Source organism: Mobula hypostoma, chromosome 2 (genome assembly GCF_963921235.1).
Source record: "Mobula hypostoma chromosome 2, sMobHyp1.1, whole genome shotgun sequence".
Classification (NCBI taxonomy): domain Eukaryota; kingdom Metazoa; phylum Chordata; class Chondrichthyes; order Myliobatiformes; family Myliobatidae; genus Mobula; species Mobula hypostoma.
This window is the reverse complement of record NC_086098.1, coordinates 10,847,369-10,919,457: the sequence shown is the minus strand read 5'-3', so window position 1 is coordinate 10,919,457 and position 72,089 is coordinate 10,847,369. Positions and strand designations below refer to the sequence as shown.

Here is a 72,089-nt window from a genome sequence, read left to right as displayed (position 1 = left end):
TCAACACTTTCCCAACCACTGAGGTTAGGCTAACTGGCCCATAATTTCCTTTCTCTTGTCTTCTTCCATTTTTAAAGAGTGCAGTGACACTTGCAATCCTCCTGTCCTCTGGGACCATGCCAGATCCTTGAAAGACTGGGATGCAGTCCATCTGGTCCAGGTGAATCATCCACCTTAAGACTTCTGAGTTTGCCGAGCACTTTTCCCTTTGCAATAGCAATGGGGTTCACTCCTGCTCCCTGATACTCACGGACCTCTGACACACTGCTAGTGTCTTCCACAGTGAACACTGATGACAAATTCCCATTAAGTTCACTTACAAACAAGAGAAAATCTGCAAATGCTGGAAATCTGAAGGGTTTTGGTCTGAAACGTTGACTAAGTCTCTCTGCAGACTCTCCGTTTCCTCAGCACTACCGGCCCCTCCACCTATCTTCGTATCATCAGCAAACTTAGCCACAAAGCCATCTATTCCATAATCCAAATCGTTGATGTACAATGTAAGAAGAAGCGGCCCCAACACGGACCCCTGTGGAACACCACTGGTAACCGGCAGCCAACCAGAATAGGATCCCTTTATTCCCACTCTCTGTTTCCTGCCAATAAGCCAATGCTCTATCCACGTATGTAACTTTCCTGTAATTCCATGGGTCCTTATCTTGTTAAGTAGCCTCATGTGTGGCACCTTGTCAAAAGCCTTCTGAAAATCCAAATATACACCATCCACTGCATCTCCCTTGTCTATCCTACTGGTAATTTCCTCAAAAAATTGTAATAGGTTTGTCAGGCAGGATTTTCCTTTAAGGAATCCATGCTGAGTTCTGCCTATCTTGTCAAATGCCTCCAGGTACTCTGTAACCTCATCCTTGACAATCGACTCCAATAACTTCCCAACCACCGATGTCAAGCTAACAGGTCTATAATTTCCTTTTTGCTTCCTTGCCCCCTTCTTAAATAGCGGAGTGACATTTGCAATCTTCCAGTCTTCCAGAACCATGCCAGAATCTATCGACTTTTGAAAGACATCGCTAATGCCTCCGCAATCTCCACAGCTACTTCCTTCAGAACACGAGGGTGCATTCCATCTGGTCCGGGAGATTTATCTACCTTTAGACTATTCAGCTTCCTGAGTACTTTCTCTGTCGTAATTGTGACTGTGCACACTTCTCTTCCCTGCCACCCTTGAGTGTCCGGTATACTGCTGATGGCTTCCTCAGTGAAGACTGATGCAAAATACTCATTCAGGTCTTTTCAAATCTCTTACTAGCTTTTCTTTCAGTTAGTCCTGATGAAGGGTCTCGGCCCGAAACGTCGACTGTACCTCTTCCTAGAGATGATGCCTGGCCTGCTGCGTTCACCAGCAACTTTGAGGTGTGTTGCTTTAACAAGATTTCCTACGGTGGGGGTATCCAGAACTAGAAGGCACAGCCTCAAAGTTGAGGGGCGACCTTTTAAAGCATAGGTAAGGAAGTATTTTTTTAGCTGGAGAGTAGTGTATATGTGGAATGCTCTGCCATTGAGGCCAAGACTATGAGTATATTTAAGGTGGAAGTTGATTATTTCCTGATTGGTCAGAACATCAAACGACATGGCAAGAAGACAGGTGGATGGGGTTGAGTGGGACCTGGGAACAGGTATGATGGAATGGTGGAGCAGACTCAATGGGCTGAATGGCCTAATTCTGCTCCTATGTCTTCTAGTCTTCTGGTCTAATTAATGAAAAGACTGCACACAAAGAGTGACAAATAACCAATGTGTAAAAAAACACCAACTGTAAATACCAAAAAAGAGTTTCCCTTCTTGTAAATGAGTTTCCAGCCAAGGCTGACGAGCCTCATCTGTCTGAAACACACACACACACGCACACGCGGAATGCACTACCTGCTATGTTGGTCGAGGCACAACAATATGGACCCAAGGGCTTGTTCCTGCACTGTACTTCCAGCAAACAGCATTCCATTCTATTTCCAGCATCTCTTGTGTTTAAGCTTTGATCACTCATTACTCTGTACTTCCCCCTCTTTACAGTCACCAGAAAACACACATGCTTGTCAGTAGCATAAGGTCCCCGAGGTTTCTTTCTTGTCAATCACCTGCTGAGTTATTGTAAATGCGGATGGAGATTTGAAATATTATTACTTTGAAGGGTGTCTCCACCTGGCTTGAAGCCAATGTAAAACTAGATGAGAACAAGGTGTGTCTTGCAATGTGCAGTATTAGCGCAATCTATTGTACAAGTGGAGCAATTAATCAGTCGTCTGGTTTGACAGGTTTACTTAATAAATGTCTGGAAGTCAGTAATGCCCCTAGACAAAATACGGCTGAAAACAAAACATGTGGAACTGCGACTCTGCCATTGATTCCTTCCGTATTTGTACAAGCAATCTTCTCAGGTGTGCTGAGTAAAATACTGCACTGCATTTCCATGAAACTCGGGTTAATCTCCTTTTCGGCTGCCCTCGCTGTCAGTGCTCATCACAGCTCAGTTCGCTCCCATCATGGTGATATATGTGAACAAAGTATTTCATTGCCCTTTGACATTCATTACGTCCCATGTCATATGACACAGGCAACCATGGCCTTTCCAGGACCATGATTGTTCTTGGCAAATTTTTCTACAGAGATGGTTTGCCATTGCCTTCTTCTGAGCAGTGTCTTTTCAAGGTGGGTGACCCCAGCCATTATCAGTACTCTTCAGAGATTGTCTGCCTGGTGTCAGTGGTCGCATAACCAGGACTTGTGATCTGCATCAGCTGTTCATACGACCATCCACCACCTGCTCCCATGGCTTTACGTGACCCTGACTGGGGGGCTAAGCAGGTGCTACTCCTTGCCCAAGGGTGACCTGCAGGCTAGCGGAGAGAAGGCGCACCTTACACCTCCTATATCTTCACCCCGACACCCATACATGTATGTGAGAATGAAGCAAACTACGTGTGAAGTATACAGGAGATAAAGGTTAAAGGTGAACTTGATGTGTCACATGTGTATTGAAACGTCAAACCGTACAGTGAAATGCGTCATTTGCGGCAATGGCCAACACCGTCTGAGGATGTGCCGGGGCTGCCTGCTCCAGTTGCCACACTTCCGGCACCAACATTGCATGCTGACAATTTACTAACCCTAACCCAATCTTCGGAATGTGGGAGAAAACTGGAGATAACTTGCTCTTTCTTTCTGCCAAATTAAACGACTTGGTCTACAAAATCCAATGCGGGGACTGCGGCAAATATTACATCAGCCCAACCGGCAGGAAACTATCCACAAGGATGCCTGACCATCAGCTGGCTGTAAACCAGCCTGACCAGCTCCCCCTAGTCTCTAGCCGTGAAGATTGAGAGAGGCACAAATTTGACTGGGCATCAGTGAAAGACATGGTGCAAGCCAGTAAGTGGGATGCGAGGGAATTCCTAGAAGCGTGGTTTTCCGTGAACGATTCTGTAAAGAGACATGTAGGCCCTGATCCTGTTTCCAGCATGTGGGAAAAATTCCAGACCACAACACGTGAAGTTCGCCACGGAACCAACCAGCAAACATGAGGAAATCTGCAGATGCTGGAAATTCAAGCAACACACACAAAATGCTGGTGGAACGCAGCAGGCCAGGCAGCATCTATAGGAAGAAGCACAGTCGACGTTTCAGGCCGAGACCCCTCGTCAGGACAAAGGTCTCGGCCTGAAACGTCGACTGTGCTTCTTCCTATGGATGCTGCCTGGCCTGCTGCGTTCCACCAGCATTTTGTGTGTGTTGCGTAACCAACCAGCAAAGAGACTTTCTCCCCACATCACAATTCCAAAATGGCGACCAATCAGCTGATTGGTAAGTGTATACAGGCCAGGCCCTCGGAGGACACATGACAATCAACAGTGCACTGATGATGTCTCCTTGCACGGTGATGAAACACTTGCAAGCAAATTGTCAAATTCGGAGAACAACTTAACTGAACCACGGTTTGGCTTCTCTATTGCCTTTGTTCAACCATCATCCTGTAACTAAAAACTAACCTGTTTTTTTTCATTTTCCTGTTCAGATGAAAGTTCTCTGACCTGAAACCAGAACTATATTTTCCTTTCCACGATGTTGCTTGATGCCCGGAACATTTTCTGTTTCTTTTTCAAATTTCCAGCATATGCAATTTTTTTTTGATTTTTCACCTCCTGTGATACAGTCGGCCAGCTCCAACTTCTGACATCTGTGGCAGCAGGTGCAATTCGCAAACATACCCTCACCAGTCTCTGCAGGAACCAACAGAATCAGAGAGTCATCCTTGATCACGGGACATAGTCTTGTGTAGTCAGTATTGTTAAGAGTGTATGAATTAGGATCTACATTCACAGATTCCTCAAGGTTGCTGCAAGGTTGTTAGGTGGTATGATTTGTTGGCCTTCATTAGTCAGGAGACTGAGTTCAAGAGCTGTGTGGTGGAGGTGGATTCAATTGTAATATTTAAGAGAAGTTTGGATAGGTACTTGGATGAGAAGAGTATGGTGAGCTATGGTCCTGGGGTCCTGATGGATGAGACTAAGCAAAGGATCTCAAGTTGGGATGAACTAGATGGGCTGAAGGGCATGTCTCTGTTCTCTATGATGCTATGAATTCAAACCTATGAATAGAAACATGTTATTCCATTATCACTGCCTTTTTGTGCGCCTGGGGGGGGGGGGTGGTTATTGACCTTTTTTATGCCATGGACCAATACCATTAAGCAAGAGGTCCTTGGACCCCATGTTGGGAACCCCTGTTTTAGAGCCCTTCAATGGTACTAAATCATCCAAGGTTTAGACAATAGACAATAGACAATAGGTGCAGGAGTAGGCCATTCGGCCCTTCGAGCCAGCACTGCCATTCACTGTGATCATGGCTGATCATCCACAATCCGTATTCAGTTCCTGCCTTATCCCCATAACCTTTGATTCCGCTATCTTTAAGAGCTCTATCCACCTCTTTCTTGAAAGCATCCAGAGACTTGGCCTCCACAGCCTTCTGGGGCAGAGCATTCCATATATCCACCACCCTCTGGGTGAAAAAGTTCTTCCTCATAGTTTAGTTGCTATGGAGACCCTGCCACAACTCACGAGAGCTCCAGGCTCCAAAGGTCAAATCAGATGTGTGAGGGCTTTGATAACCATCAAACTTTGTGACTGCTTGAGTTAAGTATGTGGTTGGGGAATGTGTGGGATGCTTTTATAGATAGCAGCCTGTGTCCGGTCAATCCAGTCATTTATATGCTGGTAGCAAAATAAAATTTCTGTTTTACTCTGCATCATTATCATCATCATTATGTGCCGTGTCGTATGATGTGGGTGATCATTGTCTTGACCATGATTGTTCTTGGCAATTTTTTTTTACAGAAGTGCTTTGCCATTGCCTTTTTCTGGGCAGTGCCTTTACAAGACTGGTGCCCCCCCCCCCCAGCCATTATCAATACTCTTCAGAGATTGTCTGTCTGGCGTCAGTGATCACATAACCAGGTCTTGTGATCTGCACCGGCTGTTCATATGACCATCCACCACCTGCTTCCATGACTTCACCTGACCCTGACTGGGGGCTAAGCAGGTGCGACACCTTGGCCAAGGGTGACCTATTGGCTAGCGGAGGGAAGGAGCACCTTACACCTTCTTTGGTAGAGGCATATCTCCACCCTGCTACCCATTGTTCTGTATACATGGAATATTTGCACTGTGGCCACTTTATTAGGTACAGCTGTACACCTGCTCATTAATGCAAATATTTAATCAGCCAATCATGTGACAGCAACTTAATACATAAAGAAAGCATATATAGTCAAGAGATTCAGTTGTTGTTCAGACCAAACGTCAGAATGGGGAAGAAATGTGTTCTCAGTGACTTTGACCGTGGAATGATTGTTGGTGCCAGATGGGGTGGTTTGAGTATCACAGAAACTGCTGATCTCCTGGGATTTTTGTGCACAACAGCTTCTAGAGTTTATAGATAATGGTGTGAAAAACAAAAAAATCCAGTGAGTGGAAGTTCTGTGTGGAAAAATGCCTTGTTAAAGAGAGGTCAGAGGAGGTTGGCCAAACTGGTTCAAGCTGACAGGAAGGTGACAGTAATTCAAATAGCCACATATTAAGTGGTGTGCAGAAGGGAATCTCTGAATGCACAACACATTGAATCCTGAGGTGGAGGGGCTAAAGCAGCAGAAGACCACACTGGGTTCCACGTCTGTACTCAACAGCATGGCCAACAAGTGTGTATATTCCTTTAATGTAGTTATGGATGATTGTGGGCAAGATGAGGGAGCACATACTAGTCCTCACAGAGGGATCAGAAGTGGAGAGAGTATCAGATGAGCTTAACAGCTTTCATGCTTGCTTTGAAAGGGTGAATAAAACCACATCTATGTGAATCCCTGCAGCATCCAGGAACCCTGTGTACTCTGTCTCACAGGCCAATGTCAGAGCACCTTTCAAGAGGGTGAACCTGTGCAAAAATGTCAGCCCTGATGGTGTACCAGGCCGGGCTCTGAATACCGGTGCCAACCAACTGGTGGGAATGCTCAAGGACATCTTCAATCTCTCACTGCTGCAGTCAGAGGTTCCCAGCTGCTTCAAAAGGGTGAAGAAGAGGGTGATCAGTTCATATGGAAAACTGAGGAGATGATAGATAGGAGTGACAGGGAGGTGGTCATCCCTGAACTGCATGGGGCAGGGACCTGCATGACCATCAGGAGAGGGAAAGGAAATGGGCAGACAGTGGCCACTCCCCTCAACAATAAGTATACCGCTTTGGATACTGTTGTGTACTTGGCATCGACCTATCGGGAGGGGGGATTGACCTTCCAAGAGGGAGGTGCTGCACCGACCGGGTCTCTGGCACTGACACTGGCGCCGTGGCTCAGAAAGGAAGCGGGGAGTAAAGAACAGCAGTAGCAATAGTGGATTGTATTGTTAGAGGAGTAGACACAAGATTCTGTGGATACAATAGAGCCTCTCCAATGGGATGTTGCCTCCCAGGTGCCAGGGTTAGAGATGTCTCAGATCAGGTTCATGGCATTCTGGGGTGGGATAATGAGCAGGGAGAAGTCTTGGTGTATATTGGCACCAATGACATAGGTAGACAAGGTGAGGAGGTCCTGAAGAGAGATAGAAAGCTGAGAAACAGGACCTCCTGGGTAGTAATCTCTGGATTGCTGCATGTGCCACATGCTACTGAGGGTAAGAATAGGGTGATTTGGCAGGTGAATGCATGGCTGAAGAACTGGTGCAGGGGGCAGGCGGTCAGATTTGTGGGTCATTGGGATCTCTTCTGGGGAAGGTAAGACCTATACAAAAGGGATGGGTTACTCCTGAACCCAACGGGGCCCAATATCCTTGTGGGCAGGTTGGCTAGAGTTGTTTGGGTGGATTTAAACTAATTTGGCAGGGTGATGGGAGCTGGGGTGATAATGCTGAAGACGAGGCAGTTGGTTTACAAACAGAGACGGTGTGTAGTAAGACTGCTAGCAAGGAGAGGCTGATGACAGGGCAAAACTGCAGTCAACAGGATGAGTTGCAACAAAAGAGCTGGACAAAATTGAAAAGGGTGAAAACAGGGCTGAAGGTGTTATACTTGAATGCATGAAGTATGTGGTATAAGGTAGATGAACTTGTAGCACAGCTACAGATTGGCAGGAATGATGTCATAGGCATCACTGAATCACAACTGAAAGAAGATTAATGTCCAAGGATACACATTGTATTGAAAGGATAGGCAGGAAGGCAGAGAGGGTGGCATTGCTCCATTGGTAAAAAATGAAATCAAATCATTAGAAAGAGGTGACATAGAGTTAGAAGGTGTTGAATGATTGTTGATAGACTAAGGAACTGTAAGGGTAAAAAGGCCCTGATGGAGAACGATGCTGGACAGGTAGTAATGGGGGACAAGGAAATAGTGGCTGAAATGAATAAGTATTTTGTATCAATCTTCACTGCGGAAGACACTTCAGTAAGGTGGAACTTAGGGAGCATGAAATGTGTGAAGTTACCATTTCTAGGGAGATGTTTCTTGGGAAAATGAAATGTCTGAAGGTAGATAAGTCACCTAGGCCAAATGGTGTTTACCCCAGGATTCTGAAGAGGTGGCTGAAGAGATTGTGGAGGCATTAGTACTGATCTTTCAAGAATTACTCCTCTTCAAGGAGGGAATGAGGCAGAAGAAAGGAAATTATAGGCCAGTTAGTCTGACCTCAGTGGTGGGAAGATGTTGGAGTCGATTGTTAAGGATAAATTAGGCCGTACTCATCATGATTTCCTCAAGGGAAAATCTTGCCTGAGAAATCTGCTGGAATTCTTTGGAGAAATAACAAGCAGGATAGACAAAGGAGAATCGGTTGATGCTGTGCACTTGGATTTCCAAAAGGCCTTTGACAAGGCACCGTACATGAGGCTCCTTATCAAGCTATGAGTCCTTGTATTACAGGAAAGATTCTAACATGGATAAAACAGTGACTGATTGGCAGGAGGCAAAGAGAGGGAATAAACAGAGCCATTTCTGATTGGCTGCTGCTGACGAGTGGTGTTCACAGGGTTTTGTATTGGGACTGATACTTTTTATGTTATATGCCAATAATCTGGATGATGCAATTGACTCAGTGGGGCAAATACCCTAATTCTCCTTCTATTTCTTATGGTCTTATGGAACACAGAATTGAAGTTGTTCTAGTAGAATGCATGCCTGCATGTATTAGAACACAAGATAGGTGGTCTTGTACACAGTTAGAGATTGATGGGCATGACGATGTGGGCATCACTGAGTCTTGACTGAAAGAAAATCATAGTTGGGAGCTTAATGTCCAAGGATTCACATTGTATCAAAAGGACAGACAGGTAAGCCAAGGGGGTGGGGTGGCTCTGTTGGTAAAAATGAAATCAAATCCTTAGAAAGAGGTGGCACATGGTTGGAAAATGTAGAGTCCTTGTGGGCAGAGTCAACAAATTGCCAGGGTAAAGAGACCCTGATGGGAGTTATATGCAGGCCTTCAAACAGAAGCTAGGATGTGGAATACAAGTTAGAATGGGGAATAGAAAATGCTTGTAAAAAAGACTATGCCATGATAGCCATGGGGGTTTTTGATATGCAGATAGTTTGGGAAAATCCAAACGAGACAGGGAAGTTATGGTAGGGTACAGGAGCCGTGGTGTACAAAGGCTGTTGTGAATCTCATCAAGAAGAAAAGAAAAGCTTACGGAAGGTTCAAAAAACGAGCTAATTATAGAGATCTAGAAGATTATAAGGCTGGCAGGAAAGAGTTTAAAAACAAAATTAGGAGAGCCAGAAGGGGCCATAAGAAGGACTTGGTGAGCAGGATTAAGGAAAACCCCAAGGCATTCTACAAGTATGTGAAGAGCAAGAGGATAAGACATGAGAGAATGGGACCAATCAAGTGTGACAGTGGAAAAGTGTGTATGGAACCGGAGGAGATAGCAGAGGTACCTAATGAGTACTTTGCTTCAGTATTCACTATGGAAAAGGATCTTGGCGATTGTAGGGATGACTTGAGCATATAGATATTAAGGAAGAGGACGTGCTGGAGCTTTTGAAAAGCATCAAGTTGGATAAGTCACCGGGACTGGACGAGATGCTGCTGTGGGAAGCAAGGGAGGAGATTGCTGAGCCTCTGGCAATGATCTTTGCATCATCAATGAGGACGGGAGAGGTTCTGGAGGATTGGAGGGTTGCGGATGTTGTTTCATTATTCAAGAAAGAGAGTAGGGATAGCCCAGGAAATTATAGGCCAGTGAGTCTTACTTCAGTGGTTGGTAAGTTGATAGAAAAGATCCTGAGAGGCAGGATTTATGAACATTTGGAGAGACATAATATGATTAGGAATAGTCAACATGGCTTTGTGAAAGGCAGGTCATGCCTAACGAGCCTGATTACATTTTTTGAGGATGTGACTAAACACATTGATGAAGGTAGAGCAGTAGATGTAGTGTATATGGATTTCAGCAAAGCATTTCACAAGGTACTCCATGCAAGGCTTATTGAGAAAGTAAGGAGGTATGGGATCCAGGGGGGCATTGCTTTGTGGATCCAGAACTGGCTTGCCCACAGAAGGAAAAGAGTGGTTGTAGACGGGTCATATTCTGCATGGAGGTCATTCACCAGTGGTGTGCCTCAGGGATCCGTTCTGGGACCCCTGCTCTTCGTGATTTTTATAAATGACCTGGATGAAGAAGTGGAGGGAAGGGTTAGTGAAGTTGCTGATGACACAAAGGTTGGGGGTGTTGTGGATAGTGTCAGAGGGCTGTCAGAGGTTACAGCAGGACATTGATAGGATGCAAAACTGGGCTGAGAAGTGGCAGATGGAGTTCAACCCAGGTAAGTGTGTGGTTTGGTAGGTCAAATATGATGGCAGAATATAGTATTAATGATTAGACTCTTGGCAGTGTGGAGGATCAGAGGGATCTTGGGGTCCAAGTCCATAGGACACTCAAAGCTGCTGCGCAGGTTGACTCTGTGGTTAAGAAAGCAAACAATGCATTGGCCTTCGTCAATCGTGGGATTAAGTTTAAGAGCCAAGAAGTAATGTTGCAGCTATATAGGACACTGGTCAGACCCCACTCGGAGTACTGTGCTCAGTTCTGGAAGGATGTGGAAACCATAGAAAGGGTGAAGAGGAGATTTACAACGATGTTGCCTGGATTGGGGAGCATGCCTTATGAGAATAGGTTGAGTGAACTTGGCCTTTTTCCATTGGAGCGACAAAGGATGAGAGGTGACCTGATAGAGGTGTATAAGATGATGAGAGGCATTGATTGCGTGGATAGTCAGAGGCTTATTCCCAGGGCTGAACTGGCTAGCACGAGAGGGCAGAGGTTTAAGGTGTTTGGAAGCAGGTACAGAGGAGATGTCAGGGGTAAGTTTTTTACGCAGAGAGTGGTGAGTGTGTGGAATGGGCTACCGATGACAGTAATGGAGGCGGATACAATAGGGTCTTTTAAGAGACCCCTGGACAGGTGCATGGAGCTCAGAAAAATAGAGTGCTACAGGTAACCCCAGGTAATTTCTAAGGTAAGGACGTGTTCAGCACAGCTTTGTGGGCCGAAGGGCCTGTATTGTGCTGTAGGGTTTCTACGTTTCTATGTTTCTAAAATCAGGTTGGTGCTGGATCCTAAGAGACAGAATTTGTAGCATGCCTAGGAGATGGCTTTTTAGAGCAGCTCATGGTTGAGCCCATGAGGGGATCAGCTATTCTGCATTGAGGGCTGTGTAATCAACCAGATTTGATTGGGGAGCTTAATGTAAAGGAACCTTTAGGGGCCAGTGATCATAATATGATAGAATTCACCCTGCAATTTGAGAGGGATATCTAAAGTCTAATATGTCAGCATTACAATGGAGGAAAGGGAACTACAGAGGCATGAGAGAGGACCTGGCCAACATTGATTGCAAAGGGACACAAGAACAGACAATGGCGGAATAGCAACGGCTGGAGTTTCTGGGAGAAATTTAGAGGGCGCAGAATAGACACATCCCAATAAAGAATCATTCTAAAGGCAAGATGACCCATCTGTGGCTGACCAGTCAAAACCAACATAAAAACAAAAGAGGGAGCAATTAATACAGCAAAAATGAGTGGAAAGTTAGAGGATTGGGAAGCTTTTAAAAACCAACAGAAGGCAACTAAAAAGCCATAAGGTGAGAGAACATGAATTTCCAGTCCTGCTGAAGGGTCTTGGCCTGAAACATCGACTGTATTCTTTTCCATAGATGTTGCCTGGCCTGCTGAGTTCTTCCAGCATTTTGTGTGTGTTGCATTTGCAGATTTTCTCTTATATATGAAGGTAAGCTAGCCAATAATATGAAAGAGGATATCAAAAGTTTTTCTGGATATATAAAGAGTGAAAGAGAGTTGTGTGTAGGTATTGGACTGCTGGAAAATGATGCTGGAGAAGTAGTACCGGGGGACAAGGACATGGTGGATGAACTAAATAGGTATGTTGCGTCCATGGAAGACCCCAGCAGTGTGCTGGAGGTTTAAGATTGTCAGGGGGTAGAAATGAATGTAATTGCTGTTACTAGGTAGAAGGTGCTTAGGAAGCTGGGCGGCAGTGTTAGCTGTGAGGAGGATGCTAAGAGGATGCAGAGTGACTTGGATAGGTTAGGTGAGTGGGCAAATTCATGGCAGATTCAATTTAATGTGGATAATTGTGAAGTTATCCACTTTGGTGGCAAAAACAGGAAAACAGATTATTATCTGAATGGTGGCCAATTAGGAAAAGGGGAGGTGCAACGAGACCTGGGTGTCATTATACACCAGTCATTGAAAGTGGGCATGCAGGTACAGCAGGCGGTGAAAAAGGCGAATGGTATGCTGGCATTTATAGCGAGAGGATTCGAGTACAGGAGCAGGGAGGTACTACTGAGTTGTACAAGGCCTTGGTGAGACCACACCTGGAGTATTGTGTGCAGTTTTGGTCCCCTAATCTGAGGAAAGACATCCTTGCCATAGAGGGAGTACAAAGAAGGTTCACCAGATTGATTCCTGGGTTGGCAGGACTTTCATATGATGAAAGACTGGATCGGCTAGGCTTATACTCGTTGGAATTTAGAAGATTGAGGGGGGATCTTATTGAAACGTATAAAATCCTAAAGGGATTGGACAGGCTAGATGCAGGAAGATTGTTCCCGATGTTGGGGAAGTCCAGAACGAGGGGTCACAGTTTGAGTATAAAGGGGAAGCCTTTTAGGACCGAGATGAGGAAAAACTTCTTCACACAGAGAGTGGTGAATCTGTGGAATTCTCTGCCACAGGAAACAGTTGAGGCCAGTTCATTGGCTATATTTAAGAGGGAGTTAGATATGGCCCTTGTGGCTAAAGGGATCAGAGGGTATGGAAGGAAGGCTGGGGCGGGGTTCTGAGTTGGATGATCAGCCATGATCATACTGAATGGCGGTGCAGGCTCGAAGGGCCGAATGGCCTACTCCTGCACCTATTTTCTATGTTTCTATGTTTGTATGTTTCTATGAAGCTGAAAGGTCTGAATGTAGATAAGTCACCTGGATCAGATGAACTACACCCCAGGGTTTTGAAAGAGGTAGCTGAAGAGATAGTGAAGCATTAATTATGATCTTTCAAGAATCATTAGATTCTGGCACGTTTCCAGAAGACTGTTTCCAAATGTAACTCCACTCTTCAAGGGAGAGAGGCAGAAGCAACAAAATTAAGGCAGCCGGACTTCAATGGTTGGGAAGATGTTGAAGTCGATTGTTAAGGAGGTCTCATGGTACTTGAGGAACATGCTAAAAGTTCAAAGTTCAAAGTACATTATTATACAACCCTGAGATTCGTCTCCTTAAGGCAGCCGCAAAACAAAAAAGCCCAAAGAAAACATCAAAAAAGACCATCAAACAGCCAAAGTACGTTGAAAAAAAAGCAAACACGTAAACAATAAATGCAAGTTAATACTGTCTTGAAATGAAGTCCACAGAGAGTCCATCCTCAGTTCAGCGCAGAATGGTGTAACGAACTGAACTATCCCTTGCCTTGGGCGCTGTCACTCTGACCTTTTCAATCTGGCTCAGCACTTAAATCGTCCAAACATCAGGTTCAGTCGCTTCGATATGCTCAGAGGCCTGGATACCGCCACCTTTATTTGGCCTGCAACCAACCTTTCTGATTTGGCCTAGCACTTAAACCGATCAAACCTCGGGTCTTCCTCACCTTCGACAATGGGCCTGCTGCCTAACCTCACCTCAGTTCCGCCGCATCAAACTGCCTCTGTCCAAAGGGAAGTTACAGACCATTGCTTGCAAGGGTTGCTTACCAGGAAAAGAGTGATGAACAGAGTATTTAGTTGTTTTGTTTGTTTCATTGGCCACCAGCCAGAAGTCGCTGTGATTCACCAGCGACATCTTAAGCCGGAAAATAGGCGAAAGTCAGCATGGTTTCCTGAAGGGAAAATCTTGCCTGACAAATCTTGAGGAAATAACAAGCAGGATAAACAAAGGTAGGTGTTGTGTATTTGGATTTCAGGAAGCTTTTGACAAAGAGCCACACATGAGGCTGCTTAGCAAGTTAAGAGCCCATGGTATTACAGGAAATATACTAGCATGGATAGATGATTGGCTGATTGATAGGAGGCAAAGAGTGTGAATAAATGGAGCCTTTTCTGGTTGGGTACCGGTGACTAGTGATACCCCACAGGGGATGGTGTTGGCACTGGTTCTTTTTACGTTACATTCCAATGATTTGTACTCCACCTTTTTTTCTCCAGTCCTGATGAAGGGTCCAGGCACGAGATGTTAACTGTGCTCTTTTCCATCGATGCTGTTTGGCCTGCTGAGCTCCTCCAGCATTTTGTGTGTGTTGCTTGGATGAATGAATTGTTGGCTTTGACCAAGTTTGCAGATGATACGAAGGGAGGGAGAGGGACAGTTAGAGTAAAGGAAGCAGGAAGGCTGCAGAAGAACTGAGACAGATTAGAAGAATGGTTCAATGGTTCAATTTAATATCAGAGAATGTATACAGTATACAACTTGAAATCCTTACTCTTCATGGACATCCATGAAACAGAAGGAAAAAAACCCAAAGAATGAATGACAGGAAATGTTAGAACCCCAAAGCCCCCCCTCCCCTTCCCAAACACAAGCAGCAGCAAAAGTATCAAACCCCTCCGCCCTCCCCCTTTGCTCCAGAAAAAGCATCACCCATTACCCAGCATGCACCATGCAAGCAATAACAAAACCCCCAGAGACCAGAGTTCATCAAAAACTGTTGTCCATTCCAACACTTTGGCTTCTCAAGCTTTCTCTCACTAACAAGAGAGAGAGAAAGATATCACTCCTGTAACACATGAGAGGGAAGGCAATCGCCACAGTAGGTCTACAGCAGATGCAATCTCACTGGCTCTTCACTGGACAATAGTAACATTTACGCCAGGTTGGTGTCTATTGACATCAGCTGAGCACGCATTCAACATAATCATACTCTCAGTTCTAACCAACAAGCTCCAAATTCTGGCGGGAGGACAAGATGGTGGCGCGACGCAGCGCGCGCGGCCTCTCCGGTGAAATGATACCATATTTGTTAAATAGGGGCTGTGCACAATCCTGATTTGATGGAGATGGATGTGAGAAGCACGGAGGAACATCTGGAGAAACTTCTGAAATGCCCGGTTTGCTGCCGCTGCTACTGTGCGATCGAGAATCTCCCAAGGGGAAGGCCCCAAATCCTCGGCTTTGCCTGTTGCTGGTGGCCGGGGCTGGGGTTGAAGCGCTCGGCAGAGATGGTGCTTGGTGCTCAATGTTGGAGAGCTGGTTGGAGGCTCGAAGTTTTCGGACGACTCAGAGTCGGACTGTGGTCGGGTGCTTCCAGGATGCTGCATCGGCAAGTTTGTGGCGCTGGAAGCTCATGGCAGGGAGGGTTTTCTTCCTTCTCCCATCTGCATGAGATGTTGGGACTTTCGAGAGACTTTGAGACTTTTTTTTACCGTGCCCATGGTCTGTTCTTCATCAAATTACGGTATTGCTCGCACTGTTGTAACTATATGTTATAATTGTGTGGTTTTTGTCAGTTTTTTGGTCTGTCTTGTGTTTCTGTGATATCACACTGGAGGAACATTGTATCATTTCTTAATGTATGCATTACTAAATGACAATAAAAGAGGACTGCATGTCCTCATAATCTAATCTAAATCTGGGTCTCTCTATATCCCTCTGCAACTGGATCCTTGACTTCCTCATTGGGAGACCTCAGTCTGTGCGGATTGGAAATATCATCTCCTCTTCGCTGACAATCAGCACTGCCACACCTCAAAGATGCACGCTTAGCCTACTGCTCTGATCTTTTTACATCCACATTGTCTGGCTAGGCACAACTCAAACACCACCTGCAAATTTGCCTATGACACAACTATTGTTCTCAGAATTTCAGATGGTGATGAGGAGGCATATTGGAGCCGGATAAATCAGCTGGTTGAGTAGGTGCCATGTCAACCACGTCAACAATCTTGCCTCAGTGTCAGACAGACCAAGGGATTGATGGTGCACATCTAGAAGGGTAAGCCAAGGGTACACACAATAGTCCTCACTGAGGGATCAGAAGTGGAAAGAGTGAGCAGTTTCAAGCTTCTGGATGTCAACGTCTCTGAGGACCCCAGCATATTGATATAATTATAAAGAAATTACAAAGAAAGCACAACAGCAGCTGCATTTCATTAGAGTTTGAGGAGAATTAGTATGTTACCAAAGACACTCGCAGCTACAGATGTACTGTGGAGAGCTTTCTAACTGGTTGCAGAGGGGCCACTGCACAGGATTGGATAAAACTGCAGAAAGTTGTAAACTCAATTAGCTCCATCATGGACACAAGGCTTCCCAGGATCCAGGATCCCTTCAAACAGTGATGCCTTAAAAAGTTGGTATCCATCATTAAGGACCCCATCACCCAGGACATGCCCTCTTCTCATTGTTACCATCAGAAAGGAGGTACAGGAGCCTTTATACATGCAGTCAATTTCAGGAACAGCTTCTTTTTCTCTGCTATCAGATTATCTGAATGGACAGCGAACACATGAACACTGCCACAGTATATTTTTCTCTGTTTGTTGGCACTACTTATTCAATTAATTTTTTTAATATATACTTCTCATTGTAGTTTATAGTTTTAGTATGTATTGCAATGCCATAAAACAACAAATTTCACAACATGTGTCAGTGAGATTAAACCTGATTCTGACTCCAGCACGTTAAGTGCAGTTATGAAGAAAGCATGGCAACACCTCTACTTTATTAGAAGCTTTTGAAAATCTGGCATGCCTCTTAAAAGTGGGTGCCATGGTAACGAGGCGGTTAGCGCGACACTATTACAGCGCGGTGCATCTGGAGTTCAGAGTTAAATTCCGACGCTGTTCCTTAAGGAGTCTCTCTACATCCTCCCCATGGAATGCAAAGGGATTCTCCAGGTCCTCTGGTTTCCTCCCACAGTCCAAAGATGTAGTGGGTAGGTTAATTGTAAATTGTCCCCTGATTAATCTAGGGCTATTTGGGTTTGTAGCGGGTTGCAAGGCTGAAAGGGCCAGAAGGGTAACTCCACGAAATAAAATGAAAGAAATGAAAAACGTTGACAAACTTCTATAGATGTGTGATGGAGTGTATATTGACTGTTTTTACCATAGCCTGGTATGGAAACACTGATGCCCTTGTACAGGAAAGCCTACAAAAGTAGTGGATGTGGTCCAGTCCATCACGGGTAAAACCCTCCCCACCACAGAGCACATCTACATGAAAGTATCATATAGACTGTAGCCATCACAGGAAAGCATCAGGGACCCCCACCATCCAGACCAAGCTCTCTTCTCACTGTTACCATCACGAAAGAGGTACAGGAGCCTCAGGACTCACACCAGCAGGTTCAGGAACCGTTATTACCTCTCAACCATCCAGCTCCTGAGTTAATATCCAGAGAAGATAACCTCGCTCACATTCTCTCACCCTATCACTGAACTGGAATCACTTTCAGGAACTCTTCATCTCATAATCTTCATATTTATTGCCTATTTATTTATTATTATCATTATTATTTCTTTTTTTCCCTCTTTTTTATTTGCAGAGTGTGCTGTTTTTTATTTGCACGTTGGTCGTTATCCATCTTGTTGGGTACGGTCTTTCATTGATTCTATTGCATTTCTTGTATTTACTGTGAATGCCTGCAAGAAAATGAATCTTAGGGTTGTACATGGTGATATATATAATAAAATTACTTTGAACTTTGAAGAGCTGATGTAAATCCTATCTTCCTGCGACACTGGAACCTTCCCAGCTCGCTTGTTGCTCAGATCAGTCCACAGGTGATGCCAGAGGGTGGTGGTGTGGAGAAAAGTCTCCACCAAGGGAAGGGAGGTGTAAGGCACTCCTTTCCTCCACAAGCCTGCCGGTCTCACTTGGCCAAGGTGTAGCGCCTGCTTAGCCTTCTGATCCGGGTCAGATGAAACCATGGGAGCAGGTGGTGGATGGTCGTATGAGCAGCTGGTGCATATCACAACTCCTGGTTATGCGACCACTGACGTCAGGCAGACAACCTCTGAAGAGTATTGATCATGGTTAGGGTCACCCGTCTTGTAAAGACACTGCCCAGAAGAAGGCAATGGCAAACCACCTCTGTAGAACAATTTGCCAAGAACAATTGTGGTCATGGAAAGCCGATGATCGCCAATGTCATATGACACGACACAATTAGGACAGAGTTGAGGAGGAACTTCTTCTCCCAGAGAGTTGTGGAGGTGTGGAACGCGCTGCTTCAGAAGGCAGTGGAGGCCAATTCTCTGGATGCTTTCAAGAAGGAGCTGGATAGGTATCTTATGGATAGGGGAATCAAGGGTTATGGGGACAAGGCAGGAACCGGGTATTGATAGTAGATGATTAGCCATGATCTCAGAATGGCGGTGCAGGCTCGAAGGGCCGAATAGTCTACTTCTGCACCTATTGTCTATTGTCTATTACGAATATATGATGATGCTATTTCTTCTACGCTTCACTCTGTCCTGACCCACTGGGACAATGGTCCCTCACACACCAGAATGCTCTTCATTGACTTCATACCAGTATCTAATATGATCATCCCTCAGAAGCTGGTGGGCAAACTGTCTTCATTGTGTCTCAACTCCTCCCTCTGTAACTGGATCCTGGACTTCTTGAAAGGCCAAGATCAGTCCGTGCTGGCAGGAACATCTCTAGCTTCGTCACGCTGCGTGCTGGTGCCCTTCAGGGCTGTGTGCTCAGTCCACTGTTGTTCATGCTGCTGTCGCATGACTGCATTGCTGGATCCAGTTCAAACCGAACCATCAGCTTCTCTGATGACACAAGGGTGGCTGGCCTCATCGCCAACAACGATGACACTGTGTATAAAAAGGACGTGGAACAGCTGGTAGAACTGTGTGAATACAACAACTTGAGTGTCAAAGTGAATAAGACCAAGGAGATGATTGTGGACTTTAGGAAGATGCAGGCTGACCACTCCTCACCACACATAAGTGGCTCCTCTAGGAGACAGTTAGAAGCGCCAAGTTTCTGGGACTGCACATAACTGATGATCTCATGTGGTCCTTCTTTGGTCAAGAAAGCATACCAGCACCTCCTGAGGTGATTGAGGTGAGCGAGGCACCCCATCACTCCCAATCTACCAACTTTTACAGGAGCACCGCCGGCGCTGAGGGTATCCTGACCAGCTGCACCACCATCTGGTACGAAAATTGTAAGGCATCACAAGACCTTAAAAAGGATTGTGAGGACTGCTGAGAGGATAATAAGAGTCTCTCTTCCACCCATCAGAGATATTTACCCAGTGCGCTGCATACGCAGGGCCCTTAGCATTGTTAATGTTCTCTCTCATCCATCCAACAATCCCTTCGAACCCCTACCAGCAGGCAGGAGGTGCCATAGCATTAGGACAAGAACTGTTTGGGTGGGAAACTGCTTCTTCCCCAGGTCGTAGGATGACTGAACTCCCTGCCACCACCCAGATCTCGTCACGTATAAAGCGGCAATAGCTTTATGCTGTTTGCTTCTTAACTTGTCTCATAAATGCACCTTATTATGTGTCAATTTATTTGTGGTGATATTACCTTCTGTGTTGTGTGTGTGTGAGTTGTGTTGTGCACCTTCGTCCAGAGGAACATTATTTTGTTTGGATGTTGAATGACAATAAACTGAACTTGAACTTGATCTTGAGTGCAATGTGATTGTGTGTGGACTGACCGAATAACAAATTAGAGCGTAGAGCATAGAAAACCACAGGACAGTACAGGCCCTTTGTCTCACGATGTTGTGCCGGCCTTTTAACCAATTCTAAGATCAATCTAACCCTTCCCTCCTGCAGGGCCCTCCATTTTTCTATCATCCATGTGCCTATCTTAAGAATTTCTTCAATGTCTCTAAGGTATCTTGCCTGTGTGACCACCCCTAGTAGGACATTCCACACACTTACCACTCTCTGTGTAAAAAAGCCTACCTCTGACACCCCACTATGCTTTCCACCTGTTATTGATAACGTGGCTAAGTGGTTAAGGCGTTCATCTAGTGATCTGAAGGTCACTAGTTCGAACCTCAGCTGTGGCAGCGTGTTTGTGTCCTTGAGCAAGGCACTTAACCACACATTGCTCTAGTATCTGTGCGAGGAGTGGCACCCCACACAGACTTCCAATCTGCGCCCTATAAGGCATAAAATGCCCGACGCAGGCCTCTCATGGTCTGAGTCAACGTTCCCTCCTCCCTCCCCCCTCCCCTCCCATTGTAAAATTATGCCCCTCAGGCACTCAGAGCTCAGTACGTCCATTCTAGGTACTAGTCCAGTAAATCTGTTCCCAACTGACTCCAACACATTAACGAGGAGGCCCTCTGTTCATCAGGGTCAGTCATGAATGTTACATCCGAGCTGTCTACATGATACTCAAGCCAGGGCTGTATGTCACAGAGAGCATGCAGCAAGGCAGCAGAGGTTTGAGATCAGAGTTTTCCTTCTCCTAGATGAGCTACCGACCACAGCTGATGACCCCCATCTGCCCGAAGCGATTGGTTTGAAGGCACCAGTAATCCGCCTTTGCCCCTTCTTTTGTCAGTAGAGACAGTTCTGCCGAACTTAGCCACACGTGAAGGCTAGGATTTGGACTTGATTGTCAAAGACTGTTTGAGGTGCACACCACTGGGTGCACTTGATAGGTAACGGGAGCTTATCCCCACTGCCACCCCTGGCTATGACAACCATTAGGAACCAACACATTAACGTCCTTCCTTAAGTAAGACTGCCAGTACTCTAGGTGATGGTGTAAATGTGGGCTCTCCAATGTCCTATCTAGCTGAAACATAGCCTCCTTTTTTGATGGAGTTTCCATAGCAATAAACTATAATATTCTTCTAGCTATTTTTAATTTTAGAGATACAGCATGGTGTCAGACCCTTCTGGCCCAATGAGCCCACACTCCCAATTACCCCATGTGACCAATTAACCCACTAACTTATCCCTCTGTAGAACGTGGGAGGAGGAAGCCCACACGTTCACAGGGAGAATGTGCCATCTCCTTGTTGACAGCAATGGAACTGAAGCTGGGCCACTGGTGCTGTAATGGCGGTGTTGCCCCTCTTTTTGATGCAGGTTTGCTCTACCTGCATACTTGCCTATTGTGAAGCATTCACTGTCACATCCAGATCCCTCTTGTATCTTTTGCCTGTTGTCGGGGCCAGGGTCGAAGCGCTCGGCAGAGATGGTGCTCGGTGCTCGGTGTCGGAGGGCTGCTCGGAGGCTCGAAGTTTTCGGACGGACTCAAGAGTCGGCTGTGGTCGGGTGCTTCCAGGGTGCTGCATCGGCAAGTTTGCGGCGCTGGAAGCTCATGGCAGGAAGAGTATTTTTTCTTCCTTCTACCGTCTGCGTGAGATAATGGGGCTTTCGAGAGACTTTGAGACTTTTTTTTACTGTGCCCATGGTTTGTTCTTTATCAAATTACGGTATTGCTTTGCACTGTTGTAACTATATGTTATAATTATGTGGTTTTTGTCAGTTTTTTGGTTGGTTTCTCTTGTGTTTCTATGTTATCATTCTGGAGGAACATTGTATCACTTCTTAAAGCATGCATTACTAAATAACAATAAAAGAGGCCTGCATGTCCTCATAATCTAATCTAATCTAATCTAATCTAATCTCCAAGTGCTCACCATTTGGAGAGCTCACCATTTTTCTTGACAAAGTGGATGTTTTCACTTTTTTTCCATGTGATACTCCATTTGTCAGATCTCTGTCCGTTCACTTAACCCTCAGTCCATAATTCACAGTCAGAGAACCAAAGTCTAAAGCTCACAGGATCATGTCTAAAGAGGACTGGTAAAATTAAACCAATTACTACAATGGCCTTCACCCACCACATGTTTATCAGTTTACAACCATCTAAGGTTTTACCTGAGAAAGAACAGGGAGCCCCATGGTAGCGTAATGCTTAGTGTGTTGGTATCACAGCCCAGGACCTCAGAGTTCACAGTTCAATTATAAGAAGTTTGTATGTCATTTCTGTGAATGTGTGGGTTTCCTCTGGGTGCTCTGGTTTCCTCCCACATTCCAAAGACTTACTGGCTAGTAGGCTAATTGTCCTGTGATTAGGCTGGTGTTAAGTAGCTCCACACTGTATCTCTAACTAAAATAAGTAAATAACAATGCAGTACTATTTTAGCACCCACACCCACGCTCTATGTATGTGCCAAAGACGTTTGCACAGTACTGTATGTTGGTTAAAATAGCAAACTGGTTGGGAAACAGAAATAAGAGCTTTAGCTTTGTATTAACTCAGTAGTATTAAGTGTTATTTGGTAACTGGAAAGACATGGTATACAGTATTGTGCAGAAGGAGCCTCAGCTTCCTGTCAGATTGTCGGCAGGTGGTAAGAGTGGGCTTCCTCACCTCTGTCCCTCAACACAGGAGCCCCTCAGGGCTGTATCCTAAGCCCCCTCCTTTACTCTCTGTATACCCATGACTGTGTTGCTACCCACAGCTCCGATCTGCTAATTAAATTTGCTGACAATACTATGTTGACTGGCCTTATCTCAAAATAATAACGAGGCAGCCTACAGAGAAGAAATCATTACCCTGACTTCTTCTCTGTAGGGGTCAAGAAAACAACCTCTTCCTCAATGTCGCCAAAACAAAGGAGCTGGTTGTGGACTACAAGAGGAATGGAGACAGGCTAGCTCCTATTGGCAACCATGGATCTGGGGTTGAGATGGTGAACAGCTTTAAGTTCCTCGGCATACACTAAAATAAGTAAATAACAATGCAGTACTATTTTAGGCACCCACACCCACGCTCTATGTATGTGCCATGAGGATGTCACGTGGTCTGTACATACCAGCTGTGTGATGAAAAAAGCACAACAGCACCTCTTTCACCTCAGAGGGGTGAAGAAGTTTGGCATGTGCCCCCATATTCTAACGACTTTCTACAGGGGCACAATTGAGAGCATCCTGACTGGCTGCATCACTGCCTGGTATGGGAACTGTACTTCCCTCAATCGCAGGGCTCTGCAGAGGGTGGTGAGGACAGCCCAGCACATCGGTAGATGTGAACTTCCCGCTATTCGGGACATGTAAAGAGACAGATGTGTAAAAAGGGCCCTCAAGGATCTGAGTCACCCCAACCACAAACTGTTCCAGCTGCTACCATCTGGGAAACGGTACCGCAGCATAAAAGCCAGGACCAACAGGCTCCAGAACAGTTTCTTCCACCAGGCCATCAGACTGATTAATTCATGTTGATACAATTGTATGTTTTTCTATGCTATATTGTCTGTCCTGTCATATATACTATTTATTACAAATTAATATAAATTGCACATTGCACATTTTGATGGAGACGTAACGTAAAGATTTTTACTTCTCATGTATGTGAAGGATGTAAGAAATAAAGTCAATTCTATTCAATTCAATTCAAAAAGGCAACATCCATTATTAAGGACCCCTACCACCCGGGACATACCCTCTTCTCATTATTACCATCAGGAAGAAAGTACAGAAGCCTGAAGGCACACACTCATTGATTCAGGAACAGCTTCTTCCCCTCTGCCATCTGATTTCTGAAAGGACATTGAATCCATGAACACTACCTCACTACTTTTTATTTCTGTTTTTTTTTGCACTATTTACTTAATTTAACTGCACTATATACAATGAAAATTATTATTACTATTAGGACAGTGAAAAACCTGGATAGTATAGCATTATGCCACAAGATGTAATGGCAGTAAATATTTTTTGAGCCAAATAAATGTTGAAGTTAATGTAAGAGTCTCTCTAAAGGTAAACAAATTATTTGACACATTCTTCTAATTAGATAATTCTTGTGCAAGGATGCCACAACCAACAAAGGTCCTAATTTGAGTTGAGTTTTATTAAACCATAACTTGCAATACATACAAAGTAATTTACAATTTATATGTTGAGGTTTTAGTTCTTGAGGTATTTATATACTCATAACCTTGAAGAAGTAAAATTAAAAGTAAATGAATATCAGTAGATCATTTGATTCACAAGAGTGGTATGGAACAGTTGAAATATCCATATATATATATATATATGGATATAATTTCTGAGTTGCTATTTTAGTCAGAATATTACACATTTGTTCTAATTTGTCCAGTATGAAGCCAATTATTAATAATTGTACAAACTTATTGTATAAGAATATACATCAGACTTAAATTTACAAAATGAAAAGACTTTAATATTTGTATAGGTATAAAAATATTTAGACATGAACATATAAAAATCTTTCTTTATATAATTCACATACAAAATACCTAACATATTAACATAAAAGTAAAAGTTGATACTTAAGCAGGTGTCATAAATTGTGCGTGTTTTTAGTATCTGTCTACCATGGATAATGCTTTTTTTTGTTCCTCTCTACACCTCGTGGCACATCAGATGACAACTTTACTGTTTCTTTAGCATTTGTCTGTTTTTTTATGAGGCTGAGTTGTTTGATACACATCCCAGCACAGATGGAAAAGGTGCAGGGAGCCGGCCAGATTTGAACCCAGGACTGCTTGCCTCAAAGTCTGGTGTGGATGCCACTACACCAGCAGCTGGCTAATGCCGGCTAATTACCGTGGATAATGTACTCTTGCACTATATGACCATAAGACATAGGAGCAGAATTAGGCCATTGGCCCATCGAGTCTACTCTGCACTGGTAATGAACAAAACATTTAGAATACAAGACTGAGAATTTTCTCTCACTGAACTATAATTAACAAGAGAGAAGTTGTGGGATAATTGGGGCTTATCGGAGTGATGATGACCTTGTTCAAAGTGTTTGCTCTGTAAGATTTGCTTACAGAATGAGTTTGTTTTGACAGAGAAGTAAAGATTGAGAATCAGAAATGATTCACTTTATGCTGCTCCTAAGGTAACAAATGGCATACTAATGAGGTAAGGGAAGTTTCTAAGAGTGACATGATATTCTGTGACAAGTTACGGGTGATGGAAACCATGGTTTACTTTTTTTCCTGCCTGAGTAAAATGGAAAATATTTTACCTCTTGAGTTGCTACAACAATGGAAAATATTAAAGAGATAAAGAGATTAATTTTATTTGTCAAGTGTACATCGAAACATATTTTGAAATGTGTCATTTGCATCAAATCAAATTAACGAGGATTGTGTCAGATCACCTGCAAGTGTCCAAGAATCATGGAATAGAACAGCGCAGAAGAAGACCCTTTAGCCCATCTAGTCCATGCTGAACCATCTAAACTGCCCACTCTCATCGACCTGCACTGGGACCATAGCCCTCTGTACCCCTACTGCCCATGTACCTATCCAAACTTTCCCTAAACCTTGAAATCGAGCTCACACTCACCACTTGAGCTGGCAGCTCGTTCAATCCCCTCACAACCTCTCTGAGTGAAGAAGTTTCCCTTCAAGTTCCCCTTAAGTTTTTCATCTTTCACACTCAACCCATGACCTCTGGTTGTAGTCCCACCCAACCTCAGTGGAAAAGGCCTGCTTGCATTTACCCTATCTATACTCCTCTTAATTTTGTATACCTCTACCAAATCTCCTCTCAATCTTCTACGTTCCAAGTGTCGCCACGCTTCTGACACCAGCGTAACATGCCCACGACTAATTAATCTTAACTTGTATGTAGACACCAGGAAACTTGCAGATGCTGGAAATTCAAGCAACACACACAAAAAATGTTAGTGAACACAGCAGGCCAAGCAGCATCTATAGGAAGAGGTACAGTCGACTTTCAGTCAGTCCTGACGAAGGGTCCCGGCCCGAAACGTCGACCGTACCCCTTCCTATAGATGTTGCCTGGCCTGCTGCATTCACCAGCATTTTTTGTGTGTGTTGCTTGTGTTAACCTGTATGTGTTTGGTATGTGGGAGGAAACAGGAGCACCCAGAGGAAACCCATGTGGTCATGGAGAGAATGTGCAAACTGTTTACAGACAGCAGCAGGAATTGAACCCTAATCTTACAGCTGGTGTCATATTAGTGTTACACTAACTACTGCCCCCAGTCTGCCCATCTTTACCTACTATATTGTAATAGAGGTGTACAGACTCAGGGGGCTGGTCCAGCTTGCTGTTCTGCGCGGTTTACACATCTCTGCACTGAACTAAGGCTGTGGTCTGCAGCTAACTGGCCATAACTCACTTTCATGAACTTTAGTTCTGAATGTAATTTGCTTACTTTCATTGTTTGCACGATTTGTATCTTTTTCCGCACAGTTGGGGTATATGATGGCTTCTTTTTTTAATGGTTTCTGCTGGGTTCCATTGCATTTTGGTTGTCGGTAATGAGATGAATCTCAAGTTCGTATATAGTATGCACACATTGATAATAAATATACTTTGAACTTTGAACTTTTGGAAATAGAAGGAAATGAATGGGTTTTTGTTCTACCGCTAAGGTCCAATTCATTGTTCCCAAAAGGCGAAGCTCAGAAGTAATAAAGTGCATTTGCAGTGATCAAAAGGGAAATGACCACAATATAATCCCCACTTCTAGATGAGTAGCCCTCAATACAAAGTGAGTATTTTGAGAAGAAATTCATTTCATCATTTAAACATTTATATACTGGAAAATCTCTTTCTTGGAATCCAGTTTCTTCCATTGTTATCTTTGAAAGAAATAGAACTTATTTTTGAATTTATTATTAAGTTTTGTGAGCTGTTATTTTTGAGGAACAAGGGGGGATGAAAGGTAGGTGAAGATTTTGAGGAAATCTTATCGTTTGAAATATTTTTTGCAGTTTTCACGGAGTAGTCGTAGAGATTTTTCAAAAATGAACTCCTGGTGTTATTTTCTTTCTTAAACAAAATAATGTAACACTTGGGGAAAAATTGGCAGCACAATATCCCATAGGTTGAAGATAGAATTGTAACCACTTCCACTGCTGGGAGAAACTGACCTTTAGTGGTGACATAGACGGGTACAAAAGTGATCCATGAAATGAAGTATATTAACATGCTGAATGTAATAAACTTGGCCTCATTATAATTTTCTGGTAGTTTTCTACCTTTAAAGGCAAATATAAAGCAAATCAGTGCCAGAAATGCTATGTACCCCAACATAACTGCAAATGCTACATAAGAACCCTCGTTACATTCCAACAAAATTTCTGTGGGGTGTCTGTTAACATCCCAGTGAACCAGTGGACCATTAAAAATTAACCACATTGCACAAATAATAACCTGAAGTCCTGTACAGAAACTTACGATGAGCCATGGATTGTAGAGAGTTTTCAAATAATTTTGATTGGCCGGGTTAAAGTTAAATGCTATTAGTATTGCAAGTGACTTTGTCAGAGCGCATGAAACAGAGAGAGTGAAACTGATGCCAAATAAACACTGCCTGATTTTGCAGGTGACATTGTTGGGTCTTCCAAGATAAAAGCAAACACTTGCAAAACTGAGCATCAAAGAGAAAAGCATTATGAACGATAGGTGACCGCCATTGGACCTAACAGCTGGTGTGCCAATATTCTTGATGAAGATAACAGCTATTACAAAGATTAAAACTATTCCCAGCGCTGAAAATACCAGCAATACTATAGAAAATGCATTCCTCCACTCAAGAAATACAATGGACTTTTTGTTACATGAGGCACTTCCCGATGGAGCCCACTCATCTTCTTGGCATTGAAAGCACTCCTGTGCATCTGAAATGAAGGTCAAAAAAAAGATACAATTTAATATATTAAATTATTTGGTTATATATACCTATAGTGCAGGGGTTCCCAACCTGGGGTCTATGGACCCCTCAGTTAATGGTAGGGGTCCATGGTATAAAAAAGGTTGGGAACCTCTGTTTTAGTGGGAAAAAATATCAATACAGCCCATCCAAAGGATTTACTGATGAATGAACACATGCCATGCCACAGTAACGTAGCTATTACTGAGACACTATTACAGCTCAGGCCATTCCAGAGGTCAGAGTTCAATTCTGGCACCGTCTGTAAGGTGTTTGTACGTTCTCCCCTTGAACCATGTGAGTTTCCTCTGGGTGCTCTGGTGTCCTCCCACAGTCCAAAGGTGTACCAGTTAGGAGGTTAATTGTCCTGTGATGAGGTTAGGGTTTAACAGGTGGATTGCTGGATGGTGCAGCTTGTTGCGCCAAAGCTGTCTGTCTAAATACGTAAATAAGAGATTCTGCAGATGCCAGGAATCTAGAATAACACACATAGACAAAATCATGGAGGAACTCAGCAGATCAGGCACCAGTTTCATCAGGGTCACAGCCCAAAACATTGACTGATATTCCCCTTCATGGAGGCTGCCTGACCTGCAGAGTCCTCCAGCATTTTGTGTATGGTATTGATGAACGAACTTGCCCAGTGAACAATTGAGTGACACATTATTGATAAAGATAGCAATTAGAAAGTCAGCATGTAGTGGCCATTTTATTATGGACACCTGTACATTAATGCAAATATCTAATCAGCAAATCACGTGGCAGCAACTCAATGCAACTTTTCAACATAATTGTATAAGGGCTAAGAGAGTTGTAAAAGAGCGCCTGAAGGCTTTGTGTGTCAATGCAAGGAGCATTCGTAATAAGGTGGATGAATTGAAAGTGCAGATTGTTATTAATGATTATGATATAGTTGGGATCACAGAGACATGGCTCCAAGGTGACCAAGGATAGGAGCTCAACGTTCAGGGATATTCAATATTCAGGAAGGATAGACATGAAGGAAGGGGAGGTGGGGTGGCGTTGCTGGTTAAAGAAGAGATGAACGCAATAGAAAGGAAGGACATAAGCCGGGAAGATGTGGAATCGATATGGGTAGAGCTGCGTAACACTAAGGGGCAGAAGACGCTGGTGGGAGTTGTGTACAGGCCACCTAACAGTAGTAGTGAGGTCGGAGATGGTATTAAACAGGAAATTAGAAATGTGTGCAATAAAGGAACGGCAGTTATAATGGGTGACTTCAATCTACATGTAGATTGGGTGAACCAAATTGGTAAAGGTGCTGAGGAAGAGGATTTCTTGGAATGTATGCGGGATGGTTTTTTGAAGCAACATGTCGAGGAACCAACTAGAGAGCAGGCTATTCTGGACTGGGTTTTGAGCAATGAGGAAGGGTTAATTAGCAATCTTGTCGTGAGAGGCCCCTTGGGTAAGAGTGACCATAATATGGTGGAATTCTTCATTATGGAGAGTGACATAGTTAATTCAGAAACAAAGGTTCTGAACTTAAAGAGGGGTAACTTTGAAGGTATGAGACGTGAATTAGCTAAGATAGACTGGCAAATGACACTTAAAGGAATGACGGTGGATATGCAATGGCAAGCATTTAAAGATTGCATGGATGAATTACAACAATTGTTCATCCCAGTTTGGCAAAAGAATAAATCAAGGAAGGTAGTGCACCCATGGCTGACAAGAGAAATTAGGGATAGTATCAATTCCAAAGAAGAAGCATTCAAATTAGCCAGAGAAAGTGGCTCACCTGGGGACTGGGAGAAATTCAGAGTTCAGCAGAGGAGGACAAAGGGCTTAATTAGGAAGGGGAAAACAGATTATGAGAGAAAACTGGCAGGGAACATAAAAACGGACGGTAGAAGCTTTTATAGATATGTAAAAAGGAAAAGACTGGTAAAGACAAATGTAGGTCCCCTGCAGACAGAAACAGGTGAATTGATTATGGGGAGCAAGGACATGGCAGACCAATTGAATAATTACTTTGGTTCTGTCTTCACTAAGGAGGACATAAATAATCTTCCAGAAATAGTAGGGGACAGAGGGTCCAGTGAGATAGAGGAACTGAGCGAAATACATGTTAGTAGGGAAGTGGTGTTAGGTAAATTGAAGGGATTGAAGGCAGATAAATCCCCAGGGCCAGATGGTCTGCATCCTAGAGTGCTTAAGGAAGTAGCCCAAGAAATAGTGGATGCATTAGTGATAATTTTTCAAAACTCGTTAGATTCTGACTAGTTCCTGAGGATTGGAGGGTGGCTAATGTAACTCCACTTTTTAAAAAAGGAGGGAGAGAGAAACCGGGGAATTATAGACCGGTTAGCCTAACGTCGGTGGTGGGGAAACTGCTGGAGTCAGTTATCAAGGATGTGATAACAGCACATTTGGAAAGCGGTGAAATGATCGGACAAAGTCAGCATGGATTTGTGAAAGGAAAATCATGTCTGACGAATCTCATAGAATTTTTTGAGGATGTAACTAGTAGAGTGGATAGGGGAGAACCAGTGGATGTGGTATATTTGGATTTTCAAAAGGCTTTTGACAAGGTCCCACACAGGAGATTAGTGTGCAAACTTAAAACACACGGTATTGGGGGTAAGGTATTGGTGTGGGTGGAGAATTGGTTAGCAGACAGGAAGCAAAGAGTGGGAATAAACGGGACCTTTTCAGAATGACAGGCGGTGACTAGTGGGGTACCGCAAGGCTCAGTGCTGGGACCCCAGTTGTTTACAATATATATTAATGACTTGGATGAGGGAATTAAATGCAGCATCTCCAAGTTTGCGGATGACACGAAGCTGGGTGGCAGTGTTAGCTGTGAGGAGGATGCTAAGAGGATGCAGGGTGACTTGGATAGGTTGGGTGAGTGGGCAAATTCATGGCAGATGCAATTTAATATAGATAAATGTGAAGTTATCCACTTTGGTAGCAAAAATAGGAAAACAGATTATTATCTGAATGGTGGCCAATTAGGAAAAGGGGAGGTGCAACGAGACCTGGGTGTCATTATACACCAGTCATTGAAAGTGGGCATGCAGGTACAGCAGGCGGTGAAAAAGGCGAATGGTATGCTGGCATTTATAGCGAGAGGATTCAAGTACAGGAGCAGGGAGGTACTACTGCAGTTGTACAAGGCCTTGGTGAGACTACACCTGGAGTATTGTGTGCAGTTTTGGTCCCCTAATCTGAGGAAAGACATCCTTGCCATAGAGGGAGTACAAAGAAGGTTCACCAGATTGATTCCTGGGATGGAAGGACTTTCATATGAAGAAAGACTGGATGAACTGGGCTTGTACTCGTTGGAATTTAGAAGATTGAGGGGGGATCTGATTGAAACGTATAAGATCCTAAAGGGATTGGACAGGCTAGATGCAGGAAGATTGTTCCTGGTGTTGGGGAAGTCCAGAACGAGGGGCCACAGTTTGAGGATAGAGGGGAAGCCTTTTACTACCGAGATTAGGAAAAACTTCTTCACACAGAGAGTGGTGAATCTGTGGAATTCTCTGCCACAGGAAACAGTTGAGGCCAGTTCATTGGCTATATTTAAGAGGGAGTTAGATATGGCCCCTGTGGCTACGGGGGTCAGGGGGTATGGAGGGAAGGCTGGGGCGGGGTTCTGAGTTGGAGGATCAGCCATGATCATAATAAATGGCGGTGCAGGCTCGAAGGGCCGAATGGCCTACTCCTGCACCTATTTTCTATGTTTCTATATTTCTATAAAAGCATACAGACATGGTCAAGAGGTTCAGTTGTTGTTCAGACAACAACTTCCCCATCAGAATGGGGAAGAAGTGTGATCTAAGTGACTTTGAACATGTAATGATTGTTGGTGCCAGATGGGGTGGTTTGAATATCTCAGATTTGCTGACCTCCCAAGATTTTCACACACAACAGTGTCAAGAGTTCACAGAGAATGGTGTGCACTATTTTGTTAATTAGGAATTGGCTATAAATCAATTGATTCCACTGCATTCCTTATTAAAAAGGGAGTTATTCAAAAATATTGCCACTATGCTTGGATTTTTGTACTTTGGAATCAAATTATAGAGACTAGGCGAGAGAAGGTTAGTTCGCAACAGGGGGATGGGAACAAGTGCAGAGAGACAGAGGAGTCTAAAATGAGGGTAGAAGCAAAAAGTAGTAAGGTGAAAAGTAAAAGTGGCAGGCTGGCAAATCCAGGGCAAAAATCAAAAAGGGCCACTTTTCAACATAATTGTATAAGGGCTAAGAGAGTTGTAAAAGTGAGCCTGAAGGCTTTGTGTGTCAATGCAAGGAGCATTCGTAACAAGGTGGATGAATTAAAAGTGCAGATTGTTATTAATGAATATGATATAGTTGGGATCACAGAGACATGGCTCCAGGGTGACCAAGGATGGGAGCTCAACATTCAGGGATATTCAATATTCAGGAGGCATAGACATGAAAGAAAAGGAGGTGGGGTAGCATTGCTGGTTAGAGAGCAGATTAATGCAATAGAAAGGAAGGACATTAGGCGGGAGGACGTGGAATCGATATGGGTAGAGCTGCACAACACTAAGGGGCAGAAAATGCTGGTGGGAGTTGTGTACAGGCCACCTAACAGTAGTAGTGAGGTTGGGGATGGTATTAAACAGGAAATTAGAAATGTGTACAATAAAGGACAGCAGTTATAATGGGTGACTTCAATCTACATATAGATTGGGTGAACCAAATTGGTAAAGGTGCTGAGGAAGAGGATTTCTTGGAATGTATGCGGGATGGTTTTTTGAAGCAACATGTCGAGGAACCAACTAGAGAGCAGGCTATTCTGGACTGGGTATTGAGCAATGAGGAAGGGTTAATTAGCGATCTTGTCGTGAGAGGCCCCTTGGGTAAGAGTGACCATAATATGGTGGAATTCTTCATTAAGATGGAGAGTGACATAGGTAATTCAGAAACAAAGGTTCTGAACTTAAAGAAGGGTAATTTTGAAGGTATGAGATGTGAATTAGCTAAGATAGACTGGCAAATGACACTAAAAGGATTGGCGGTGGATATGCAATGGCAAGCATTTAAGGATTGCATGGATGAACATCCCAGTTTCGCAAAAGAATAAATCAGGGAGGGTAGTGCGCCCGTGGCTGACAAGGGAAATTAGGGATAGTATCAATTCCAAAGAAGAAGCATACAAATTAGCCAGAGAAAGTGGCTCACCTGAGGACTGGGAGAAATTCAGAGTCCAGCAGATGAGGACAAAGGGCTTAATTAGGAAGGGGAGAAAAGATTATGAGAGAAAACTGGCAGGGAACATAAAAACTGACTGTAAAAGCTTTTATAGATATGTGAAAAGAAAAAGATTGGTTAAGACAAATGTAGGTCCCCTACAGACAGAAACAGGTGAATTGATTATGGGGAGCAAGGACATGACAGACCAATTGAATAACTACTTTGGTTCTGTCTTCACTAAGGAGGACATAAATAATCTTCTGGAAATAGTAGGGGACAGAGGGTCCAGTGAGACGGAAGAACTGAGGTAAATACATGTTAGTAGGGAAGTGATGTTAGGTCAATTGAAGGGATTAAAGGCAGATAAATCCCCAGGGCCAGATGGTCTGCATCCCAGAGTGCTTAAGGAAGTAGCCCAAGAAATAGTGGATGCATTAGTGATAATTTTTCAAAACTCTTTAGATTCTGGACTAGTTCCTGAGGATTGGAGGGTGGTTAATGTAACCCCACTTTTTAAAAAAGGAGGGAGAGAGAAACCAGGGAATTATAGACCTGTTAGCCTAACATCGGTGGTGGGGAAAATGCTAGAGATAGTTATCAAAGATGTGATAACAGAACATTTGGAAAGTGGTGAAACTCATCGGACAAAGTCAGCATGGATTTGTGAAAGGAAAATCATGTCTGACGAATCTCATAGAGTTTTTTGAGGATGTAACTAGTAGAGTGGATAGGGGAGAACCAGTGGATGTGGTATATTTGGATTTTCAAAAGGCTTTTGACAGGGTCCCACACAGGAGATTAGTGTGCAAACTTAAAGCACACGGTATTGGGGGTAAGGTATTGATCTGGATAGAGAATTGGTTGGCAGACAGGAAGCAAAGAGTGGGAATAAACGGGACCTTTTCAGAATGGCAGGCAGTGACTAGTGGGGTACCGCAAGGCTCAGTGCTGGGACCCCAGTTGTTTACAATATATATTAATGATTTAGATGAGGGAATTAAATGCAGCATCTCCAAGTTTGCGGATGACACGAAGCTGGGCGGCAGTGTTAGCTGTGAGGAGGATGCTAAGAGGATGCAGGGTGACTTGGATAGGTTAGGTGAGTGTGCAAATTCATGGCAGATGCAATTTAATGTGGATAAATGTGAAGTTATCCACTTTGGTGGCAAAAACAGGAAAACAGATTATTATTTGAATGGTGGCCGATTAGGAAAAGGGGAGGTGCAACGAGACCTGGGTGTCATTGAAAGTGGGCATGCAGGTACAGCAGGCGGTGAAAAAGGCGAATGGTATGCTGGCATTCATAGCAAGAGGATTTGAATACAGGAGCGGGGAGGTACTACTGCAGTTGAACAAGGCCTTGGTGAGACCACAGCTGGAGTATTGTATGCAGTTTTGGTCCCCTAATCTGAGGAAAGACATCCTTGCCATAGAGGGAGTACAAAGAAGGTTCACCAGATTGATTCCTGGGATGGCAGGACTTTCATATGATGAAAGACTGGATCAACTAGGCTTATACTCGTTGGAATTTAGAAGATTGAGGGGGGATCTTATTGAAATGTATAAAATTCTAAAGGGGTTGGACAGGCTAGATGCAGGAAGATTGTTCCCGATGTTGGGGAAGTCCAGAACAAGGGGTCACAGTTTGAGGATAGAGGGGAAGCATTTTAGGACCGAGATGAGGAAAAACTTCTTCACACAGAGAGTGGTGAATCTGTGGAATTCTCTGCCACAGGAAACAGTTGAGGCCAGTTCATTGGCTATATTTAAGAGGGAGTTAGATATGGCCCTTGTGGCTAAAGGGATCAGGGGTTATGGAGGGAAGGCTGGTACAGGGTTCTGAGTTGGATGATCAGCCATGATCATACTGAATGGTGGTGCAGGCTCGAAGGGCCGAATGGCCTACTCCTGCACCTATTTTCTATGTTTCTATGTTTACAAATATGAGAGGTAAGTATTTCAAAGGGATCTAGGAGGTAGGTTTTTAATATTCAGAGAGTATTTGATATATAGAGCGCATTGCAAGGGAACATGGCGGAATCAGATTCAACAGTTAGGCTTAAGAAAGTTTTGGACAGATACTTAAATAGGCAAGGCTCAGAGCAGGGGGTGCCAACCCTTTGTTATGCCAAGGACCAATGTCATCAAGCAAGGGGTTCGTGGACTTCGGGTTGGGAATCCTTGGTGTGGAGGGATATTGCCTTAGAGCATTACAGGGGAGACCTGATAGAGGTGTTTAAAATGATGAAAGAAATAGAAAGGGTAGACTGCCAGAATCTTTTCTCCAGAGGAGAAATATGAGGCATCAAAGGAAATACTTTTAAGTTGGGGAGGTAGGTTTAAAGGTAACAAGAGGGAGTGGGTCACTGGGGTAGCAGTAGAATCAGCCAGTTTGGTGAAGTTAAAGTGGCTTTTGGATAGGCACATAAATATGAAGGGAATGGTTAGAATATGGATGATAGACAGGGTAAGGACGTTTCATATAAATTGACATCAAGATTGGCACAGCAACTTGGGACTAGTGGCACAGTCCCAATGTGGGCAAATGAGATTATATATTTTATTTTATTTAACAATACATACAATGTGGAACAGGGCCTTCCCGCCCAGTGAGCTGAGCCTCCCATCAACCCACTTATTTAACACTAGCCTAATCATGGGACAATTTACAATGGCCAATTAACTTACTAAACGTCATGTCTTGGACTGTGGGAGGAATCCATGCGGCCATGGGGAGAAGGTACAAACATTTTACAGGTGGCTCTGGAATTGAACTTTGAACTCCGACCCCCTGAGCTGTAACAGCCTCGTGCTAACAGCAACGCTACCACGACGCCTCTGATTAGTGTAGGTGGGCTGTACGAGGTGGCCCAAAAGTCTCATTTCTGTACTGTACCATTTTGCTATTCTATGGTAAAGAGTGCGGCTATACAAATGGACTACACAGACAAATAATTTAAAGGTAATTTTGTATGTTCCTTACCAGTTGTATTGGAGTATGTATTGTCACTGCAGTTTTTACAGTTGTAACAGCACGTGTGTTGGCTTTCAGAAGACAGTTTTAGCTGCCCAGGGTGGCAGGGGCTCGAACATATTGATTTCACATTCTTTAAAACAAAAATTGAAACATCTGTTTAGAAATTTCAAAAAATATGTTCTCTATCTGTTCCAACAACTAGGGGTGATATGTTCTCAGGGTAATATATACTAGTAATATAAAGCAAAGAAAAGCAAAAACGAAGAAGGCACACCATCGACTCTAATTTAATTAGGGTTTTGAGGAGTTTGGTATGTCACCAAAGACTCTGACAAATTTCTACAGATGTATTGTGACTGGGTGGGGGGGCAATGCACAGGGTCGAAATAAGCTACCGAAAGTTGTAAATTCAGCCAGCTCCATCATGGGCACTAGTCTCGCCAGCACTGAGGACATCTTCGAAAGGCAATGTGTCAAAATCAGGGCAAAAACCATCCAGGATGTTCTCGATTCTTGTTACTGCCATCAGAGAGGAGGTACAGGAGCCTGAAGACACACACTCAACATATTAGGAAACGCTTCCTCCCCTCTGCTTTCAGATTCCTGAATGGACAATAAAGCCATGAACATTTCCTTACTATTTCTGGCCTTTTTCTGCACTATGTATATATCGAGTGATGGATAGAGATAGAGATACACACTGTATATGTATGTATAGATATTTCAGAATCAGAATCAGATTTAGTATCACCGGCACATGTTGTGAAATTTGATGTTTGCAGCAGCAATACATTGCAAGACATAATAAAAAGTACTATAAATTACAATAAAATTATGTAAGTAGTGCAAAGAGAAAGCGAATAAGAGAAAAGACGCGAGGTAGTGATCATGTGCTGGTTCATTATTCAGTCAGCTGGAGGGGTAAAAGATCCTCCTAATATGTTGAGTGTGGGTCTTCGGGCTCCAGTGCCTCCTCCCTGATAGTAGCAACGGGAAGAGGGCACGTCCTGCGTGACGGGTTCCTTACTGATGGATGCCGCCTTTCTGAAGCACCGCCTTTTGAAGATGTCCTGGATGCTGGGGAGGGCAGTGGAATCACTTCAGAGTTAAAATGAGTGATGTTATCCATGCCCGTTTAGGTGCTTGGTAACTTGCTTTCATCAAAGAAATCATATACAAGTTCAGGATCACATCTTTTCCGTCAAAATTACCATGATATTCTTCGCATTATTTATGTACATCAAAGTTCAAAGTACATTTATCATCAGAGCAAATGACTGTGAAATTTGGTGTGTGATTTGTATTTAGTTCCACTTTCTGATATCTTTCAGGAAGAATATTAGAGAGAGGGAAACTCATATAGACCATACCCTGCTCTGGCATTCAATAAATTCAAACCTGGTCTTTTACCACAGCACGAATCCCAAGGGAACCTTAATAGCTAAAGATCTATCAATCACTGTCTTCAATATAGTGTGAGCTGAGCAGGCTTCTGCAGCTCTCCTGGGCAGAGAATTCCAAACGTTCAACACCATCTGGAGAAGAAATTTCCATTCGTTTCGGTCCTGAATGGCTTCATTTGAGACTTTGAGCCCAGCCAGTGGAAACCAAGACTCAGAAAATTAATTTTTACCTAATTTATGAAAAAAATTGACTGCCACACCCAAATTAAATTATAAAACTGGTTTACACACACACACACACACACACACACACACACACACACAGCATCTATATATAATAATCAAACTTCTCCATGTTACCATGCTTGAAAGATTCAAGGAAATTAAAATCACTGCAAGTTTCCCTCGAAAATACTGCTGAGTTGTGGTGGTTCATGGCATCTAGAAAATTGCATTAAAAATGCACAATCTACCTGAAGGTCCAACCCAACAGTTTCACGTCATAGATGACTAGATTATGTCTGATTCGTTAAAATGTTGGGAGCATACAAATATGGATAGGAAGCAACAGTTCAGGAATTTGCCCTCTGAGATTTCTCCAGCATGTAATAGGATCATGGCTGATCTGGTTCTAACCAAAATTCAACTTCCCTTCCAAACCAAGTAATCTATCATCCAGTGCATACCAAGCATATACACTCATTGGCCACAATATTTGGTACTTCCTGTACCTATTAAAGTGTCCACCAAGTGTATGTTCATGGTCTCCTGCTGCTGTAGCCCATCCACTTCAAGGTTCAACATGTTGTGTGTTCAGAAATGCTCTTCCGCACACAACTGTTGTAATGCAAGTTTATTTGAGTTACTGTCACCTTCCTGTTAGCTTGAACCAGTCTGGCCATTCTCCTCCGACCTCTTGAATTAACAAGAGCTGATACTCACTAGGCTTTTATTTTTGTTTCTCGCACCCATTCCCTGTAAACTCTAGAGACTGTTGTGTGTGAAAATCCCAGGAGATCAGCAGTTTCTGAAATACTCAGATCACCCCATATGGCACCCGCTATTATTCCACAGTCAAAATCATTTAGATCACATTTCTTCCCCATTTTGATGTTTGGTCTGTATGACAACTGAACATCCTGACAATATCTGTATGTTTTTATGCAATGAGTTGCTGCCACATGATTGGCTGAATTGAAAGATAAAGATGCCCAGTCAGTGGCCACTTTATTAGGTACACCCGTACACTTGTTCATTCTCCCTTTACACTGCCCTTTAGGGAAGCTCAAGGAACTGATGTTTGGTAGCTAACTTTTCAAAAGAATTCCAAATAGATTTGTCAAATATTTTCTATTCATGAAACCGCGCTCTCTCTAACTATTGTAATTTTCTGACTTTTGTCAAGAAGCAAAGAGCCTATGATCTCCTGATCCCTGTTATTTGCGACAGAAACTGCAAAGGGAGATGGATTAAAGAGACCATTCATTAGAGAGTATAGAAGATCGAAATTATTTCAGTTAATGTTTTCAGAAGAGGGTATGGTGTACAATAAAATCTAATGTTAGGAAGATAAATTATAAGACAAGGGGATTATAAATTTTAGGTACAGAATTAGGCCATTCGGCCCATTGAGTCTGATCCACCATTCAATCATGGCTGATCAGCTGTGCATCTGGTATCATCTACATTTCTAGGATATGAGATTCAAAGTTGGATGGAAGATTAAGTGAGGGAGTGTCAGGAGATTAAGGCCTTTGCTGATGTCAAGGTCGTCAAGGTAGAGAGAAGGAAATGGATAAGGAATTTATTCATGGGAAAATATATAGTAGTGGATATCATGCTAAAGGCAAGTTTAAGGGTTAAGAGACCATAAGATAAGATATGGGAACAGAATTAGGCCATTTGTCCCATTGAGTCTGCTCCACCATTCCATCATTAGAAACATAGAAACACAGAAAACCTACAGCACAATACAAGCCCTTTGGCCCACAAAGCTGTGCCGAACATGTCCTTATCTTACAACTACCTAGGCTTGACCCACAGCCCTCTATTTTTCTAAGCTCCATGTACCTATCCAGGAGTCTCTTAAAAGACCCTATCGTTTCCGCCTCCACCACCGCCGCTGGCAGCCCATTCCACGCACTCACCACTCTCTGCGTAAAAAACTTACTCCTGACATCTCCTCTGTACCTACTTCCAAACACCTTAAAACTATGCCCTTTTGTGCTAGCCATTTCAGCCCTGGGAAAAAGCCCCTGACTATCCACATGATCAATGCCTCTCATTATCTTGTACACCTCTATCAGGTCACCTCTCATCCTCTGCAACATTACCTCTTGTCTCTTAAACTCAATCCCAAGATTGATGAAGGCCAATGCACCATATGCCTTCTTAACTATAGAGTCAACCTGCACAGTAGCTTTGAGTGTCCTATGGACTCGGACCCCAAGATCCCTCTGATCCTCCACACTGCGAAGAGTCTTGCCATTAATACTATATTCTGCCGTTATATTTGGCCTACAAAAATGAACCACCTCACACTTATCTGGGTTGAACTCCATCTGCCACTTCTCAGCCCAGTTCTGCATTCTATCAATGTCTCGCTGAAACCTCTGACAGCCCTCCACACTATCCATAACACCCCCAACCTTTGTGTAATCAGCAAATTTACTAACCCATCCCTCCGCTTCCTCATCCAGGTCATTTATAAAAATCACAAAGGCACACCACTGGTCACCGATCTCCATGCAGAATATGACCTGTCTACAACCACCCTTTGCCTTCTGTGGGCAAACCAGTTCTGGATCCACAAAGCAAGGTCCCCTTGGACCGTATGCCCCTTACTTTCTCAATAAGCCTTGCATGGGGTAGCTTATCAAATGCCTTGCTGAAATCCATATACACTACATCTACTGCTCTATCTTCATCAATGTGTTTAGTCACATCCTCAGAAAATTCAATCAGGCTCGTAAGGCATGACCTGCCTTCGACAAAGCCATGCTGACGATTGCTAATCATATTATGCATCTCCAAATGTTCATAAATTCTGCCTCTCAGGATCTTCTCCGTCAGCTTACCAACCACTGAAGTAAGACTTAATGGTCTATAATTTTCTGGGCTATCTTTACTCCCTTTCTTGAATAAGGGAACAGCATCCGCAACCCTCCAATCCTTTGGAACCTCTCCCGTCCTCATTGATGATGCAAAGTTCATCGTCAGAGGCTCAGCAATCTCCTCCCTCGCCTCCCACAGTAGCCTGGGGTACATCCCATCTGGTCCTGGTGACTTATCCAACTTGATGCTTTCCAAAAGCTCCAACATATCCTCCTCCTTAATATCTATATGCTCAAGCTTTTCAGTCTGATTCATTGTTGAATCATTTCTCTCTCAGCCCCAGTTTCCTGCCATATCCCTGTATCTCTTCATGTGCTGAATCTATTAACTTCTACCTTAAATATTCTCAATAACCTGGCCTCCACAGCCACTTATGGCTACAAATTACACAGATTCACCACTCTCTGGCTAAAGAAATTCCTTCTTATCTTCATTCCAAAAGGACACACCTCTATTTTGAGCCTGTGTCCTCTGGTCTTAGACTCTCCCACCATAGGAAATATCCCCTCCACCTCCACTCTATTGAAACCTTCTAATATTTGAAAGGTTTCTAAGATTTCCCCCTTAATTCTTTGGAATTCAAGTGAGTAAATCCCAGAGCCATCAAATGCTCCTCATATGATAAGCCTTTCAATCCTAGATTAATTTTCATATTTTAGAAGCAATTTAGGAAATAAGTTTTATTGAGGAGAGCAGAGGAAGAGAATTACTGGTGGTGGATGGTGTCGCAGTAGTCTATGTTGGGTAGGATGTGTCATTTGAATGCCTGTCTCCAGACGGCTGATATGAAGACTCCCTTCCAAGCTTTGCCTTGGAGAGGGATTGCCAGATGCCCAAAAGCTTACTTGAATAAGTGCATCACCCCTTCTGATGCCTGGCGGTCTCAGGCCTATGCTCATCCAGAGTGGGAAAGAAAGATGTGGAACAGGATTAAGAACTTTGAGGCCATGCATTGGTTGAAATAGAGGCCTCATACTCACAGAAGCAGTGCAAAACTTCATGAACTACATACCAGCCTGTGCCCTCAGTCACCTCCTCCCCCATCTACAGAAGAGCCTCTCCCCATTTTGGCCTCAATCGCCACCTGATAATCTGCAAAATCAGATCAGCAGCAAGTCATCCTCAACCCCACGGGGCTGTCAAACAGCAGAAGGGGAGGAAGGCGATAAGAAAGGTATTTTTGTTTGGTCAATTAATGGTCATGGGAGATGACAAAATTAAGGAATTTGCCTGGATCAAGATGGCACCAGTGAACTTCAGCAACTTTCTGTGGGCCACGTACAAAACTTCTGAAATACCTCTTTTGAATTACTCTCACTGCTATCTGCAGCTTGTAATTTGTCTTTCGTAGACTGGCTGTCCGCCTCGCTGGTGCAGTCTTCCATTGATTCTAATATGGCTATTGGACTTATTGAGTATGCCTGCAAGAAAATGAACCTCAGGATTGTAGATGGTGACACATATGTACTTTGAAAATAAATATACTTGGAACTTTGGACAGTTTATAGAAAGGGCAATGTTTAGAGAGAATGGGACGACAGTGATTATGGTGTGGCTGGTCCACAGAGTGTGCAATAGGAATTGAGATATTCTTCCAATCCAAAAACCTTGGAAAACTTCGATGGATGTGTTGAGGAGAGTGTGTTGACTGGCTGTATTATGGTCTGGTATGGGAACACCAATGCCTTTGAATGGAAAATCCTACAAAAGGTAGTGGATTTGGCACAGCACATAATGAGTAAAGCCCTGGCAACTACTGAGCACATCTACATGAAATGCTATTGTAGGAACACAGCATCTATCGAGGATCCTCACCACACAGGCCATGCTGTTTTCTCGCTGCTGCCATGAGGTAGAAGGTGCAAGAACCTCAGGACTCACACAGCCTGGTTCAAGAACAGTTATTACCCGTAACACCATAAGACATAGGAACAGAATTAGGCCATCTGGCCCATTGAGTCTGCTCCGCCATTCAATCATGACTGATCCTTTTTTTTTCTCCTCCTCAACCCCAGTTCCTGGCCTTCTCCCTGTAACCTTCGATGCCATGTCCATTCAAGAACTTATCAATCTCTGCCTTAAATACATCCAATGATCTGGACTCCACAGCTGCACGTGGCAACAAATTTCCACAAATTCACCATCCTCCGCCTAAAGAAATTCTTCTGTAAATCTGTTTTGAAAGGGCGCCCCTCTATCCTGAGGCTGTGCCCTCTTGTCCTAGACTCTCCCACCATGGGAAACATCCTTTCCACATCTACTCTGTCTAGGCCTTTCAACATTCGAAAGATTTCAATCAGATCCCCACTCATCCTTCAGAATTCCAGTGAGTTCAGACCCAGAGCAATCAAACGTTCCTCGTATGAAAACCCTTTCATTCCTGGATAACCCCTCAACCATCAGGGTCTTGAACAAAAGAAGATAATTACACTCATCTATTGTCAGAATCAGAATCATCTTTAATATCACTGGCATATATCGTGAAATTCGTTAACTTAGCAGCAGCAATTCGATGAAATACATGATAATATGAAAATATAAGTAAATCAATTGCAGTAAGTATATATATATGTATATAAGATAATTAAATTAAAAATAGTGCAAAAACAGTATAGTAATAAAAATGACGTTCCACAACCAATGATCTCACTTTAAGGACTCTTTTATCTTGTTATTTTGAGCACTCATTATTTATTGCTATTTATTTAGATTTGTATTTGCACGGTTTGTTGATTTCTATGCTCTTGCTCTTTTATTGATCCTATTTACAATTACTATTCTATGGATTTTCTGAGTATGCCCACAGGAAAAAGAATCTCAGAGCTGTATGTGGAAGCATGTAGGTACTGTAATAATAAATTTTACTTTGAATTTTGAACTTGGTTGACATGTATGTTTGCTTAACAGCTACATGCAGATTAGGTATACATTTGTACCGGTAGTTATGAGAGTATATATTAAAATCGGGTATTATATTAAAAGCGCGTGGCCAAGTGGTTAAGGCATTCGTCTAGTGATTTGAAGGTTGCTAGTTCAAGCCTTGGCTGAGGCAATGTGTTGTGTCCTTGAGCGAGGCACTTAACCACACATTACTCTGCGACGACACCGGTGCCAAGCTGTATGGGTCCTAATGCCCCTCCCTCGGACAACATTGGTGTTGTGGAGAGGGGAGACTTGCAGCATGGGCAACTGCTGGTCTTCCATACAACCTTGCCCAGGCCTGCGCCCAGGAAACCTTCCAAGGCGCAAATCCATGGTCTCATGAGACTAACGGATGCCTATACAGTATATAATGTATAACTATAATGTATAAACTATAATGTATAAACTATATAAAATTACCTTTAAAAGGTTGAACTGTGGATTCTTAATTATAAATTTATTCTTCTGGATATCATACTCTGCAACTACGTTATTAAATTCCATCTTTCCATTGATTGATTTCCACATGAGGATATCATACCCAGAGATAAAATCTCCTGAAGTATTAAAATAGATTCTATAGCCGTCTTCAGTTATATTCACTTTCTTCAATGTGTCCAGTAGCTGTAGGAAAATTCAAAGCATACAATGTATATCTTTTGTTAAGGGAATATTGCCTTGGTAATATTGTCTCGTAATAATTGGAATATTGTCTTCACCATTTACACCTCAGACTTCAACTACTGCACAGAGTCTTGTCGTCTTCAGAAGTTTTCTGATGACTCTGCCATAGTTGGATGCATCAGCAAGGGAGATGAGGCTGAGTACAGGGCTACAGTAGGAAACTTTGTCACATGATGTGAGCAGAATTATCTGCAGCTTAATGTGAAAAAGACTAAGGAGCTGGTGGTAGACCTGAGGAGATCTAAGGCACCGGTGACCCCTGTTTCCATCCGGGGGGTCAGTGTGGACATGGTGGAGGATTACAAATACCTGGGGATACAAATTGACAATAAACTGGACTGGTCAAAGAACACGGAGGCTGTCTATTAGAAGGGTCAGAGCTGTCTCTATTTCCTGAGGAGACTGAGGTCCTTCAACATCTGTCGGACGGTGCTGAGGATGTTCTACGAGTCTGTGGTGGACAGTGCTATCATGTTTGCTGTTGTGTGCTGGGGCAGCAGGCTGAGGGTAGCAGACACCAACAGAATCAACAAACTCATTCGTAAGGCCAGTGATATTGTGGGGATGGAACTGGACTCTCTGACGGTGGTGTCTGAAAAGAGGATGCTGGCCAAGTTGCATGCCATCTTGGACAATGTCTCCCATCCACTACATAATGTACTGGGTGGGCACAGGAGTACATTCAGCCAGAGACTCATTCCACCGAGATGCAACACAGAGCGTCATAGGAAGTCATTCCTGCCTGTGGCCATCAAACTTTACAAATCCTCCCTTGGAGGGTCAGACACCCTGAGCCAATAGGCTGGTGCTGGACTTATTTCCTGGCATAATTTACATATTACTATTTAATTATTTATGGTTTTATTACTATTTAATTATTTATGGTGCAACTGTAACGAAAACCAATTTCCCTCGAGATCAATAAAGTATGACTATGACTATGACTATAACATGAATCAACATCAAATTATTGCTCTAATATTGTACAATAGAAGTTATGAAAAAGAAACCCTATATCTAATATATTGCTGGTCAACATGGTAGTGTAGTGGTTAGTGCATCTCTTTATAGCGCAAGCAACTGGGGATCAATTCCCATCGCTGTCTGTAGGTTCATTCTTGCTTATTTCTGCCAAGTGTCATAGAAAAGTACAGCATGGAACCAGGCCCCTTGGCCCATCTAGTCCATACCATCCCACTTAAACTGCCTACTCCCATTAACCTACACCAGGATCATAGCCCTCCACACCCCTACCATCCATGTATCTATCCAAACTTCTCTTAAATGTTGAAATCGAGCTCGCAAGCACCACTTGCGCTGGCAGCTCGTTCCACACTCTCGCCACCCTCTGAGTGTCCGACCCAGCCTCAGAGGAAAAAGCCTGCTTACGTTGACCCCATCTATACCCCTCATAATTCTGTATATTCTGTCAAATCTCCTCTCAATCTTCAACGTTCCAAAACCTAGTAATCTTTCCGTAAAACTCAGGTCTTCCAGACCCGGCAACAGCCTTGTAAATTTTCCCTGTACTCTTTCAACCTTATTGACATCTTTCCTGTAGGCAGGTGGCCAAAACTGCACCCAATACTCCAAGTGCTCTGGTTTCCTTGCACATCCTAAGGATGTACAGCTTCGTAGGTGAATTGGTCACAGGGGTGTCATTGGGTGTTGTGGAAACTTTGCGCCAGAAGGGCCTGTAACTGTGCTCTAAATTTAAGAAAAAATAATTTAAAAATAACAAAGATTAACAAACAACCACAGTGTGAAAGAAATCAAATTGTGCAAATGAAAAAAACACTGAGAACGTGAGTTGGAAATAGTCCTTGAGAGTGAATTTGCAGGTTGTAGAATGTGTCAGAATGTTAATGAATGGTAATGCTGGGAAATAATTGTTGACTATGAGACTATACAACATATGAGCAGAGTTAGGCCTTTGGCTCATTGAGTCTGCTCTGTCATTTCATCATGGCTGATCCATTTCCCTCTCAGCCCTAATGTCCTGCCTTCTCCTCGTTTCCCTTTATGCCCTGACTAATTAAAAATATATCAATCTCTGCCTTAAATATACCCAATGACGGCCTCCACAGCTGCTTGTGGAAACGAATTCCATAGATTCACCACTTTCTGGCTAAGGAATTTCATCCTCATCTCCATTCTAAAAGAACGCCCCTCTATTCTGAGGCTATATCTTAGGCTTCCCCACCATAGGAAACATCCTTTCCACACCCACTTTTTGAGGCCATTCACCATTCGATAGGTTTCAATGAGGTCACCTCTTATTCTTCTGAATTCCAGTGAGCCATCAACGCTCTTCATATGACAAGCCTTGCAATCCCAGAATCAATTTTGTGAACCTTCTTTGACCCCTCTCCAATGTTGTAAGTAAATGCTTTGAGAGGCTGGTTAAAGACTACATCTGCAGCATGCTACCACCCGCAATGGACTCCCTGCAATTCGACGACTGATGGAACCGGTCTATGCCATAGGCACAGCACAACACACCATCCTCACTCACCTGGAGAAGAGAGATTCATACCTTAGAATGCTGTTCCTGGACTACAGGTCAGCATTCCACACCATAACTCCCTCCAGACTTGACAGGAAGCTCAGAGACCTCGGCCTGCACCCCACCTTGTGCAGCTGGATCCTAGACTTCCTATCGGATCGCTGACAGGTGGTAAGGATGGGCTCCCTCACCTCTGCCCCTCAACACAGGTGCCCCCCCCAGGGTTGTATCCTGAGTCCCCTTTTCTACTCCGTTTACACCCACGATTGTGCTGCCACACACAGCTCCAATCTGCTGATCAAATTCACAGATGACATGACTTTGATTGGCCTTATTTCTATGAGTGATGAGGCAGCCTACAGAGGAGTTTGACACCTTGGCACAGTGGTGCCGGGATAACAACTGCTCCCTCAATGTCCAAAAAACAAAAGAGCTGGTTGTGGATTACAGGAGGAATAGAGACAGGCTCGTCCCAATCAACATCAAACGGACTACAACTGAGAGGGTGAGCACTTTCAAGTTCCTCGGTAGACACAACACCGAAGATCTCACCTGGAGTATACACACTGTCTGTGAGGCAAAAAAAGCACAACACCGTCTCTGCCACCTCAGGCGACTGAAGAAGTTCGGCATGAGCCCCAACATCCTCAAGACCTTCTACATTGAGAGCATCCTGTCTGGCTGTATCAGCGCCTGGTACAGGACCTACACCAACCTTGAACGCTGGGCATTTCAGAGAGTGGTACGGACAGCCCAGCGCATCTCTGGATGTGAACTTTTCTCCATTGAGGACATTTACAGCAGCAGTTACAGAAAGAAGGCCTGGAAGACCATCGGGGACACCTGTCACCCCAACCATAAGCTGTTTCAGCTGCTTCCGTCTGGCAAACGGTATTGTGGCATTTAAGATTGGACCAACAGGCTACGGGACAGCTTCTTACTACAAGCCTTTAGACTTATAAATTCACATGCCTGTACATTGTGGTGGAGTTATAACGCAAAGATTTATATTCCCCCATGTTGTGGGATGGATGTAAGATTTAAATAAATAAATATATTAAGTAAATGAGGGGCCAAAATCTGCTCACAATACTCCAGGTGAGTCCTCACCAGTGCCTTATAAAGCCTCAACCTTACATCCTAGTTCTCTCGTAATGAATGCTAGCGTCACATTTACTTAGAAGAGAGGACCAAAGCTCATGGTTTTGTTAAAAGTGATCTCATTTACAATAACAACATTCAAGATTCAAGATTCATTTATTATCAAAGAATGTATAAATTATACAACCTTGAGGTTTGCTTGCTCACAGGTAGCCCCAAAGCAAGAAATCGGAAAGAACCCAAATAGATAGATAGATAGATAGATAGATAGACATACTTTAGTGATCCCGTGGGAAATTGGGTTTCGTTACAGTTGCACCAACCAAGAATAGAGTATAAATGTAGCAATTTAAAACCATAAATAATTAAATGATAATATGTAAATTGTGCCAGATGGAAATAAGTCCAGGACCAGCCTATTGGCTCAGGGTGTCTGACCCTCCAAGGGAGGAGTTGTAATGTTTGATGGCCACAGGCAGGAATGACTTCCTATGACGCTCTGTGTTGCATCTCGGTGGAATGAGTCTCTGGCTGAATGTACTCCTGTGCCCACCCAGTACATTATGTAGTGGATTAAAGAATAAAAATAAAAATAAAGGACCAACCCTCGATGCCAATAAAAAAAAATAAATTATGCAAACAATTGAAGAGGACAACAGCACTCTGAACCAAAATTGAGTCCTCAGATCCAAATCCCGGAGTAGGCTGAAGGTATTGATTATCGGTTCATCATATTAGCATCATATTAAGTGTCTGCATCAATTATACAATTAGTCTGTGAGAAGGGGTACTGACCTACAAGACTTACCTCCCAAGGTGCAAAATCTAATGACCGTTGGCAAATCTCTTCATTGCATTGTAGGAGAGTGTGGAGTGCATGTGCAACAGCAACTACTGACCACTGTATACTTGAAGTAATACCTGGTTCGATGTTTTTCAGTAGGAAGTCATTTTGCTGGGATTGCAATTGCATATCATTGGTGACAGCATCATAATTCTGAAATCTCTCATCTGCAATACATGTATCTATATCTTTACTTTGATCACCCTTACAAGAGTTGTAAAACATGTAATAATTCTTTAAAAAGGAGTTTGGATGTGTCAAACTAAGTGACAAATTTTTCATGTAGTTTTCAAACTTTGAGATATTCCCTTTTTGAAATGCAAATCCCACGATATCCCCAATGTTATGAATTGTTTCCAGGCGAGTGATGTTATTGTTACTCGACCAGCTGTCACTGGCAATCCAGACTTTGCTCAAGTTGTGAACACCTAAGATTTCGAATAGCTCGATGACATGAGACGCTCTAGCAAACATAACGATGACGTTCGCCCGTGTCTTGTTGATGATGGTGTTTGCTACTTCTTTTATCCTGGAAGTCGTTACCCGATCTGACGAGTAAAATGGAATGACCTCACGGAAAGCAATGCATATGCCCAGTCTCTCTGCCTCAGAAATGAAGTCGTCTATCCCTGAACGGCTGTAGTCATCGTCGCTTGCAATCGTTCCCACCCAGTTCCAATCAAAGGTGTGAACCAAATTGGCTATGGCTTTACTCTGAAAGCTGTCACTTGGGATGGTTCTCAGGAATGCAGGGAATCGAATCTTATCGCTCAGAATTTTAGCCGAAGCCGAGTAGCTGATCTGTAAAAGATTCAGATGGTCAAAAGCAAAGCCTCACTTTGAAGTCCAAGTTTATTTATTTATTGAGATACAGCATGGAATAGGCTCTTTCCGACCCTTCGAACCACACTGTCCAGCAGTCCTCCAATTCACGGGACAATTTACAATGACCAATTTACCCACCAACCAGTAGGTCTTCGGACTGTGCGAGGAAAGTAGAGCACCCAGAGGAAACCCACATGTCACGTGGAGAACATGCAAACTCCTTATTGGCATCAGTGGGACTGTAAAATGTTGTGCTAACTACTACCCTCCCGTACCACGGTATATCTATATTCCAGATAAAGGAATGTGATTAAATTAAAACCGGCCTCTTACAAACCAAGTTAGAATATGTTATATTAGGGAATAAGAAAATGAACAAATAAATAAAGATGTGTCTTTAGCTTTACGGAAGAATAAGAATCAGGTTTATTCTTATTCTCAGTCCGAAAAGAGAACAGTTTATTCCCTCATAGACACTGCTTGGTTGTGAAATTCCTCCAGCATGTTTTGTATGTTGCTCTGGTTATTTTGATAACTTCTAGCGTGTTTGTTCAAAATTGTCTTTTACCCATGACTTTGTGGTATATCTTGTCTTCAGCTTAATTGATCGTCTTGTACGGGTGTTAGGTGATGTTCCCTCTAACTTGTAATGACTATGTGCGCAAAAATCTTGAGCTGGGGCAATTTTTTTACCCCGTGATAACAACATGCGGTACTAAATAATTTCTTCAATAAAAACAGTATAAATAAGCCAGTTCTAAAATCTGCAGACAAATCATTGCAAACTCCACGTTGTCAACACCATCTGCATCAGAAACTGGAAAAGGCAATGTGATTGTGTACAATCGTGAAATATACTTAACTTGCCAGCGAGGTAGATGGTGATAACCATTCATGTGTAGTTTGAATTGCTTTGTGTGCTACCAGCAAAAGAGTGCACTCACACTCGCACACCTTACAGGGAACGTTGGTACTGGAGTGGAGGTACATTTCCACCAAAGGAGGTGTAAAGTGCCCCTTCCCTCCGCTGGCCTGCAGGTCACCCATAAGACAAAGGAGCAGAAGTCGGCCATTCGGCCCATCAAGTCTGCTCCGCCATTTTATCATGAGCTGATCCATTCTCCCATTTAGTCCCACTCCCCCACCTTCTCACCATAACCTTTGATGCCCTGACTACTCAGATACCTATCAATCTCTGCCTTAAATACACCCAATGACTTGGCCTCCACTGCCGCCCGTGACAACAAATTCCATAGATTTACCACCTTCTACCCTTGGGCAAGGTGTAGCATCTGCTCAGTACCCCTCCCCCAATCCAGGGTCACATGAAGCCGTGGGAGCAGGTGATGGGTGCCCTGGTTATGCGACCACTGATCCAGGCAGACAGATTGACAATGGCTGGGGTCACCCATCGTGTAAAGACACTGCCCTGAAGAAAGCAATAGCAAACCACTACAGTAGAAAAGTTTACCAAGAGCAGTCTTGGTCATGGAAAGATCAGGATTGTCTCCATCATACAATACGGCACATAATGATGATGTCACATGATATGGCACATGATAATGATCTGGAATGTGTTGTTTTGCAGCTGCAGCAGCACAGAGAGATGAAATCACTTGTAATGGCTTCTTTGTAATGTTTCACTGCTGATGTAACGGATTCTCTGTAGCAGCAATGTTTGGGTTATGGCTAGGAGATAATGGGGTTTGGTATGCAGGGATTAGCCAATGAGGAAATGCTGTTCTTTCTTGTACATCTGGGAGCCAGGTTTTCGCAGTTCTTTGTCGAGGACGGATGAAGAGGGAAGGCACGTGTGGAGAGATCTGGTAGACCACCGGACATAGTGGACTGGGATCTGAGGGTCCAAAGGTTGGCGACATTCGGAGGAGATCGATGGTGGAAGAATGACTACTGAGTGAACTCCAACTGGGACTTTGACTTTGACTTGGGTCCTTTTTTTATTTCTAACCCTATATTCAGATTAAGGTTCATAAAGTCTATCATTTAATTGCATATGGTGTACTGTCTGACATTTTGCGTTGTGGGTTTGTAAATGGGGGTACATTACACAGCATCCACACAAACGTGTTTACCCAGTTTGGCGGGGTCGAAGGCTGATTCCCCTAGACGAACGCGAGCTGGGAGAGCCTGAGGGTTACACACTGAAGGCATCAAAAATTAAATAATGAAAAAAAGGAGTAATGAGGTAGCGTTCATGGGTTCATGGACTATGGAGAACACTGATAGCAGAAGGGAAGAAGCTCTTGAAAATGGCAATGTAATATATAGCATTCACTCAGTAAAACTCTTAGGCACAGATATATATATATATATAGCAGCTAGGGTGCCTCAGACTTCTATATATATAGTGAGCCACACTGGCTATACGTGCCTAAGACTTTTGCAGTGTGCTTTTGTAATTTCATGTATTGCACCATCCTGCTGATGTAAAAAAAACACAAATTTCGTGGCATATGTGAGTGATGATGAACCTATTCTGATACGGGTCTCTATTGAGGACTGAGAGTGGGAAGGGAGCAGGGAGAGGGGACTAATTTATTTATTTTTATTGAGTTGCAGTGTAGAGAATGACCTTCGAACCATGCGCCCAGCAACTCCCCCAATTCCATCCTAGCCTAATCGCGGGACAATTTACAATGGCCAATTCACCTACCAACCGATACGTCTTTGGACTGTGGGGGGAAAAGCGGAGCATCCGGAGAAAACGCACGCGATCACGGGGATAACGTACAAACTCATTACAGTCAGCGGCGTGAAATTGAACCTGGGTAGCTGGTACTGTAAACGTTGTGCTACCCTGTACACGACCATGAAAAAGGGAAAGGAGAGGGGAGGAGCAGAAAGCACCAGAGAGGCAGTCTGTAATGATCAATAAAACAATTGCTTTGAATCAAATTATCTTGCCTGGTGTTTCAAGGCTGGGGGTGTCATATAACGTAGAGTACTATGCAAAAGCTTTAGCTACCCTAGCTATATTTTTTTATATATTTGTTTACAATATATATTAATGACTTAGATGAGGGAATTAAATGCAGCATCTCCAAGTTTGCGGATGACACGAAGCTGGGTAGCAGTGTTAGCTGTGAGGAGAATGCTAAGAGGATGCAGGGTGGCTTGGATAGGTTAGGTGAGTGGGCAAATTCATGGCAGATGCAATATAATGTGGATAAATGTGAGGTTATCCACTTTGGTGGCAAAAACAGGAAAACAGATTATTATCTGAATGGTGGCCGATTAGGAAAAGGGGAAGTGCTACGAGACCTGGGTGTGATTATACACCAGTCATTGAAAGTGGGCATGCAGGTACAGCAGGCGGTGAAAAAGGCGAATGGTATGCTGGCATTTATAGCGAGAGGATTCGAGTACAGGAGCAGGGAGGTACTACTGCAGTTGTACAAGGCCTTGGTGAGACCACACCTGGAGTATTGTGTGCAGTTTTGGTCCCCTAATCTGAGGAAAGACATCTTTGCTATAGAGGGAGTACAAAGAAGGTTCACCAGATTGATTCCTGGGATGGCAGGTCTTTCATATGAAGAAAGACTGGATGAACTGGGCTTGTACTCGTTGGAATTTAGAAGATTGAGGGGGGATCTTATTGAAACGTATAAAATCCTAAAGGGATCGGATAGGCTAGATGCAGGAAGATTGTTCCTGATGTTGGGGAAGTCCAGAACGAGGGGTGACAGTTTGAGGATAAGGGGAAAGCCTTTTAGGACCGAGATGAGGAAAAACTTCTTCACACAGAGAGTGGTGAATCTGTGGAATTCTCTGCCACAGGAAACAGTTGAGGCCAGTTCATTGGCTATATTTAAGAGGGAGTTAGATATGGCCCTTGTGGCTAAAGGGATCAGGGGGTATGGAGGGAAGGCTGGTACAGGGTTCTGAGTTGGATGATCAGCTATGATCATAGCGAATGGTGGTGCAGGCTCGAAGGGCTGAATGGCCTACTCCTGCACCTATTTTCTATGTTTCTATGCTTCTATATATATGTGCCTAAGACTTTTGCACCGTACTGTAGCTCTAGAATTTATTCACCTATTCATTTATCCTCTTTCTAATTTTAATTTTGTTTGATTCTAAACATGCATAATCTAGTAAAATTCGAGCTATGTGCCACTCTATACCGTACAAATGTAAACAAAACCATCAGAGATTGCAGCAACACACACAAAATGCTGGAGGAACTCAAGAGTGTCAGTCGACATCTGTAAAAGGAATAAACAGTCGACGTTTTGGGCCAAGATTCATCAGTGGGACTGGAAAGGAAAGGGGAAGAAGCCGGAATTAAAGGGTGAGAGGACGAGAAGGAGTACAAGCTGGAAGGCGATAGGTAATGCCAACTGGGTGGGGGGGAGGAAGGATGAAGTGAGAAGCTGGGAAGTTATAGGAGGAAAAGGTGACCGGCTGAAGAGGATGGAATCTGATGGGAGAGGAGAGTGGTCTATGGGACAAAGGGAGGAAGGATGGGCACCAAGGGGAGGGGGTAGGCAGGCGAGGAGAAGAGGTAAGAGGGGAGACAGGGTGGGGAATGGAAGAGGAGGGGTGCGGGAGGGGATCAGCTCTTGTGTTCATTATTGAAGGATAGTGTAGGGCGAGTGCGTGGCCTGCTGAGTTCCTCGAGCATTTTGTGTGAATTGTTTGGATTTCCAGCATCTGCAAGTTCTCTCTTGTTTGTGATTTCTCCACCCAAATCTGTATCTCTAGCAGGCTTCTACACAGTCCACAACACCACCGATAATGGTTCGTCAAAGGGGGAAATTTTTTTTACCAGAATGAGGAATTGATATTCATGCCATCATGTTGGAAGCTACCCAAATGGAATATGAAGTGCTGCAGGTTGCCAGCCTGCAGGATAATCAACTGACCTCATCCCCCCTTCTCCACCCATTTGGCTTCTCGTATCATCTTCGAGCTTGTATTCCCCACTCTTCCCCACTTTCCTTTCCAGTCCTGATGAAGGGCCTAGGCCTGAAATATCGACTGCTTATCACCCTCTAGAAATGCTGCCGGACTTGTTGAGTTCCTCCAGCACTTTGATGTGTTTCTCTGAATTTCCAACAGCAGCAGAATCTCTTGTATTTCATGATCAGCAAGACCATATGAGCTCAGAGCAGGAGCGAAAAGTAAATATTTTATAGGTAACTGTAAACTGTCACACTCTGATGATTTCATTACCTGGGGCATAAGGTTTATGTTCAGTAATCGTGCCACTGAAATGCTAACTTCTGACGTAGCAGCTCCTATAACTGCCTTAACTGCTGGCAGGTAATCTGTATAATTACAGTGAACTTCAACGCAGTTATCGGAAGAGTTGGCTTTAGAAAGAAACTTCAGGACTGCCCTCAGTGCCATCGTGGGTGACGTACAGGTGTCATATATTTGGTATCCCAGTTTGATTCCAGGTAACAGAGTCGAATTGTTTATCATCTCTATGGAGTGGACCATGGCAAGAATTTTTATCAGACCTCGCACGTCAAACCTGAATATCAGGGAGGAAAGTGAAGAGAAATAAAAATTACTAACTTATGCAGAAGGCATACATTAATAGTAGTATAATCACTGTTCCCTCTGACTGTGCAGGTGCGCAGCTGCACAGTAACTGAAATGCTCCCACACACGTAGCCTTTGTTGCTGTGCAGCTGGAATTCTCTTTTATATATAATGTCAATATAATTTTGAAATTATGCTAATATAATTTCAAAGCAGGATAGACCAAGGTTGATGTTCTGTAATTGGATTTTCAGAAGGCCTTTGACAAGGTGCCGCACATGAGGCTGCTTGACAAGATTGGAGCCCATGGTATTACAAGAATGATTCTAGCATAGGTAAAGCAGTGGCTGATTGGCAGGAGGCAAAGAGTGGGAACAAAGGGAGCCTTTTCTGGTTGGCTGCCAATGTCTAATGGTCTTCTACAGGGTTCTGTGTTGAGACCACTTCTTTTTATGTTGTATGTCAATGATTCAGATAATGGAATTGATGGCTTTGTTACAAAGTTTGCGGATGATATGAAGATAGGTAGAGAGGCAGGTAGTTTTGAGGAAGTAAAGAGGCTACAGAAGGTCTTAGACAGATTAAGAGAATGGGCAAAGAAGTGACAGATGAAATACAGTGTCAGGAACTGTATGGTCATGCACTTTAGTAAAAGAAATAAAAGGGTAGATTATTTTCTAAATTGAGATAAAGTTCAAAAACCTGAGGTGCAAAGGGACTTGGGAATCTTTGTGCAGGATTCCCTAAAAGTTAATTTAAGTTGCAAGTTGAGTCTATGGTGAGGAAGGCAAATGAGATGTTAGCATTCATTTCAAGGGGACTAGAATATAAAAGCAAAGGTGTCATGTTGAAACTTTATAAAGCACTGGTGAGGATTCACTTGGAGTATTGTGAGCAGGTTTGGGCCCCTTATAATAGAAAGGATGTGCTGAAACTGGAGAGGTTTCAAAGGAGGTTCATGAAAATGATTCCAGGATTGAATGACTTGTATATGGAAATGTTTGCTGGCTCTGGGCCTGTATTCTCAGAAGAATGAGGGGTGACCTCATTGAAACCTATCAAATGGTGAAAGGCCTTGACAGAGTGGATGTGGAGAGAATGTTTCCTGTGGTGGGAGACTCTAAGACCAGAGGACACAACCTCAGAATAGAGGGACATTCTATGAGATGAGGAGAAATTTCTTTAGCCAAGAAGTGGTGAATCTGTGGAATTTGTTGCCATAGGCAGCATTGTAGGCCAAGTCTTTATGTATACTTAAGGCAGAGTTTGACAGATTCTTGATTGGTCATGGTATGAAGGGATACGGGGAGTACGCAGGAGAATGGGGGTGAGAGGAAATTGGATCAGCCATAATAAAATGGTGGAGCAGACCGAATGGGCCAAATGGCTTATTTCTGCTCCTATACTGCATCTTATGGTCTTAGAAATTTGAAATCTATGTTAATATAATTGCAAAATACCCATTAATTATGTATTAATGAATAAATCCACAAATTTTTAAATAATAAATGTTTACCTTTACTTCGAAACCTTTTATAGCTTCAACATTATATTGTCAGTGTTTCAAGTTACATTACTGTTATAAATTGTAACAATAAACACAGAATGGAAGTTGGTAGTTCATTCAGCGAACTACTAGCTCGCTGAATGCCAATGCCAACTAGTCTAAACATTTTATTTTTACCATTGTGCCTGTCAGTTGTTTTGACCATCTGACCTTGTATACTTGTCTTCTAAGTTGTGGTTTGTGTTTGTCTGAAGTGCATATTACAAAAAAAAATTAAAATGCAACACAGTTTACAGGCTATGTAAAACTTTCATGATAAGAGCAATGGTTGGTCTGTTCAGCTGTAAAACGTAAAGCATCTGTTCAGCTGTAAAACGTTGATTATAATCCTTGTACTGTGGATGACACGGTAGTGTACAATGCCTACAACCTGAATTCAATTCCACCCATGCCTGTAAGGAGTTTGTATGTTCTCCCTGTGATGGGATGGATTTCCTTCCACATTGTAAAGACGTACAGGATGGTAAGTTGGGGCTAGATGTATGCCAACACTTACAGCTCCCCCCAGCACAATTCTTGGACTGTATTGGTCATTGAGGCAAACGACACCTTTCACTGTATGTTTCAAAGTTCGAAGTTCAAAGTAAATTTATTATCAAAGTAAATATATCACACCAAGTACTACCCTGGGATACATTTTCTTGCGAGCATTCCTAGTAGCATAAAGAAGTGTAATAGAATCAATGGAAAACAACACACAAAGACTGACAAATTGTGAAAATCCAAAAAGAAACAAGTAATAACTATGAGTAGATAAATAACACTAAATTGTTATTAAAGTACTAAATCAATGACACTACATCAATGTTTTGATGTTCATGTGAAAAATAAGTTTTGATCTTTTTGTTATTTCTATTTTTATTCTGATCATGAAAGCTACTTGGCCAGGATAATTATTATTCTGATCAACACAAAGAGCTTCTAATTGTGCATTATCTTAAATTATTTATTTTTTTATGCTTTCTGCCTGTTCTTCTTGTCTTGTTTGTGTTGCGGAAACTGTTAGAGCCTGTGATGTGTAGTTTGGAAGTTCATCGAATGGTCTGTGTGCCTGGAGAGCTGCTTCGTGGAGCTCAGAGATGTGGGCCCGAAAAGGACCAAGACCACGGGCTGACTTGCGGAAAAGACCAGAGGCGGGACGTGGGGTCATGAACGACTCCGTGTCAAAGCAGCGAGGAAGGTTGAAACATTGAGGTGAATGCGGAGGAGATCAGTGATTGCTCGCAACAGAGGCCACTGGGTTGGCAGCGTTCTGACTGGTCAGCGATCGCTCCCCAAGGAGCCCACTGAGGTGAATGTGGAGGGGGTCAGCGACTGTACCCAATGCAGGCCAGATGGTCACCGATCGCTCCCCAAGGAGTCCACCGAGGTGTGAGTTCTGAGTCACGGAAGGACTGTTCAGTGTCCTGAGATTTATGTGATTGGACTGTACTTTATATTGGTCTCCTTCAGTTTTTTGTCGTTTTCTTTCTTGTGACCAATTTGCGAGTGGGTGATCTATTAATTCTTGGTGTGTGTTGGGGATGGGTGGGTGCGACGGTTTTTCTCGTAGTTCTTTTTTGTGAGTGGGGGGTAGGGGCTTGTTATTGTCACTTCTTTCTGCGGGGGAAGGGTTGGGGACTTGTTGTTATTGTCACTGTTTTTTTCTTGCAGGGGAGAGGTGGAGGTTTTGATGCTATTGTTGCTGTTTTTTCTGTGGGGGTGGGGTAGTAGGGGATTTTGGGGTTCACGAGTTATGTTTCTTTTTTTGATGTGGGGGCAGAGTTGATGTATTCTCTTTCTGTATCTCATGGCTATCCGGAGAAGACAGATATCAGGGTTGTATTGTACATGCATGCCTTAACAATAAAATGAACCTTCAAACCTTTGTTGAGTGTTCTAGTGGGCGAGTCTAGGATCAGAGAGTCAAGCCTCAGATTACAAGGATATCCATTTAGAACGAAGATGTGGAGGAATTTCTTTAGTCAAAGTGTGATGAATCTGTGGAATTCTGTGCCACAGACAGTTGTGGAGGCTAAGACATCGGGTATATTTAAAGCTGAGGTTGATAGGTTTTTGATAAGTCGGAATGGCAGAGCAGACTTAATGTCGTAATTCTGCTCCTGGGTCTTATGGTTTAATTGTGGATTGACCAAAAATAGTGAATCACTCAGCCCAGTGCCCACTGTCTTAACCGTGTTGGATCCACTGCTACAAACTACAGGGTGCCTACTAGACAAGGACAGTGTGGCTGAAGGCTCCAGTGTTCATTGAGTAACCTAGGTGAGCAGAATGAAAACCAGATTAAAGTTAGCATCATTTATCCCATTTACATTGAAACACTGAGCAAAATGCGCTGCTTGCGTCAAAAGCCAACGTAGTCTGAGGATGTGCTGGGTGCCTCCTGCAAGTGTCACCATACGCCTGGTGCCAACATGGCGCTGTGTACAACTTACTAACCTTAAACCACAGGTCTTTTGGATTACGAGAGGAAACCAGAGGAGCGGGAGGCCACCCACTTGGGGAGAACAGACATATACCTTACCGACAGCGGCAGGAATTGCCCCCTGATCACTGGCGCTGTGAACATTACACTAGCTGTTACTCTACCAGGCTGCCCCACAGGTGGTGGATGGTCGTATGAACAGCCAGTACGTATCACAAGTCCTGGTTATGTGACCACTGACACCAGGCAGACAATCTCTGAAGAGTATTGATAATGGCTGGGGTCACCCGACTTGTAAAGACACTGCCCAGAAGAAGGCAATGGCAAACCACTTCTGTACAGAAATTTTTCAAGGACAATCACAGTCATGGAAAGACCATGATCACCCACATTATACGACACAGCACATAATGGTGATGACAGCTTTTCGTTGTTTGAATTCAACACTGACCTGCTCTAAGGCATTCTGCATGACCCAGGTGCCTCTGATCAGCTGTTTAGCTACTTAAATGTTAGAGTTATTTTGTTGGCCCATAGCTCTGCCAGGTATTGTTTCTCTCTCAGTCTTTAGTACCTGTCATTGCCAGTATGTGTGACTGGTTCTACTGGTTTGTCAATCTCGTCTCTAATTTAATTCCTGGTTTCACACTCGAGGGCAAACACAGTATATCTCTCATCAACCCCCCTCTCCTGATGCTCTTCCTCCTTCCCATTGTCCCATGGTCCACCGTCCTCTCCAACCTTCTTCAACTCTTTACCTTTTCCACCTATCACCTCTCAGCTTCCAACTTCATTGCCACCCCCCATCCCACCCACCTTTCCCTTCACCTGTCAACTTGCCACGTGTGGTCCTTTCCCTCCCCTTACCTTCTTACTCTGGCTTCCTCATTCTTCCTTTCCTGTCCTGATGAAGAGTCTTGGCCTGAAACGTCAACTCTTTATTCCCTTCCACGGATGCTGCCTGACCTGCTGAGTTCCTCCAGCATTTTGTGTGCTGCTAATCATTTCTTTGCTCCTTCTGGACCTTATGCTGGCTCCCAGCTCTTTAGTTCTCAGCCTTATAATCACCGCCCAGATCCAAAAGGTGATCACTGATGAAGATAATCACCTTTCAAAGTAGGATGGTGTGGTAGCGTAGTGGTTAGCACAATGCTTTACAGTACAGGCAACCCGGGTTCAATTCCCAACGCTGCCTGCAAGGAGTTTGCACGTTCTTCTTGTCGGTGTCAGTTTCCTCCGGGTGCTTCAGTTTTCTCCCACAGTCCAAAGACATACCGGTTGGGTTGGCAGGTTAATTGGTCATTGTAAATTGTCCTGTGATTAGGCTAGAATTAACCCAGGGGACTGCTGGGTGGCATGGCTCGAAGGGCTTCTTCCATGCTGTTTCTCAATAAATAAAAAGAAATAAATCTTTTCGTTGCAAGCCATCTTCTCTAACCCCTATTGTCTGCATCCTCTGCGTTCACCAAAGAAGCGGGGCTCGATACAAGTGTTACTAACTCTAGCATTGATCAGCCTTGTCCACACCCTCCAATGAGCCAGCGTAGACTCATGGAAGCATTGAAAAGTGCAGCATTGAAAGTGGCCCTTGGCCCATTTAGACCCTGCTGAACCATTTACACTGCCTGCTCTCATCGACCTGCATCCGGACCATAGCTCTGCGAGCCCCTGCCATCCATGTACCTTTTCTTAAATATTGAAATAGAGTTTGCATGCATCACCTGCACTGGCAGCTCGCTCCACACTCTCATGACCCTCTAAGTGAAGAATGTTCCCCTTAAACTTCACAACTTTCACCCTTAACCTCCAGTTGTTGTCTCACCCAACCTCAGTGGAAGAAGCAACACACATCAAAGTTGCTGGTGAACGCAGCAGGCCAAGCAGCATCTATAGGAAGAGGCGCAGTCGACGTTTCAGGCCGAGACCCTTCATCAGGTTAGTCCTGACGAAGGGTCTCGGCCTGAAACGTCGACTGCGCCTCTTCCTATAGATGCTGCTGGGCCTGCTGCGTTCACCAGCAACTTTGATGTGTGTTGCTTGAATTTCCAGCATCTGCAGAATTCCTGTTGTTCTCAGTGGAAGAAGCCTGTTTGCATTTACCCTGTATATATACCCCTCATATGTTGTATACCTCTACTAGATCTCTATCAAAATATGTTCTGACTCCTCACACTCCAGTCTTCCATCTTTCCTTGCCTGAATCACTCAACTTGATTCTCTCTCTGACATGGTAGCAGCCCTTTTCATTAAGACAGCAGGATTAGCATTATTTGTCACATGTATAATAAACACCCATCGATGACCAACGCAGGAGAAGGATGGCATTTTTCCAGTGCCAACATAGCATGCTCACAACTTATTGACCCGTAGGTCTTTGGAAACTGAAGAAAACACATGTTGTTATGGGGAAACATACAAACAGTGACAGGAGTCGTACCCTGACCGTTGGCACTATAAAGCATTATGGTACCACGCCACTCCTATGAAAGTCACTGATGACATAGTATGTGGTGACGGCAAAGACTATTCAATTCTCTAAACCTTTGATGGGACTAGTTTCTTTCTTCCCCCTCCTGCTGTCAAGTTCCATGAGACCACATTTGGAATATTGTGTTCATTTCTGGTTGTTTCATTGTATTTATTGAGATACAGCACAAAATAGGCTGAGTGATATAGGGCTTTTCTCTCGGGAGCAAAGGAGATGCGAGGCAACTTGATAAAGGTGTATAATATTATGTGAGGTGTGGGCACATGGCCAAGTGGTTAAGGCTTTGGACTAGCGACCTGAAGGTCGTGAGTTCGAGCCCCAGTCAAGGCAATGTGTTGCGTCCTTGAGCAAGGCACTTAATCACACTTTGCTCTGCTGTATGGGTCCTCATGCCCTTCCCTTGGACAATATTGGTGCGGTGGAGAGGGGAGACTTGCAGCATGGGCAACTGCTGGTCTTCCATACAACCTGGCCCAGGCCTGCGCCCTGGAGAGTGAAGACTTTCCAGGCGCAGATCCATGGTCTCGCGAGACTAACGGATGCCTAAAGGTAGGGTGGACAACCTGTGCCCTTCTCCCAGGGTGGCAGATGGCAGTGGACACCTTTTTAAGGTGAGTGGAGGAATATTTAGGGGACATATCAGAGGCAGATCTTTTACACAGAGAGTGGTAAGCACATGGAAAGTGCTGCCAGGGTGGTGGCAGAAGCAGATACATTAGGGACATTTAAGAGACTCTTAGATAGGCACATGGATGTAAGAAAAATTGAGGCCTCTTGGGGCAGGGGTTAGATTGATCATGAAGGTTTGTATCAGCTGGCAGTCTCATACCCCAGCAAAATAGGACCAGACTAAGCCTGTCCTGGCAGCAAAGTCAGCTCCGTCAAACTGAACAGATGAGATCTACCGTGAGATTCAATAGGCGGTACTGTCATGCTCCGTGGAGAGCGAAGGGTATGACAAGGTGTCATGGTCATCTACTGCAAACAAGGAAGACCCCAGTCTGTGATACTTGTTCGTACCACTGGACCTGGACTTCTGAGGTCAAGAGAGTGGAACTACTCCAGTGCAACGGCTTTTCCACTTTAAAAACTCTCCTGCACAGGTTTCCCGTCATCGTCAGACATGACGGACAACCAGCAGGTTTATACAGGTTGGCACAGTATTGTGGGCTGAATACTCTGTTCCGTGCTATGTCCTATATTCCTCCAGACATCCTGATCCTATTTTTGTCTAATCATTGGTAATCAGCGAATGCTTTCATTGTCTTTCTCATTTCTCACTGCAAGCTGTAACTATCTTGGAAATGTTTTCCTACTGTCTAGAAGTTTCCACGCTAAACTCAAAAGGAGATTTCAAGCTTATCTGATATAGGTATCTACGGGTACCCTCACTATGGAGAGATTATAATCTTCAACAACTACGTTACTTCCCTGTCTAGTCTCTACGGCAGGGTCTAGCTGTTAATATCTAATATCTGAGTAGAGGGGCTTCCCTCCATACCAAGCAGATGTTTCTAGCTAACGAAGTCAATTAGACACAAATTATTTTTTTCTTAACTAGCTGGTGGTGTAGTGGCATTTGCACCAGACTTCGAGGTGAGTGGACCTGGATTTGAGTCCAGCCGGCTCCCTGAGCACTTTCCACTCGTGCTGGGTTGAGCATCAAGCTGGCAACTCCACCTCGTAAAAACTGACAAGTGCTAAAGAAAGGGCAAGGTTGTCACCCGAAGAGCCATGAGGCAGGAAGAGGAACAATTTTATTTTTAATTATATATGCTTAGCTTAGACAAACAATCCTGAACACACATTTAAAGAGGATTTTTCAACCTTCATTATTAAAAAGAGGATTTCTGATTTATAAAGATTTCAGAATTACAAAAGATTTATAAACTACTGTCACCCGGTCTTCCTATCGTTCTCCCTGTCATTCCTAAAAATCTCCAACGGTTTCTAACATTTATGCTGTTGCTACTAGTTGACATTATCTGCATGTGATGGTCTTCAGATACCTTTGCTGGGACAGAGTAATTCACACAGATGATTTAAAGGGTTTTTGAGACAGCGATCTCAGACACTTATGATTAATGCAGTAAGGGCTGATTCTCTGAGTACACAAATATACCAACTATTGATTGATCAACTATACCTGTGACCATGTTTGATGTGCTAAGCAACAACATCAGTCTGGTCTGCAAGCTTCCTTTAACTCAGTCACAATGGCACAAATAACTTAGCCAGTGTTGTCTGGTTTGATGCAGGCCAAATAGCATATCCCTGCTATCTTACGTTGATTAGATATTGGCCTACAAAACCTCACTGTTAACTTGTTTGGAACAAGAGGCTGAGAAAGGAATGTTTGTTAAAAGTTTAACTTAGTCACAAACAAATCTGTCTCTTTGGAAATGTCATGCTGCTGTGCCAGAAAGCTAAGGCTGGCGATAACCATCTTGAGCCCTGGAAAGTGAATATCTATTACAGTTCTCAACACTTCCTTCTGTCTAAGTTGTTGGTCTAGTTCTCAGATATCAGACAAGCAGATATTTCTTGACACTAAATATTGGCAAGACCAGAACCATTACATTCAACCCGGATGACAAACACCACTGCCTGTTCATTGGCCTTCTATTTCTCCCAAGGTCATCATCTGGAGCTTAATTAAAATTATTACTAATGGTAAAATTATTTTCCAGTCCTATAGCCAGATGACCACTTTCCACTTTTATTGTCAAGATTAAAGTTTATTGGTCAGCTGTACATTGAAACATCCAGTGCAATGCATTGTTTGTATTAGCAACCAACACACCCAAGGGTGTGCCTCGAGGTAGCCCGCAAGTGTCGCTACACATTCCGTCACCAATATAGCATACCAGCAATGCTCGGCAGAATGAGTCAGAGCACAATAAGCAACAAACTACAACAGCATAAGCAAGCCCTGTTCCTCCCTCCCACTCACGCTCATACACAATCCTTTAACACAAGTCAGGTCTCCAACCACCAGCCTTGGGCCTGTGACACCAGGCCTTGACTTCCCCAGCAGACTCACAGGGATTCACTGCTGAACTTTAGGCCTGTCACCTACAAAGCATGCCTACAATCTCCAATGTACAACGGTGAGTGAGTGAGCAAGTGAGGCCCTCTGTCGGTCTTGGTCAACCTTGGATGTTGGATCTAGCTGTCATACGCAAGCCTGGGCAGTACAATATGGAGATCAAGCTGCTGCCCAAGGAGCAAGCTCCCCCTATCCACGCATCTGATGAACCCAAAAGAATGGCAGAGACTGATGGTTTGGTACCAGCAATGTCGCAGGAGTTGCCAGTCAGTGTTGAACTCAATGTAGGACTGCCTTAGGGACTTCAGCTCCGGATCTTTCCTTGGGATTTACTCCTGAAGCCTTCCCCATGAGTGTGTATAGCCACCAGGCAGTGGAGGTTTGAGATCAGAGTTCTCCTCCTCCTGAGTGAGCTGCCAACCATGGTTGAAGGGCACCATCTGCCCGAAATGACTGGTTTTAAGTTGCCAGTAACCTGCCTTTGCCCATTCTGCTGTCAGTAGAAATGGTTCCGCTGGGCTTAGTATCTAAGCCACATGTGAAGACTAGGAGCGGACTTGGTTGTCAGAGGCTATTTGAGATGCACGTCACTGAGAGCATTTAATAGGTAGTGGGAGCTTATTCCCACTACCTGCCCCTGGTTATAACAACCTTAACGAACCACAGAACAATGCAAGCAGCAACAACAAAACCAGAACAAAACGACAGATCAAAAGAAAATCAAACCCCTTTACCACCCCTCACACACACAGACAGGCCTGTAACCCCAGGACAGGACAGGGAAATAATTTCCGAGCCAAGCAGAGCACTTCCATATCATAATGTTCCTATCAAACAGTCTCAGCAAATGAAATAAATTACTCTGATGCACAAAAAAACCCCAAGCACAATGGCCTTAAACATTCTAATGAAGCAAGAAGAAACAATGGATGGGGTCGAGTAGAGCACCAAAAGAACATTTCAGTCATAACATGCCACCTCTGCAAGCTTCCTGAGTCAGAGCTGATACGGGGTGTGCTGGAGGCAATCATAGTAAAAGATGCAGCCTCCAGAATTCAATACAATCACGGCTGCTTATCTCCCTCAGAACTATATTCCCAGATTCTCCTGTCATCTATTCATACCTCTTGTCCTATGAAAAGACCAGAATATAAAAGCCGGGATGTAATGCTGAGGCTTTATAAAGTATTGGTCAGATACACTTGACGTGTTGTGAGCAGTTTTGGACCTTGTAGGTTCTTGATGAGTAAGGGCTTCAGAAGTTATGGGAGAAGACAGGAGAGTGCAGTTGAGAGGGAAAGTAAATCAGCCATGATCGAATGACAGAGATGAGACTCCGTGGGACTACGTTCTAATCCTGCTCCATTCTCTTTGGTCTTAATGCCTTATGCTCATATTGATCCCGGGTATATTGTCTTAGGTTAATTATTTTCTTCCTCGTTTTCAAAGCCTTCATTCATTACGTTCCGTGTCGTATGACGTGGGTGATCATGGTTTTCCATGACCATGATTGTTCTTGGCAAATTTTTCTACAGAATTGGTTTGCCATTGCCTTCTTCTTGACAGTGTCTTTACAAGACGGGAGACCCCAATCATTATCAGTATTCTTTAGAGATTGTCTGCCTGGTGTCAGTGGTCGCATAAGCAGGACTTGTGATGTGCACCAGCTGCTCATACCTGCTCCCGTGGCTTCATGTGACCCCGATCGGGGAGCTACACAGGTGCTACGCCTTGTCCAAGGGTGACCTGCAAGCTAGCAGAGGGAAGGAGCACCTTACACCTCCTCTGGTAGAGACGTATCTCCGTCCTGCCACCAAACCGGTATTAATGTCCTTCACCCCTCATTCACAAAAGTAAACCACAGGGTTTCAAAGGAGCATTCTCAACCAAATTTTAATTTAGTACCAAAGAAGACATAACAGGACAGATGATCAATAACTTCATGGAAAAATATGGCTTTATGACTGATCTTCAGACTGGAGTGAAATGGTAAATCAGTAACGTTCAGGGTGGGTGGTATTCTGTAGCTGAGCTTCTGGTCAATAAACAATGGAGGTGCCAGTAACGTATTGAAGAAAACTGGGGCGCAGAGGAGCTCAGAGTTCGAAGAACCCACAGAGCTGTGAGATTGGAGATGACCACAGAAATCTATTGAGAAGGGTCCATTGAAGGATTTGAGGACAAACATGAGTATTTTAAAACTTTCTCTCCCCCTCCCCTTCCTTCTATTCCCCTCACTGTCCTCTTAACTTCTTCTTGTCTGCCTATCATCTCCCCCTGGTCCCCTCCTCCTTCTCTCCTCTCTGATCTGATTCTTTTTTCTCCAGCCCTTGACCTTTCCCATCCACGTTGGCATCTCCTGTCACCCTCCAGCTGTTCTCCTTCCCCTGTCCCCCTCCTTTTCACTCTGGCATTTTCTCCGTTCCTTTCCAGTCCTGAGAAAGGGTCTCGGCCCGAAACGTGACTCTTTCATGCTGCCTGACCTGTTGAGTTCCTCCAGCATTTTGTGTGTGTGTTGCTTTGGATTTCCAGCATCTGCTGTTTCTCACGTTTCTAAGTATTTTGACAGGAGCAATGACAGAATTAACTGTAAAGATGGTACAGTCAGGAAAAGCCCCACACCCAAATCTTTTACACTTAAGCATCTCTGAAATGGCTTCAAAAGCCACTTCATTTCATCAAACTAACAAACAATAACCTGTAGGCAAAGCTTAGGGATAGTTATCCTTAGCTTTTATACTGCAGGTTTAATATCACTGAAATATGTCATGAACAACAAATTTCATGACATATGTCAGTAATTTCCCGGACCCAACATATCGATACAACTACAGAGACGGTATGACAGTGGAGGCATTTCATTAGAGTTTGAGGAGATTTGGTATGTCACCAAAGACTCTCACAAATTACTACAGGGGTACCGTGGAGAGCATTTTAACTAACTGCACCATCGACTGGTATGGGAGGCCCACTGCACAGGATAGAAATAAGCTGCAGAGCGTTGTAAAATCAGTGGCTCCATCATGAGCACTAGCCTCCGTAGTATCCAGGAGAGCGATGCCTCGAAAAGGGGGCATCCATCATTAAGGACCCCCACCATCCAGGTCATGCCTTGTTCTCACTGTTACCATCAGGAAGGAGGTACAGGGGCCTAAAGGCACACACTCAGTGATTCAGGAACAGCTTCTTCCCCTTCACCATCCAAAATTCTGAATGAACCCATGAACACCACCTCACTATTTTTGTACTACTTATTGAATTTAACTATTTATATACTTACTGTAATTCACGTTTTTTATTCTATTATTTTGTATTACATTGTACTGCTGCTGTGGGGACATCGAATTCCATAACATATGTCGATGATATTAAACCTGATTCTAATTCTGATTCTAAATCTCTATGGTAAATCATGCATAGGCGTGTAGATGCATTACTGAAGGATGTACCTTTGCTGCTAATTAAAAGATTTGGATCAGATCCTGGGAAGGCTGTACCGAAGGAGGTGTAAGGTGCTCCTTCCCTCCGCTGGCCTGCAGGTCACCCTTGGGCAAGGTGTAGCACCTGCTTAGCCCCTCCACCCCGATCAGGGTTCATACGACCCATGGGTGGTCGTATGAACAGCTGGGGCATATCTCAGAGTCCTGGTTATACGCCAGGCAGACAATCTCTGAAGAGTATTGACAATGGCCGGTGGTGGGGGGGGGTCACCTGTCTTGTAAAGACACTGCCCAGAAGGAACCAATGGCAGACCAGTTCTGAAGAAAAAATTGCCTACAACAATCATGGCCAAAGACTATGATCGTCTACGCCATATGATACGGCTCATAATGATGATGTCATACGGTATGGCACATAATGATGATGAAGAGGATCACAGCTAATATGCTCCCCATGTAACTGTGTCATCAGGGGAAGACTCTAAATATCTATGAACGTTAAAGGAATCTTTGCAGCTTTGATCTGAATTTTGTAATCTTATGAACTGCCCAATGCATTCCTGGCACCAGCCTACCTCCCATCAAGGAGATATGTACAGAAAGGTGTCAGAAAAGGGGAATTAACATCATGAAGGATCCCAGCTACCCTGCTTATGGACTGTTCGTCCCACTCCCGTCAGGGAGGAGGTTACATGGCATCCATGCCAGGACCACCAGACTCAAAAACAGTTACTTTCCAAAAGTAGTACGACATCTCCACCCACTAAGCAAGCATGCAGGTACAGCAGTCCGTGAAGAAAGCTGATGGCATGCTGGCCTTCATAACAAGGGGAATTGAGTATAAGAGCAAAGAGGTCCTTCTGCAGCTGTACAGGACCCTGGTGAGACCACACCTGGAGTACTGTGTGCAGTTTTGGTCTCCAAATTTAAGGAAGGACATTCTTGCTATTGAGGGAGTGCAGCGTAGGTTCACAAGGTTAATTCCCGGGATGGCGGGACTGTCATATGTCGAAAGATTGGAGCGACTGGGTTTGTATACACTGGAATTTAGAAGGTTGAGAGGGGATCTTATTGAAACATATAAGATTATTAAGGGATTGGACATGCTGGAGGCAGGAAGCATGTTCCTGCTGATGGGTGAGTCCAGAACCAGAGGCCACAGTTTAAGAATAAGGGGTAGGGCACTTAGAACAGAGCTGAGGAAAAACTTTTTCCCCCAGAGAGTGGTGGATATATGGAATGCTCTGCCCCAGAAGGCTGTGAAGGCCAAGTCTCTGGATGCTTTCAAAAAAGAGATGGATAGAGCTCTTAAAGATAGCAGAATCAAAGGTTATGGGGATAAGGCAGGAACTGGATACTGATTGTGGATGATCAGCCATGATCACAGTGAATGGCGGTGCTGGCTCGAAGGGCCGAATGGCTTACTCCTGCACCTGTTGTCTATTGTCTATAACTCACTCCTCCACACCCCAGACTACCACTACTTTATCAATTCCTGTCAGAGTCACCTTATACACAGGCTCTCCTGTGCCTAGTATCACTTTATGGGCATACAATTAATCTAAGTATATAAGCTGTCTTATGTATTTATATTCATTGTAGTTTTTTTATTGTTGTGTGCTTTACCTTATTGCATTTTCTTTTTGTGCTGCATCGGATCTGCAGTAACAACTATTTAGAACATAAGAACACAAGAAATAGGAGCAGGAGTAGACCACCCGGCCCATCGAGCCTACCCCACCATTCGATAAGATCATCGTTCTCTTTCACACATGTGTACTAGAAATGACATTAAACAATCTTGAGCAGCACACACAAAATGCTGGAGGAACTCAGCAGGTCAGGCAACATCTATGGAAAAGAGTAAACAGTTGACGTTTCGGGCCAAGACCCTTAATCCGTGTGAGTTGCTGTGGATTTCCTGCATCTGCAGATTTTCTCATGATTGTTAAACAATCGTGAATTTATTTCTATCATAAAGAGTTGAGCTGAGTTGAGAGTTAAAGGACAAAAGTTTAGGGGTAACATGAGGGGGAACTTCTTTACTCAGAGAGTGGTAGCTGTGTGGAATGAGCTTCCAGCAGAAGTGGTTGAGGCAGGTTCGATGTTGTCGTTTAAAGTTAAATTGGATAGATATATGGACAGGAAAGGAATGGAGGGTTATGGGCTGAGTGCAGGTCAGTGGGACTAGGTGAGAGTAAGAGTTCAGCACGGACTAGAAGGGCCGAGATGGCCTGTTTCCATGCTGTAATTGTTATATGGTTATATGGTTATAAAGACAGAATTATTTCCTTGACTTAACGCATTAAATAATCAAAATTTAGTTTGTATTACTAACTCTAAAAGAGATGATAGAATTGAACTAAATTACTCGTGTTACAGAATATACTACCATGGTCAAACAATATCACCTCTTCCCTCTTCACTATAAGAAAAAAAAGCAAGGCAGAAAATAAATTTGTATCACTTGTCTTACTTTATGCCATTTATTAATTCATGAATTACTTTTCAAATTTAAACTGATGGCTTCATATGCCCTACAGACTTTAGTTAACCTAAAATGCCTTTGATAATGTTTTAAATCAGTTACTCACTCTTTGCAAGTTTGACCCTCTGGTTTTTTGCTATCCAGTGCATTTGTAGTCTTCACGTGCACTGGGAAGAGACCTCCAATCATGATATCACCTGGAGACGAAACATGGTAAGATTCATACGTAGCTTTGCAAGTACTTGGAGCTTTGTTCAATGAGGCAGACACCACAAACAAGGCGAGAATTAGAAGTGCCATTATGGGAAATTTTGCTATTTTCTTTCTAATTGGAGTGGTTAGCTCGGGTAGTGATTACCTATAAAGAGTTCACAAGTTCCTGGTATCTCACGGTTACATAGAAAACCACGTCGTAAATATTTAACCACACCTTATTTAAATCTATTTTAGCTTCTCCTGTTGGTGCAGTAGGTGATTTCCTGGATTGCGGAAACACTATCGGTGTCAATCAAACAAGCTCTGTGGATTCGCATTATGCAGGCATTAAATTATGATTTTATATTATGTTTCACTGGGTTATTCTTAAGCTGATAAATAGTCAACATTAAATGAGGAACAAATTCTCCATAAGTGGACAGGACCACAAAGACATTAAGTGAATCGTGAAGCCATGGAAAAAGCTGCACAGGGTTCTAAACTCAGCCGGTTCCTTCAGGTCTTTCTCTTTCCAGCTCCCATCAGACGGTCGTGAGAGTGTGGATTGAGCTGTCGGCACAAGTCGTGAATGTAAGCTCGATCGCAAAATTTAAGAGAAGTTTGGATTGGTAGGAGAATGGAGGGCAATGTTCCTGGTGAAGGTTGATGGGAGTGGGCAGGTTAAATGGCTCAGCATGGACTAGATGGGCCGAAGGGTTTGTTTCTGTGCAGTACTTTTCTATGACTTTATCGCTGTATGGCACTATCCTCCCCAGCATCAAGGACAACTTCAAAAGGCGATGCCTCAAAAAGGTGGGTCCACCATTAAGAAATCCCCCCAGTCAGGACATGCCCTCTTCTCATTGCCACTATCAAGGAGGAAGTAAAAGAACCTAAAGACACACCCTCAACATTTTAGGAATAGACTCTTCCTCTCCAGCATCAGTTTTCTAAACAGATAATGAATCCATGAGTGCTACCTCACAATTTTTGCACTACTTATTCAATTTATATAGTACTTATTGTGGTTTATAGTTTTTTATGTATTGCACTGTATTTCATGGGTGTTTAGCTCCCAATGAAACACAGGCCATTGATGACCTCCCATCTCCATTGCCCAGAGTCGATGGTCTGGTTGGAGTACATCAATGTTTCTGTAATCCATTTTATCCATTGTACAGAGAACTGGCCTGTACTGCTTCACCAGAGCCCTGTGGCCAGCCTTACCTGCTTCCACCTCTCACGATGGGGACGTAGAGTTAGACTTTGAGAAGCACTGCTGCTGCTGCAAAAAAACAACAAATTTCACAACATATGTCAGAGGTAATAAAGCCAATTCTGATTCTGGACTATTGGGGTCTTATTAGCAGAGAAAACTCAACTGGCACTTGCCAGTAAGAAGAGGGATGGATTGGGGGGAAGCTGAGGGTTTGGAGTTGGCACTGAGGCAGATGTGGGGGAAAGTTTGCTGAGAAATCGGGGTTCTCACTTGGATGGGGATGAGGAGTGGGGTAAGTACAGAGCGTGCCATTTTGGGAGGAGGTTATGTGGCTAATGCAATTCTTGGCTACTTTGATAATGTTTAAATGAGATGTTATCACTAGTGGTGAAATATAATACTCAGCAAAACTCAGATTCAGAAGGGGGAAGATACCAGATTAAAAAGGTGGGGTG

The 72,089-nt window shown here is 43.6% G+C and overlaps 1 protein-coding gene across 2 annotated transcripts; it reads right to left on the bottom strand.

Annotated features, from left to right (window-relative positions):
- Positions 1-25,845: 25,845 nt before the first annotated feature.
- Positions 25,846-70,567, bottom strand: gprc6a (G protein-coupled receptor, class C, group 6, member A). Of its 2 annotated transcripts, XM_063070153.1 has the most exons (6): positions 70,327-70,567; positions 54,449-54,752; positions 48,392-49,228; positions 43,713-43,916; positions 35,860-35,983; positions 25,846-27,651 (listed from the first exon to the last, which is right to left on the bottom strand). In XM_063070153.1, the coding sequence occupies exons 1-6, from the start codon at positions 70,518-70,520 to the stop codon at positions 26,561-26,563; spliced, it is 2,754 nt and encodes a 917-aa protein (XP_062926223.1). In that variant the 5' UTR covers positions 70,521-70,567; the 3' UTR covers positions 25,846-26,560. The 2 variants fall into 2 exon arrangements, with proteins under 2 accessions (XP_062926223.1, XP_062926230.1); XM_063070160.1 differs by lacking the exon at positions 43,713-43,916.
- Between the last annotated feature and the right edge of the window lie 1,522 nt (positions 70,568-72,089).

Excerpts from the sequence above, each read along its gene's own strand:
- gprc6a (XM_063070153.1), bottom strand. The coding sequence starts at position 70,520 with ATGGCACTTCTAATTCTCGCCTTGTTTGTGGTGTCTGCCTCATTGAAC. Across the intron at positions 54,753-70,326 it reads GAGGGTCAAACTTGCAAAGA|GTTTGACGTGCGAGGTCTGA; the intron begins GTGAGTAACTGA and ends CCTGATATTCAG. Across the intron at positions 35,984-43,712 it reads CACAGTTCAACCTTTTAAAG|AATGTGAAATCAATATGTTC; the intron begins GTAATTTTATAT and ends TTTGTTTTAAAG.